We start from the raw sequence: 72,089 nt of genomic DNA, 5'->3' as shown, positions 1-72,089 counted from the left end.
AATCTCGACGTGCGGAACTCGTGCGAAATAAATTCGAGATACGAACATAAGTCGTTCGCGTGCTACAACCGGTATCAAAAGATATATCGGATCGCGAACCGAAAGTTGTGAGTCGCGTCGTAACAAGGATACGCATCGATCGGTCCGTATGTGACGGTAGCAATTGTAAACGCCGTGATTATCAAGTGCGTAGCGACGCACATTGTAAATGCGTGATAGCGCGTGTGATGATAATCTGTGAAGCCCTGTTGGGTAAAAGAAACATTTTTATAATAATATCAACTTAAGAAACACCTCTCAATCGGCTCCCAATATTAAATAAATAAATAAATCTGATGTTATAGAAGTCGGCCAATAGAGCCAAGCGCGAAAATTAATTTTTAATTTTTCGGAACAGTATCTCTTGGTTTGAGATCACTGAGTTCCATTTGATTAAAAATATAGGTCCGAAAAGTCGCTGAAGCGGGGCTCTATTGGTCCTTTTAAAAAATCATATTTATTTATATATTAAATACTGAGAGCCGATAAAAATATTCCTTAAATTTATTTATTTGCGTCTGGGCCTAATTCATGGCGTTATTTACTAACATCTATTAAAAAGGCAAATGAAAAATATAGGATCGAAAGGGTCTGAATAGCTTAGTGGTAAGTCGCTCGGCAAGTGAAAGACGCGGGTTCAATTCCCGCTTCAGCGACTTTTCGGACCTATATTTTTCTCGCCTATTTTTCCATTGTAAGAACGAGGTTAATTGATAATTAATCAAATGGAACTCAGTGATCTCAAACCAAGAGATACTGTTCCGAAAAATTAAAAATTAATTTTCGCGCTTGGCTCTATTGGCCGACTTCTATAACATCAGATTTATTTATTTTTATAATAAATATAATATTTTATTGTGATAAAATTGTGTCGAATACTAACCGGGAGAAATACCTGGTGAAATCCCACGAAGTCCTAAGTAATCCTGGTACCCATCTGCGTCGACGTTGATCCGTGCTGATCAGCGAATCCTGTTTCGTGCTCGGAAGTCCAGCGGTGATCCCTGAAACAAAGAAAAGGGGAATTAATAAGCGGAATAGGGAAAAAGGAAATTAGGATCGGGAATACTTAACTGTGTGGTTAGGAAACTGCGTAGCCATCTTGTCGTACCATTCAGCGACGTCATCGAAAAAGGTGTGACGTCATCCGGAAGCGTCTGCGGAGGAAGCGGCTTCTGAGAACCAAATCCACTGTGAGTCCGGAGGATTAGCAGTTGTCCTTGACTGTTGAAGGTCAAACGGTCTGGCGACCGTGTTAACAAAGTAAGAGAAACCTACCAAAACATAAATGTATGTCTCGCCAACATAAAGTCCGGTTACAACCTAACCGACCTCGTATCTCTAACCGTTTACGAGTTGGGAAATCCGGATAGATTGTACTTGATCGAATGGGGGTAGCGAAAAGTAATGAAAAGTAGTGAAAAGACGATGATTCGACTTTCACGGGGTACTTAACTTTTTTTTTTTTACACGTTGCGGGTACCGACGTACGATTGCTGGACCAGGAAGTGCGCTCAAACTTGTAAAAGAAAAAAATTAAAAAATAGGTACAAAGATAAAAATTCGATAACTCGGAAACTATAAGTTGCGGAGCGAAAAGTTGTAATACTTAGTTGTATATCTCCACGAGATGTACAAAAAAGGTTGTCTTGTCCAAACTCGTAACTCTAACCGTTTACGAGTTGGGAAATCCGGGTAGATTGAACTCGATCGAATCGGGGTAGCGAAAAGTAGTGAAAAGACGATGATTCGACTTTCACGGGGTACTTACCTTTTTTTACACGCTGCGGGTGCCGACGAATGTGTGCTGGACCAGGGGGTGCGCTCAACCTTGTAAAAAAAAAAGAGGGAGAAAAATCATAAATTCGATAACTCGGAAACTATAAGTCGTGGAGCGAAAAGTTGTAATACTTTTTTGTAGGACTCGACAAGATCAACGAGTCTCTATCCGTTTACGATTCGATTCATTGTTTACTTATATAAAAAATTCCATAACTCGGAAACTATAACTCTTGGAGCGAAAAGTTGTAATACTTCTTGGCAGGGCTCTAAGAGAGAAATGAGAAAGGTATAAGGTTGGACCTCGTATCTCTAACCGTTTACGAGTTAGGAGGCTCGGAAACTTGTTTACTTTTACAAAAAATGCGATAACTCGGAAACTATAAGTCTTGGAGCGATGAGTCGTCCTACTTTCCTGTAGAGCTCCGAGAGAGGAAGGAGAAAGGTAATAGGGGTCCGACCTCGTATTTCTCACCGTTGACGAGTTACAAGACTTGGAAACTTGTTTACATTTTAAAAAATGCGATAACTTTGAAACTATAAGTCGCGGAACGAAAAATCGTAATACTTTTTCGTACAACTCGACGAGATGTACGAGAAAGGTAATCGGGTCCGACCTCGTATTTCTAACCGTTGACGAATTAGGAGACTCGGAAATTTGTTTACTTGTATAAAAATTCTCAAATTCGGAAACTATAACTCGTGGAGCGAAAAGTTGTACCGACCGTGGACCCAAAGATCCTTATAAAATAAACGTAGAAAAATTAGAAAAAACAGAAAAAGCAGATGAAACGAAGAAAAAGCTAAAAAAACAAACAAGGAACCATGAAAACACAAAAAACAAGGAAAAGGAGAAAAAAATAATAACAAAGGCGACAAAATATAGTGTTATAATTTATTTCTTGCACTGCAGGATAAATAGAAAAAAACAATCATTGCGGATATAGTCTGTCCAAAATACGCAGAATGATAAGAAGGGAATTCTGCAGCCTCTCGCACCGTTTCAATAGTCGTACAAGCTCGACAATCTTGCGACATATGCTCTGCCTGACCCTCTCGTCCAGGTGGCCCCTCAACACTATTTCAAATCGCAATTTTCGCAGCTGACGCTTTATCTGCATGCGCCGCCTCTCCTCGTCTATAACATCAAATCGATTGAAACAATTTTGACGAGGTGTTATATCTTTCATTGACAAATATATACTTACCATACAAATCGCTCCTCGCTCGCGCCTGATCGCCACCGTATTCCGTGACGTAGTCACGGACTTTAACCATATTGCGACGAGGCATTGTCTTGCAAAATAAACTGGAATAAATACTAATTAGTTAGTACGCAAAAAAATTGAATTGCGCAAAATTAAGTATAATTTACAAGCAAATACCAAATTTATTTAAATTTATTAAAATTTATTTAAATTGTTGAAAACTTGATAGAATTTAATAACAAGATAACAAATTTTATAGAATTGAGTAAAATTTAGTGAAATAAACTTAAATTCTTTCCAATTATGCAAAATTTACTAGTAATAACTAGAAAATACAAAATTTAACCCAAATAACTTAAATTTATTACAATTTATTAAAATAATTGAAAACTTGATAGAATTAAATAACAAGATACCAAATTTGATAGAATGAAGTCAAATTTACTGAAATAAACTTCAATTCTTGCAATTGTCCAAAATTTACTAGAAATTACTAGAAAATACACAATTTTACACAAATAAGTAAAATTTATAAATATTTATTTAAATTGTTGAAAACTATAGAATTAAATAACAAGATACCAAATTTGATAGAATTTAGTAAAATTTAGAGAAATAAACTTAAATTGTGTACAATTGTCCCAAATTTAGTAGGAATTATTATAAAATACAAAATTTAACAAAATTGACTAAAATTTATTGAAATTGTCCAAAATAAAATTGAATTGACTAGAAAATACAACATTTGATAGAATTGACTGATAGTTATTAAAAGTGTCCAAAATGTACTGAAGAAAATATCAAATATAATATAATTTATGTAAATTTACTTAAATTTGTTAACATTGTTTTAAATGTACTACAATTTACAAGAAAATAGCAAATTTTATACAATTAAGTAAAATTAACTGAAATTCGTAACAATCTTGCAAAATATAAAATAATTAACTACAATAATAAATGCACCGACATTCTCCTTCTCTCTCGCTCATGTACGTTTCCCACGGTCGCGATTCTTATTCTCAGGCAACTTATTACTCGCCGCAGTTGGTTGGCTTTTCTCTGCAAGTCCTGAAACATAGAAAAGAAACTATAACAATTGTCAAAAATAAAAATACATGTTTATATACAGACTATAATACGAGTAAAAATAAAATATAAAAAAATACGTTCGTGTGTACACGCACCGGCAGAAATGGGCGTTACATGTGTGCGAATACGTGTATGACTTTCGGCTGTCTCAACACGTATTCCTACACATGTAACGGCAGACACCATTTCTGCCGGTGCGCGTACATAGGAATATATCAAACAAATAATACAAATTGTTCGATATTTAACAAATATTGAAAATGTATATATACAAAAATATTTTAAACATAAAAAAATTAAAATTATAACAGTTTAAAAAATATCGCCCATTTACGTACAATTAACTATGTTAAATATTATTGCTGCTGCTATCGGTTCTCAAAGAGAAAGGCGTTGGAAAAATCTCTAGGCTAAGACCACGATCGTAGCAAGTATAAAACGTAGAAGAAAGGGCCAAATGCTGAGCAATAAAATATCGCAACGCCAAAGAAAACAACTGGCATCGGTCTCCTTCGCATCACTACCATTGAAATTTGGAGACGTTTTCCTTCAAGATGTCCAAACGATAGATTTCTCAACTGTAACGAACGACGAATGAAACAGCGATTTTAGTAACAAATTAAATATTCAATATCTTTTTTAATTCAAGTATCTGTAGTAAAAAAAAAATTTTGCTTCAACATAAGCAGGGTAAGGAAAAATTACACATAAATATAACTACTTGTATAAAAACGTATGAAAGAAATTACATTTCAATAAAATAACATGTGTAAAAACGTATAAAATACAACAAACCTCCGAGCTGTACTAAAACTCCTACAATTCCTCCGCCTTCTCATCCGACGTACTCTCCTCTTCCGTTAAACTTTAAACGGAAGTTTAACTGGTTTCTATAAGTTTTCTTTTCGCTCCTTTATTATCTTCATCGCTCCAAGACGAGCGGTATCTTTTTCTTGGGCCAGACATGTAAAAAGAAAAACAAAATAAATTAATTAGCAAATTCTACCAAAATACAAATTATAAAAGAACAACTTAACTTTGTCTCGAAATCTTCCTAAACTGCTACAGCTCCTAAAAGAAAATTCATTATTAATATATTATAATATGCAATGTCAAGTTATTTTGCAACACTGCGTACAAGGACAAGCCACATGAATTAATATTAGACATACGTATATACACTGAAATACTTTTATTAACAATATTATACTATTTTTTAACACAGCGTACAAGTAAAGCCACATGCATATATGTACCTACATACAAAATAAACACTTTGATACTCAATGTGACATATTTTCAAACACAGCGTGCAAGGCAAGTCACATGCATTATTATGAAACATGTATTTCATTATTAATATATTATAATATGCAATCAAGTTATTTTGCAACACTGCGTACAAGGGCAAGCCACATGCATTAATATTAGACACACGTATATACACACAAAAACTTTAATTAACAATATTATACTATTTTCCAACACCACGTGCAATGAAAAACAACATGCATTAATATTACACATACGTACCCTATTAAAAAACGCCAACGTTGATCGCCAACAACCAAAAATGCTTACTCGACACAACAGCTGACTTACCGCCATATACGGAACGTGCAACACGCTCACGTAGCGGTGAGGGTTGCCGGGTCGCGTAGCCGAGCCGAGCTCCCAGCCGAGTCGAGCCGAGTCGAGTCGAGCCGACCCCATGTTCCGATTTAAGACCTGTGTCCACGATCCGAGAACTCGGTCTGAGTTCTCGGATAGAGTTTTTATCACCAGATGTTTGTCCTCGGATGACTGCAGATGGTGTTACAGTTGGCTACACTCTAAATTTAACCAAGTACCAACATGTGCATTGTGTATAGATGAAATAACCTCTAAACATCATATTTTTAATATCTTTGGAAGGTTGTTGTAAAAAATGTTGAATTATATATAAGAGTAAGTTCGGACTTGGTTAGATGGCGTGTTTGAGAGTGGATGTCAGCGTGAAAGCGTGATTGATTCCATAAGAATACTTACGATAGAAAGAGCAAGGGCAGGTAGAAAGAGGTTTAGACGAATATTAAGAAGCAATAGAAGAAGTGTGAGTGAAGGGAGATACAGGAAGGAAGGAAAGAAGGTATTAGGAAGCGAGAAAGGTAAGGCGGGATTTTAGAGGTTATGGATACGCGCGGAACAACGGGAGCGTTGAAGAAAGGGAAGAGTCAGGTAAAAGAAAATGACGATAGGCAAAGGAAATTAAATTTAGTAGATAAAAATAGTTTAAAGTTAGAGGAGGCAGGGGGCGGGAAAAAAATCACTTTTAAGGGTGTAGAGAGTAGAGATTTGGATTTGCATGATATGGTAGAAAAAATTAAATTAGAGGTTAGGAAGGATATGGACAAAGTAATGACTGAGTGGAAAGAAAAGTTTAAAGTAATTAAGGAGAAGGTTAATAGTATAGAAGGGTATATTGGGGAAAAAAAAGAGGAAGAAAGGTTAAAAAAAGAGGAGGAGGACAGGTGGAGGTTAGAGGTGGGAAGGGAAAGCTCAGAGAAAGGAGATGGGAGGAGCGTAGAAAGTATTAGTAGAAGTAGAAGTATTATCAGTAAAGGAAGCATGGGAGGATATTCATTCAGAAGTGGGGCTAGTGAGTATTTGAATGATAAAGAGATAGATAAACTTAGAAAGATGATAGCTAGTAAAGAAAAGGAGGAGAAAAAGGAGAATATAGCGATTAAGGGAATAACAACAGAGGAGAAAGATTTAAAGGGATGGATTACAAAATTTTTGAATGAGAAACTAGGTATTAATGTAGAAGTTAAAGGCTGTTGGGAAAGGAAGGGAGTATATATAGCTAAAATGGAAAATTGGGAAGATAAGATGAAGGTAATGGCAACTAAATATAAGTTAAAGGATTTTAAGGGAGGAAAGATTTTTATTGAACATGATCTTACGTGGCATGAGAGACAAATTCAAGGAAAAATAAGCAAATGGGCGAAGGAAGAAAGGGAAAAAGGCAGAGAGGTAAAAGTGGGCTACGCTAGAGCAAAAATAGGAGGAATATGGAAAAAATGGGAGGATATAGAGAAGGATATAGAGAAGGAATTAGAAGGAAAGGAGAGAGAGATGGAAAAAGGGAGGATTTATAGTAGTGAGGAGAGGAGGGATTTTCAATAAGTCAGGAAGAATACGAGGTTTTAATTGGGGGAAATAAGGAGAAGGAGAAAAGTAAATTGTTAATGTGGAATACAGCAGGGCTAAGGAAGGATAAAGATTTTTGGAGGTATATAAAGGAATTTGAATTTGTAAGTTTGATAGAGACATGGGTGGAAGAAAAAGATTGGGTTAAATTAAAAGAGAGATTACCTGATTCACATGAGTGGAAATGTGTGTTTGCGAGGAGGATCAAAAAGAAAGGGAGAGCTAAGGGAGGTATGCTAATCGGTAGGAAGAAAGGCTGGGGAGAGGAAGGTAGTGAAATTAGGAGGAGAGTGGAGGAAGGGATTACTTTATCTAGAATTGTAAGAGGTATCGGGAATTCCCGATTCAGCGACTTTCGGATCTATATTTTTCTCGCCTATTCTCCCGTTGTAAGTTCGAGGATTGTCAATTGATGGAACTTAGTATTCTCAAACCAAGAGATACAGTTCTGGAAAATTAGAATTAATTTTCGTGCGTGGCTCTATAGGCCGGATTTAAAAATCACATTTAGTTATTATACTGAGAGCCGATAAAAATATTTCTTAATTTAAAAATATATAAATTATATAATTTGTGTTATACGTATATCAGTATATTGTTATCATCACAATTCAGTGCTTCCCTAGCTTGAATGAACAGTAAGGAAACACAATATTTAAAAATTTTATATCATACTATAGTTGCACAATAGTCATTTCCAGCACTAGTATGTGTCACACATACTTAAACACAACAATGTATTAACTTCTGGTGTGAATCCAGATAGCAAACATAAATGTCATTTTGATGACACTATATATTTAGAAATTAAGATAAAGACCATGGTAAAGACTTTCATTAACCATTCAATAAATCGTCGGTTTGGTCATACCATGCCGAAGTTTAAGTTGTGACCAAGTTTATTATTCTTTGAATTTTATATTTAATTTTTTATGCGCTGAAGATGGCCTAAAGATGGGTCCGAAACGTCCGCTTCTTTCACTTTTCATATTTTTATAATTTTTAATGCTTTTCTTATTAATTTCTAAATATATATTTTATTCGCGGGTTGTTCTTGTTTTTTATTAATCAACGAAATTATTTCATATTTATTGTGTCTCTTAGATAATTTGCGCCCTACCTACTGCGCTCGGCTTGAGTTACCATTTATTCTTTATTTTAATTATTGATTTTTTAAATCATTTTCTTATTTAGTAATTAATAATTGTACGGTACCTTTTTGCACGTAAAATCTCATAATACCTCGACATAAAATTTTAAGTGCGAAAGAATATAGTTGTTCGAGATCGAACCCTTTGTCACTAAAACAATAGCGTTAACGAATCGACCAAAATTGCCGCCGCAACGCGAGAGCAAGCGCCTTGCTTCGCGTGCGCAGAGCCAAACGCGATTAAACTCCTGCGCGCGCCGGATCCCGAATCGATTAATAATCGAAGCTCGTCGCGGCGGTCACCCGAGGGAAAACAAAAACAATCTTTCGCCTAAATTATGTTAGTTGGAACAGCCGGTTTTGAACGAAAACCGGAAGCACGTAAAATCGAGAAAGGACGAGAATCTTCTCGAAAAGAGAAGCTATAAAACGTTCCGTCGGCGGACCGCCGCAAGCACTTGATCCTGAGCTCCGACGGTGATAGTGTATAACAAAACCCGAGAAAAGTCGCTCGCTTCTTCTCGTTACGCTTTGAGGACGGTAACCGATGAAACCGAGTCTCAATCTACATCAGTGTAGTGTGCTTTAATAAACTTTACTTTTATTAAAAGGTTATCTCGTGATTCTCCTTACAATCCTCAAACAATTCGACTTCACTTGTGCACAATAGTGTAATTATATTAATTGTTTACGTACAATATATCATACGTAAAATACAGATATACAACAAAATAAAACTATATATAAATAATAAAGTTATTTAACAAGCATTTTCCTACATTTTCCTACGTTGTTAACTGCACAGATCTCTTAACCTTACATATGTCACTATCTTAGTATCTCATATTAGGTGTTTTCAGTATTAAACATATTTGTAAGTTTACAAGATTTTGCTCTTTTTCTTTTATCATTTCGAAATCTCATTGGTAGTATTCTTTGCTATGAAATAGCTTGGGTACATTTAGCAATGTAACAATTTTATGTATGGATGTATGAATGTAATAAGGCACATTATAATTAGAAACGAGTATTTTTTTGTATATTTTAAAATTTTTATATTTTTATAGTTTCTAATACAAAAAGTACGTATGTGCAACAAGCCTAATAATTTCCAAATTATTAATCAATCTTTTTTGTTTACAGTGGAATCTTTATATTAAAAGTATTGCATTGTTGTGCTTATGCGACACATATCAGTGCTGGAAATGACTATTGCATGTATAACTACAATATGATGTAATATTTTCAAGTTATTTATTTATTATGTTTTCATAATGTTCATTAAACCTAAGAAAGAACTGAATTGTGATGATGACAATTATACTCTGGTAAGATTGTTGTAAAAATAAGCTCTAAAAATGTCACTCTGTATTATAGTCTTATATCAAGTTTATTTTGATTTTCAACAGGCCAGTGTAATATATGGATACTAATTTGTAAATTACAGATCCAGTTTGCATCGAATGTCATGAGGGAATCCATTAAACAAGCACGAGAATCTTTTCAACGAGAGTTAAATATTTTTAGTCTCCGCTAATAGAATCTTGTAATCTGTGGAATGGAATGATCAACGCTTCTTCACTAACTTACTAGACAATGTCTGTTAAAGCAATAATGATTTTGTATTGTCGAATTATTTGAAGATCGAGTAAACATTTGTAATGCTATTCAATTAGTTAATATTAATGAAGGTCATCAATGAAGACAGTGCTTTAGCATGCCATACCTAAGTGCAGTATATTGTATATTATCTAATATATAATTTATTATTTTTAACAGATTTATCAACTGTACTTTAGTTATTTTAAAGTATACATGAATATATTACATGAATACATTAACATATACTTCAGAGAAACAATCTTCTGTCAATATAGCAATTATATGTTTAATAAACTATATACTTGATAGTTTATATTTATGTACCTCACGTTGTTAAGCATATATTCGAATGTTGTATTAGATTAAGTATTTATATATTTTTAAATCGAAACGTAAAACGCCGATGTACAGATTTACTATTGGAGTTCTTAAATCTTGGATTTTATAATATTCAATAAATATTTAATAGTATTAAACTGTATACTTACAATAATATTCTGATTGATTTAACTTTTGAGCCATTATATGAATCCTATTTGCACCATTGAAGCAGAAAAACTGGAAATTCAAAAAAAAAAATATATACTTGAAAAACGTATTTTTGTATGTAATTTAACTTTTATTATTAATATATATTTTAAATTTTTATTATTAATATATATCTTTAATAATAATAATAATTTCAAAACCAAGACTTATGACATCTAGATCGCGACACTACAATTTCGAAAGAAATTAATTATCGCCTCAATTAATTAAAACTTATTAAAAATTGAAAGAGCGGGGTGACCTCCTTTTGGACACGTAACTATTCGACATCGCTCGATTGGACACGCATTATTGGACACGTTTTATTGGACACCGCTCGATTGGACACCACACGATTCGACACTGCACGATTGGACACGCACATTGCACGATTGGACACGGCAGCATTGGACACTGCACGATTGGACACGTTCATTGCACGATTGGACACGGCAGCATTGGACACCGCACGATTGGACACAGCACGATTCGACACCGTACGATTCGACACCGCACGGTTGGACACCGCATGATTGGACACCGAACAATTGGACACCGCACGGTTGGACACCGCACGATTGGACACCGCACGATTCGACACGCAAGATTCAACACCGCACGATTCGAAACCGCACGATTGGACACCGCACGATTGGACACCGCACGATTGGACACCGCACGGTTGGACACCGCACGATTGGACACCGCACGGTTGGACACCGCACGATTGGACACCGCACGATTGGACACCGCACGATTCGACACGCATGATTCGACACCGCACGATTCGACACCGCACGATTCGACACGCACGATTCGACACGCACGATTCGACACCGCACGATTCGACACCGCACGATTCGACACTGCACATTTGGACATGTATGGATTTATTACACTAATTTTTATGTATATGAGATTTACAATTAAAATATTATAAATAGTTACTTTATTGTAGTTGAAAAATTAGTACTCTGTCGCAAATATAAAAGTTTTACATTAAAGCCATGGCACACAAAAAATATGAGAAGTAAAAGGTGATTTACGTGGTAGCATCGAACGTCGAGGGTCTGCGTAGAAAATTATTGTTCAGATGTTAAATGTTAGATTTGTAGCTTCTTGCGGCTAATAACATGACGAGTCATACGAATAAACAGTCGAGATCAAAAGATTATATCCTAATATGCATACATTAGTTACTGAAAATTAATGATTATTATAAATTAAAATAATTAATATAATAAATTTATTTGTTAGATTAATATTTATTATATTTATTATATTTATTATATTTGTTATATTAATTAACGATTACCATGTTATTAGCCACGAGAAGCTAGAATCTATATCATTTAACATTATTTGTACAATAATTTACTGCGCGAACACTCAATAACGCTAGATGCTACATGTGAAAGCACCTTAAGACGTGAACAGTAAATGAATAATCAACCAATCACAGTCGAGAATCATGGCAACCACTATCATAGCATAGATTAGATTGTAGATAATTATTACAGCAATATTATTATCAATATTTTAATAATTTTTATTTTCGATTGGTAACAGATTATTACATTACTATGACCAATAGTATATTATTGTATCCATGTAATAAGTCCCAGTATCATAAGAGACATGCATTTACTGTATAAAGCCAACGGCACACGGTACGATTTTTCGTACTGGATCTGCTAATATTTCGTAATATATTAAAAATATACCAATGAGAATGCAGCATTTCTAGCATCTTACTAAATATTAGCAGATCCAATAAGAAAAATCGTACCGTGTGCCGTTGGCTTAAGACTATTTAAATCTGAACATTATTTGTAGTTTATTAAACTTTAATAAGGTATGTTTAGTAACTGGTAATGATATGTATTACTGCTAAAGCAATATGTCTATACAAAATTTTGTATAAAATTCTAATTTAAAATATTTTTAATTTAGATTATTAAATATCAATTTTTCTCAATTTCTAAAGGAGCTGAGAACGAGATATTCTGTGCATCCATAGTAATCAGCAAAACAATGTGTAGTTTATAATAAAATAATGTTTAATGATTTAATCCACAGAAAACAGTGTAATGTGTAATGTATTATTTTATTGCAATATTTAAATAATGTATGTGTCATATCTGTTAAATTATCATTCTTACAAATAAATTGATAGGAAAAATTTTATAAAATTAAGCTCCTAGTTTTGTAATATGTATATATATGAAGCAAAACTATAGATTTTAATAAGATATAGCTACTATATATAAATTTAGTTTTGGTAAAACATTTCTACTGCAATTAATCTGAATGTACAATTCTAATGTAATACTTTTAATTGCGGTTAAAATGTAAAAAATCATCACCTCTACTAGAATACTATATATAAAACGTTATTATATGGAAGTATCAACATTTATATTTCGCATAATCTTTGGAATTTTGGAAAATCAATCCTTTACCCTGAAAGAAATTTGTAGAATAATATTCAAGTTTTAGATATGTTCTTTTTTTCAGAACACGTACACACACTCTCTCTTTCTCTCTGTATACATTCGTGTGTGTGTGTGTGTGTGTGTATAAGCGCAATCAAATAAAAAGCATCATATTTGTAAGAATAAGTTAATAAAAAGCATAATATATACATCATTTAAATACCACGATGTAGATACTACAGTACATTATGCTAAATTTTGTGGATAAATTGTTAAATAAATTATTTTAAAGTAATACACACTGATGCACACAGATATTATCTGATTAGGAATATAAATGTTTTATACAATGTGTCAACTGTAGAAACATATTAATTATTTGATAAACGCAGCAGTTAAATTAATGACAGCGAATGATTCATACTTTTATGTTTTTACAGATGACTACATTTCATACAAAGTTTACACGATATGCTCGTCGTATAATGTTGACAAAGCGGTATTGTTCGGAACATAGTACTACAAAATGTATAAGAGTCACTATTGAAACTTGACTTGATTATTATCTGAAGAAATATCTCTCGGATGTGTTACGTTATGCTTTAATGATGAGATTGAAACTATGGATGGACATAACTAATAATAATTTCTTATTTATGGAATAAAATTTAATAGATGTTCTTTTTTAGAACTTCAATTATAATTTTTATTAATACTTTTTAGGAAAATATTAATAGCTTTCTGTATGATATACAAAAATATAATATAGTAGAGTAAGTTATAGTAAAGTAAACATAATAGATGTATTATAAAAAAAGCCAAGTATTATAAAAAATTTCAATTTTAAATTTAGTAAATGAAGGCTGTTACATATTTTTATCTAGAAATGATACTGTTGTACATATTTGTTTATATTTAAACTTTTACTAACTTAAAGTAAGCAACAGTTTTCTTCTTATTTAAAATCTTAACAACTAATTTTGCACTTTATATCACAAAGTATGATTCTATTTATATCAAATTGCAGAAATGTAAAAGAAAACGCAAAGTATGATTGCTTTAGAAAAACAAAATCTGAGAAATTAATATTTCAAAAAAAGCGATTGTTACAAGGTTTAAAAAAATAATCGAATATTTCGTTTTAACTTACAGTACGACTTTTAGAACTAATACACTTTATACTAATACTCTTGGATATGGTCAAGACTACGCTACAAATGCTTCGAAACATCATTCTATCTCTGTTCTACATTTTAGGAAAATAAAGATAAAATGTTTCGAAGCATTCATAGTGCAGTCTTGACCATACCCTTTATTACATATTTTTATCTAGAAATAATACTGTTGTATATATTTGTTTATATTTAAACTTTTACTAATTTAAGCTAACAATAAGCAACAGTTTTCTTCTTATTTGAGAACTTAACAACTAATTTTGCATTTTATATCACGAAGTATAATTCTATTTGTATCACATTGCAGAAATATAAATGAAAACGCAAAGTATATATGACAATGCTTTAGAAAAACAAAATCTGAGAAATTAACATTTTATAAAAAATCGATTATATTACAAGTTTTAAAAAAATAATCGAATCTTTCGTTTTAACATACAAATATGACTTTTAAAACTAATACACTTATAAAAACATTTTTGACTTGTGATGCTATGGTATGGATACGCTAAACATTGCAGTAATTAATGTAGATAGTTTATCTGCCATTTTTTTTGTATATTTGTTGTGAATGCTTTCGTCGTTTAACTGATTTTGGTAGAATGTTTGTGGTACTGAAATTTAAAAAAATTATTTTTAGCAATAAAAATAACATTAGCTTTTTTTAATTTTAATTAAAAATTGTTCTAATTACGATTACATACCTAATAGTAGATAAAGGTTTTCGTTTTTGTACTATTTGCTCCGTGTCTATTTTTGTAATAATAACGTTACATTGTTGGTATTCTTTTGCAGTTTCTGAAAAATCAGATTTATTAGTTCTATATTATATATTATAAAATATGTATTTCTTAAAAGTGGGCCGCTACTTTAGGAACGTATAATACTCATCTAAAATGAACAAAAAATTTATATAAACAAATATCCAAAAATATGTCGTTTTCACCATACAGCCATGTTGAAACTTAAAATAATTACAAGCCATATCATTTTAGTTTGAACGATGCAAAACAGTAGAAACTAAAAGTAATAAAACTAGTCTTAAAGCAATTGTTCAAAGTGATCATCTCCAGTCAAAATACACTGCTCTGCTTGTCTTCTGAGCGATGACTGTAATGTGAAAACGACATTTGTTTATATGAACTTTTTGCTCATTTCGATGAGTAGAATATGCTCCTAAAGTAGCGGTCCACTTTTAAGAAACCCTGTATAATAAAAAATATTAGTAAAATATTAACAAATAATATATGATTGACGTGTCCAATTTTTTAATATGTTAAATAATTCGTACAAATATAGTTATTTAAAATTAATATATAATAAATAGTATATAATAAAATTAATTTGTGTAAAAGTAGTATAAAACTTGTAATATTAATCAAAACTAATTTTGGATAATTGAAACGAGTTCAAAACTAATTTGGATAATAGTATAAATAGTATAGAAGCATTATAAAACTGTTAATCAAAACTTATTTTAGATAATTGAAACGAGTTCAAAACTAATTTAGATAATTGTATAAATATAAATTATTTTATTATAAATTTAAAATAATAATAGTGTAACCTTTAAACTCGTTTGAATTATTATTGCTGGGATTTTGTTCAGGAAACGGAGTGATATGTTGAATTATATCTTTCATACAACTACCTGAAAAGAAAAAGAAAATAAATCTTGTTGCTTAAATACTGTGAATATTTTCAGTAATTTCTAGTACATTCTATGATTGACGGATTCTGCATATCATTACTATTTCAAGCGTTACTTATATAATATTAAATAACATAATAGTAATATAAGTATAATATATAAATATAACATATAATTATTATTTTATATTATAAATTAAAATAAATTTAATATTTTATATACATAATTTAACATAGTTTTCTCATTATTATTTCTATCTATAAAAAAATTTAATTTTTTAATTAAATTAGAGAAAATATTTATTTGACAAAATAAAAATTTTGTCATTAAAAGCTTAGAAAATAAAATAGAAAATTGAATAGGAAACCGAAGATGACATTATTAAGATTATTTAGATTATTATAACTCGTAGTTTCTATACACAATTAGATATTTTGATGTGTTTCATAGTATTAATTATAACAAAAAGTGAAAAAGTAATATATTTATTATTTTCTATAAAAAGAACTGCTGTTTAAAAAAATTTTTTATTTAACATAAATTTGAAATAAAAGAACTTTATATATATCTATATATACATCTTTTATCTGTTATTCCTATGGATCATTGTTAAACGTAGTATATATTTATTAACGATTAGACTCACATTTTTACTTCTCATTAGCATTTGAAGCTAAAGAAATACAATTATTTAAAATGCTAAAAAATGATTAATATGTATGAAATTTGATCAATTAATTAAGCTAAATGCAATGAATTATTTAAGAAATATTATCATTCAATGTTTTTTCTGCATGCAATTCATCTAATATTTTTCTCTGTTCTCGTAAGATTCTGCAAAATTTTATATAAAGAATCCTTAAATATTTATTTAAAAAGTGTTAGGTAGATAATACAATACTAATATAATAATAAATTGTATAATTTATGAATTATTCATTATATTACATTTATTATATTTTATTTAGAGATTATAATTATATTATATTTTATTAGAGGTAAAAGAAAATGTAATAAAATATATTTATATTTGAGAAATTTATCAAAAATATTTCGAAACGAAGTTTCTATTTTTCCATAAACATTAACTGATATTTTATACAAAAATTTACTATAATAAGAATTTTACCTGAATCGGCAGTTCCTTCTTTAAATAAGTCACAAACTTCCATTTCATTATCATCAAAAAAATTTAACATTATTAATATTTACAAATAATTTTAAAACAATTAGATAGTACAATCAGAAAGATAAATTATTCAATGTAAAAATATAAGTCAAAAACGTAGAATACTTTTTTCATGCAAGGCCTCGTGTTGAAGAAAGTTAATTTTGAAAATTAAGAAATTAATATTGCGCTTTTTTATACTTAAATAACGCCCAACAATGTTATAGATTATCAAATTATCTCTATGGAATTTATATGGAATTTATATTAAAATAGAAAAAAGAGTTTATTTTCCTTATATTAAATTATTTTCCATATATTAAAAAATAAGGTTTAATTAAATACAACATATATTTAACTTCTTTAGTATATGTATAACTTCAATTATTAAACAAAGTTTCTATTTTTATATATGTAAACAATAACTGATGACTTTTTAATACAAAAATTAGATAAAAACTGATAAAGAAATTTGTTATTATAACAATTTTACCTGAGGCGACAATTACTTCTAAAAAGTCATGAACTTCCATATCATTATCATCTAAAAAATTTAACATTATTAATATTTACAAATTATTTTAGAACAATTAGATAGTAGAATCACAAAGATATATAATGATTCAATGTAAAAATATAAAACGTAGAATACTTTTCTCGTGCAAGGCCCCGTGTTCAATCAAGTTAATTTTGATAATTAGGAAATTAATATTACGTTTTTTTATGCTTCAATAACCTGCAGCAATGGCTACGGTCAAGACTGCGCTACAAATGCTTCGAAACATAATTCTATCTCTGTTCTATATTTTAGGAGAATAAAGATAGAATAATGTTTCGAAGTATTTGTAGCACAATCTTGACCGCAGCCAATGTTATACATTATCGAATTCTCAATAAAAATATGAATATTAAAATAGAAAAGAGAGAGTTTATCTTCCTTATATTAAATTATTTTCTATATATTAAAAAATAAGGTTTAACTAAATAAAATATATATTTAACTTCTTTATAGTATGTAACTTTAATTATTTAACAAAGTTTCTATTTTTATATATGTAACATTAACTGATTTTTTATATAAAAATTTTAGCTATAAAAAACTGATACAAAAATTAAGAATTTTACCTGAGTCGGTAGTTGCTTCTTTATATAAATCACAAACTTCCATGTCATCATTATCATCTAAAACATTTAAACATTATTAATGTATACAAATTATCTTATAGCAATTAGATAGAAACTGGAAAGAAAATGATAATAATTCAATATAAAAATATAAGTCAAAAACGTAGAATATTTTTTTCATAAAGGACTTCGCTTTTAAAAAAATTTAATTTTGAAAATTAGGAAATTAACATAACGCTTTGTTATGCTTAACCTTTAATAATGTTATATATTATCGAATTTAATTTCGATAGAATTTATATGAATATTAAAATAAAAAAATTAATTTTCCTTATACTAAATTAATAATTAAATATAACACATGATCATTAGAAATCATTCAAATCTAGAAAAAAAACTAAATATGAAATAAAAGGAAATATAATAAGCATTAAGTAAAAACTGAAATAAAAATCTTAATTTAAAATAAAATGTAAAATTTTAATAAATTTTTGTTTAAGTCAATTTTTCCACAAACAAAACCTTAAGTCAAAAATTTAATTCTACATTTATGGATTTATTATTTTATTAACTTTGATATATAGCTCTGATAATAAATAATAATTAGTATAAAAGAGGGCAAATGGAGAGCCAAGCGTGGTTAATAATACGCAATATCGTTTTTAAATTTCCTTGTCTTTATTAATAAATTGACGAATCAATCTTATTAATGACAAGGAAATTTAAACGATATTGCGTATTATTAACCACGCTTGGCTCTCCATAAGCCCTCTTTCATACTAATTATTTATTATTTTATGTAGAATCATTTTTGTCAGATTATATCACTGTACACACACATACACACACACACATACACACACACACATACACACAAGATTGTCCCTCATCCATATACATATATAATGATAAAAAATGTTCTCATATATTTAGATTTTTATTAAAAATATTTTTATGTATTTTTTTTATCTCACCTCCTAAAAAGTTTACAATTGACATAAGAATCATGTACAAAAAATTTAGTTCTCTCTGTTTTCTAGATTAATTTCTTTTCGTGCTGACAAAACTTATATTTTGTTTTAAATTATGTTTCTTTATCAAACTTAAAACTTCCGTTCGCACAAGAAGGAATTAATAATCTAGGGGGCGGAAATTTTTTGTGTGATTCTATCAATTATAAATTTTTTAGGGGGTAAAACCGAAAAAATAATAATATAAATAAAAATCTAAACATATAAGAATTTTTTATCATGCAAATAAGGGACATTCCAATATGTATGTGATTTTGTAGGTAAATAATAATATATAAGAATATTTTTTAAATACACATACTCAATATGATTATATATGGATATTTTAATATATATATATATATATATATATATATATACATATATATTAATACATATTAATATGTAGATATTAATATAGTATAGTTAATACATTAATACTATAATACCAATCAATGTACAACATAATAATATAATATTTATAAAAAGGAATTTGTACATAATTTTTGTTATTACTTACCTATTAGCAATGCCATTTTATGTTGTTTATGTAAATTTTCCTTTTCAAATAATTGCAGGAATTCTTTTAATGAATAAATTCCAGTAAATAAATAATTTTGCGCATTTTGAATTTTTCTGTTTTTATACTTATTAAATTGACTGCGATCTCTTGTTATTTCCAAACCATTTGTTAAACGATCATAATTGATTTCTTGATCCAAAATTATTTTGGAAATGGTATCTGCAAAAATAAATAATTTTTGATAATACATATATAGAAACTATTCCAATGCATTTAATATGTTACATATAATTTGCTATATTATGTTGCTAAAAAGATTAGTAATTTTTCAATTTTTGCTATATAAATATCTACAGTCATTATCAACAAAACAAAATTCTTCAATCTTTTTATTATGTAACTCTAAGCAACTATAAACTTAGAAAAACGAAATATTATACATTAAAAAATTTTTGTTGTAAAATATTATTTTCGTATAATTTAAATGTTATTATATAATTTATACCTAAAAACACTCAAAGATTTGGATGAACCATATGCATTTTTTTCAATAAAACATTATGAAATGATTCCACAAGATTATTAGTTCTAATTGGGCATCCATATACACTTATTTTTTTTGAAATTGGAAGCCAGGTACTTTTCATATATTTCACAAAGAGCAATACGTTAGGATAATTAGCATATTCTTCATCCGCAATCATCTGCATGAGGTTTAAGCCTTCAGAAAACATTTTTGGCGGTGCTAATGCTAATGTCATTGCCATAGATACTAATTTATATGGTGCAGTAAGAAGTTCTAACTGTTTCCACTTTTTCAAAACAGCCTATAATGTGAACATAAAATATGTATATATTAATAAATTATTTAAAAAACTTTATAAATTATGAATGTTAAAATGTAAATAATCTATAAGCAAATCAAAACTAATAGTTTTGCTAATAAAAAACATTTAAAGTACCTGATAATAGTGAAACCAACAGCCTCGTAGAGATGCATTGGGAAATTGTTCATGGACAGCATTCATCGATGCTTTTTCATAATCACACATTATGAAGCGCAAATTACATTGCAGGTCAGAAGCTAATTTAACAACTTCTTTCCATATGGATTTATATACTAATTGTGTTCTTGCTTCACATAAGATAAATAATACTGCAATACCCTAAAAAAAATATTTATATATTAAAATAACGTTGAGAGAAAAAACGTATATAATAAAATTATATGGAATGATAAAATTAAAATACCTTATCCATGTATCGCACATGAACTGAAAACAATTGTGTAAAATTTGGTGCTTTTGGTACAACCTGAAATAAATTTATACAGAACTGTAACAATAATTATATCCATAAATATTTCAATAAAATTATATATTTTAATTACAAATATAAAATAATTAATAATACTCACAGAAAATGTACCATCGATAAAAATTTCAGAACTTTTCTCTAATATTTTTAGAAGCTTATCGCTAGTAAAGATGTAAGAATATTTGTTGTCTTCAGATATAACGCAGCCTTTATAAATAAACTTTATAGGTTCATAACCTTGAAGCAAATTGCCAATGTCACGCACATTTGAAGGTAACGAAGGACGTATTTTGATTCTTTCTCTTAATAATAGAGATCTTACTGAATTGAATGAAATATTTGCTGCAACTATAGGATTTGTTCGAGAAACAATATCAAATATTTCCTTGTCAGTTGCAGTAGTCTCTTTGCACATTCGAATCATTTCATGTTTTAGATTAAAAATATCAATAACATAAGGTTCACTTGGATGATTATGTTTATTTTTTAAAACATATTTTTCTTCTACTTTAACTAATAATCCAGTACATGAAACAGTACGCCTTTTTGCACAACGGTATATATAATTGCATCTTTTATCGATATTGTATCCTTCGTGAACATACAAATAACTGCCTTTTTTTTCCCAGATATTATTTCCATTTTAATGCTGTAAATATAAAAAATGTGTTAAGCTGTATTTTTATTGCTTTTTAAAATTAAGCCTACGGCACACAGTACGATTTTTCGCGTACTGGATCTGATGATTTAGTAATAATATATTAAAAATACATCAATCAGAATGCAACATTTCTAATATACTAAATCTTATCAGATCCAGTACGAAAAATCGTACCGTGTACATACCGTTGGGTTTACACACACGAACATGCATGTACGCACATGCAAAAACACGCACTTATTGTTAGGCGTACATGCACGAACATGCACATAGGCGCACACATAGAGATGTATAATGTTATGCTATGGAATAAAATATTAAACTATATAGATTTTAGAAGTAATTAAGGAAAAAAGTAATACAAAAAAGTGTAAAAAATGATCTTGTTATTGTAATTGTATTGTAACCAAATTATTAACATTACATTTTAAGTTGAAAATAGTACTTTGGAAAATATATAATACTTTACTATTGGAAAAACAATAAGAAAGTAGAAGTTTGAAAATGTAGCATAAGAAAAGCATTTTCAATTTTCTTAAGTATATATATTCTATGTTTTAATACACATATTTTTATTCAGTATTTTATATAATCATATACATATAATTCAAACAAATTATGGAAGAAATAATAAAAATGACGTTTAATATCGCTCAATCTAATCTATTTCGAAAGTTTTGTATTGTATTTTTAAAAGTAATTTTATATACGGATTCGTATATTCCAAATTTTAGCCAAAATACTGAATGAATCTCATTAAATTTACGATATTCTTAATCAGTAAGCTCGACTGTAATCAGCTAAAGAGCTATTTTATTAAAAAAAGGTGAAAATAAAATTTTTTAATAAACTTGGGGAAATGTGCAGTTAGCAACGGATAAGGTTGGGTTAGCCGCGAGTCCGTATTTAATTTATTATAAATTTTTAAGAGCAAAAATGCAAAATCGGGCTCTTTAGCGGATTGCATTATTATATAAAGAATATATTTAAAAAAAAATCACGAAGCTATGTCACTTATTTGATGAGAAATCTGAACGATACGATTCTCACTAGATCTAAGGAACTGGGGAAATTTTCGTGGTAACATACTGATAGCTTGACAAGGAGAGAGATAATCGTTCTGTCTTTGTCTCTCTTGCATCGCGTATGTAGTAGCGTCCATGTAGGCACAAATACTAATATGTTGAGGACATGTATGCGATTTTAGCAAGAATTGGCTATATTCATATTATCTTTGTATCTTTGTATTGTATATGTATATGTAAAAGAACAAGAATAGCGACAGTTCTTGCCTAACATAAATTATCTTCCAATAATCGTTTCATGCACGCGCAGTATCTCACATTATATGCATCTAAAATTATAATTATCGAATAATATTTATAAATAAAATCTATATAAATAATAAAATATTTATGTATAAATAAAATAATATTTGTATATAATATTATTTTAGTTATATACAATTGAAATAAACGTAAATATATAAATATATGTATAAATATATATACCTATATGTGTATATATATATTTATAGATATTATAGAAAAAAAAATATATTTTTTTGGTATTTAATAATAAATAACACTAAATATACATATATGGATCAAATTATGGTATAAATAGTTAGGAAAAGTGTGTAAAGATTTATGAAAGACAATAATAAGATATAATGTGATATGTGATATGTGATAAGAGAGCAGGAGTTTGGATAATCTAATATTTATATAGATTTTGTTAAGTTTTCGGGTGCTTGTAAATTGTAAATGATAAGGAATTAAAATGAATTAATGATGTTATGATTTAATTAGGTAAGATATTTTTGTTAAATATATATATACACGTTTTCATAGGTATTTAAATTTATGTACAAGTTGAATATTGTAGGAAAGTTTATATAAAGTTTATATAAAATATATATAAGGCTATTAGTCACTTAAAGAAATAGTATAATATAGTTTTGTCTATTATAAGCTTTAGAGGTAGTAATAAGAAACTAGAAGAGAGTATGTAAGGAAGTGTGGATGGATGAGTGTGGAGATAAAATTATGTAAACCAAGTTCCTTTCCTGGCGATAAGCTGAAATAAACGAATTATATATATATATGGATCAAATTAAAAATATTTATTTAAAAAATATTTATTATAATGGATGGTTTATGATAATAATGAAAAATATAACTTTATGTTTAGTAGTAATTGTACAAAATTTTCTATAGATTATGACTATTTTGACGAATCTGTTGATTTTTCTTTTATATTTAGGTTATTTTTAAAATAAAACATAGTAATATATTTATACTTTATAAATTATTAATTCTATAAATTAAATGACTTCTATAAATTAAAGGTTTTTATATATATGCATCGATATATAGGTACTTTTATGTATCAATAGACGTTTCTTTTTCCAATTTGGAGTTTATTAAATAATATATTTAATAATATGTAACGATGCATCCCCCCATCGTTCCCGACTGCTGCCGAGCGCGCCCGACGGCTGCCGAATCCGGCCGAACCCCACCGACGCGGCAAGTACCGTTATCCAGCTGCCGAATGATCTAGCTCCGAGCAGGTATAAAAGGAGCCCTAGATCCTAGAATCGGCATTCCCTCTCCCGATCCGATTCCCGTCAGATCAATAGACAACGACTCGGACGATTGAGATAAAGTGTACTCCGTCTTGGCTGAGAGGTCTCGCAGCTGTCCGTAAGGAGTCTTCCGATTCGACCGGGAAACCCGAAACAGTCGGTCAAAGGGGTAGAGTGTGCTCTTGCCTCTCTCGAGTCATTCGCGAGAACCGACTTCCGACCCGCTCGCTTCCGCTTTCTCACCTCGCTGCAATAAACGCAGCCCCGGTCGCATTCTTGCGAGAGAGGACCCTTCGCGGCTCTCCTAACGCGCCGCCCTCTCTCTCGCGCCGTACACAGCGCTCACCGCGCCCCCGACCACGCGCGTCTCGTTACACGTCCGCGGTCCGCCTTCCCGAATTTCTTCACTATAAGAAATCGCGCTTTTCCCCCGAAAGTGGCCCCGCGGCCATCATTAGCGTAACCCCGACTCGCGCCGACCTACCGATACGGGCGCACTAATGGCGTGCGCGAACAATATATGTAAAATCATTACTGCGATATGTTTAGAAACCGAATATTCTTTTATATATTCTTCACCGCGATACGTTTAAATACCGAATCTTATATTCTTCACCGCGATACGTTTAAATACCGAATCTTATATTCTTCACCGCGATACGTTTAAATACCGAATCTTATATTCTTCACCGCGATACGTTTAAATACCGAATCTTATATTCTTTACCGCGATACGTTTAAATACCGAATACTATGTTGTTGCATATCTACTGCGATACGTGTAGATACCGAGTGTTACTTTATATGTTATTTAGCGAACGATAGTTTACATGTTATTACCCGTGGTACGTTTACTGCGTGTCTTATGAGTATCTCGCGAGTTATTACGATACTGCATATTATTCTCCGTGCGATGTTTAAATCGCTGTGCCTGCATATGTATCATTTTTCTTGTGTTTATTTCTTTTATTAAATAGTTTTATTAACGTAAAATTAACCGCGTGTTCTGTGTCGACCTCTTTTCGAGCCCTGATCCCGACTGAGCCGTCCGACGCTCGCAAAAAGCGGTTTATAACTTTTGCTAACAAAAGTTATAAACCGCTTTTGCTAACAAAAGTTATAAAATGATTCAATTATTGTGCCAATGATTTTATTTATTATATACTTGATTGTATATGGGGGGAGGAAAGATGGCCGCGAGAGTAGTGACAGGAGTCGATCGGTGCTCCGAGTTTAGGTGAAATGTGGTGGAGTTATAGAAAGGCTGAAGAGGAAATTGGGTGTGGAGGAGATGGTGTGAGAGGAATGGTGTGAGTGGCCGCGAAGGGAAAGAAAAGGATCATAAGGCGAAGGTGCACTGGCGAAAGGAAAATTGGAGCGTGGAAACGAAGGAAGGATAGGAACGGGATGCGGAAGGATGACATGGCGGAAAAGGAGACACGTCGGTAAAAGGAGGATAAAGAAGAGAGAGGTAGTTTGGAGAAGAGGCGTTGTCAGAGATAGGGCGCTGGATAGGGAAAGGAGAAGCACGTGCAGGACCGAGGGCGCTATGATAGCGGCAGAAAGAACGGAAACAGGTGGTTAGAACAGTGGCACGTGTTCGTAATAAAAGTATAGCAGAGAGAATAGAAGTATAGAAACGGAATGATGGAGTGGATAAAGGACGGTGTAAGTGATATAAAGGAGATGAGGAGGATGATGGAGAGGATGTTAAAGTTGATGGAGAGGAACAAGGAAAGAGAGAGTGAGGAGGAGGAAAGGAGAAGAGGTATAGAGAAAAGGTTAGAGAGAATGGAGGAGAGTGAGAGGTTATGGAAAATGAGCGTGCTAGGGGAGGAGAGTAGAGAGGAAGAAAGGAGAAAAGAGAGGAAAGAGTGCGGAGAGAAAGAGTTGGAGAAAGGAGTTGACAGGAGGTGGAGCGAGGTGGTGAAAGGAGAGCGGAGGAAAGAGGAGGAAGGTGAGGAAAGAGTGGAAGAATGGAAAGGAGCTGCGGGAGAGGACGGGAGAAGATTTGGAGGAGAGCGGATGGAAGACGGCAAAAAGGAAGCAGTGCAGCGGAGGGAAGAGATGGCGGTAGGAGAAGGATGTGTGAGTAAAGGACAGAGTGGTGGAGATATGCAGGGGAAGGAGGAGAGCGGAGGAAGAGAGAAGAGAGCGAGTGCGGGCGGGAAGATGAGAGAAGGGAAGAGAGATGAGGTAAGGGGGGTCGAGGGGAAAGGAGGAGAGAGGGCACTGGACGGGGGGGTGAGGGAGGTGGTGAGAGGGAGGAAGATGAAGGGGGAAGGGAAATTGATGAAGGGGAATGAGGGGGGGAGTGAGAGGGGTAAAACAGAAAGGGATAGTAGGGATAGTAGGGAGAAGGAAAGAAGCGGGAGGGAGGAAAGGAGGGAAGTAAGAGTAGAGAAAGGGGCTGGGGGTAATACGGAGGGAAATAGAAGGGAATGGTGGTGGAAGTTGGTGGAAGAGGATGATGAAGATAGGGGAAAGGATAGGGGGGGAAAGAGGTAAGGAGGGAAGATGGAGAGAAAAAGGAAGGGAAAGGAGGGGGGAGGAGGGTGGAAAGGAAGATAGGATAGGGAGGAAATGGGAAGGGATAGCGGTAGAAAGAGGGAAGAGATTAGAGAGAGGGGGGAGAGAGAGAGAGGAGAGAGAGAGGAGAGAGGAAATAGAGAGGAGAAGAAGTAGGGAAAGGAATATAATTTGGAGAGGGATAAAGGGGGAAGATGAGGAAGAAAGAAGACTGATGATGGAATGGTTGATGGCATGGGCATTAGGAAAGGAGGTGAGGGTGAGGGAAGTTAGGGAGAGAACGGGGCAAAGGGGGAAGAAAGTGCTTATAGTGGAATTAGAAGAAGAGAAGGACAGGGAAAAGTTGTTAGAGAGAAGGTGGGATTTTAGGAGAAGGTGGGGAGTAGGCATAGACGAGGATTTGACGATGGAGGAGAGGAGAGTAAGATGGAAATTGTTAGAATGGGCGAGAGAGGAAGAAAGGAAAGGGAAGGAGGTTAGGGTATGGAACAGGAAAATAGAAATAGACGGGGAGGAATGGGGGTGGGATAGCGAGGGAGGAGAGTGGGTTAAAAGATAAATGTAGGGAGGCAGGGATAAGGTGAGAGGAGGGAGAGGTAGGAGGGTTAGAGAAGGGCAGGAGGGGGGAGGAGGATGAAGAGGAAGGGGAGAGGAGGAAGAGGGGAGAGGAAAAGGGTGTGGGAGGCAGGTTAGAGTATTGTGAGGTCTCCAATTGGCCAGGTTAGGGGAATGAAGAATTGTGTAAAAGGGTGAGGGAGAGAGGAACGGAGGGGGGATAAAGAGGAAGTGGAGTAAGGGGAGAGGGGAAAGGGTGCGGGAGGTCAGGATAGATTATTGTGAGGTCTATAATTGGCCAGGTTAGGGGATTAAGAAAATTGTAAAAAGGGTGAGGGGGAGAGGAAAGGAGGAGAGGAGAGGGAGGAAGAAATAGAGGCCAGGGAGACAGGAAGGAAGGAAGGAAGGAAGATAGGAGAGGAGAAGAGAGAAGAAGAAGAGGGTGGATGGATGATGTATGGTGAGGAAAGAGATTGGTAAAAAAGAAAGGTTGAAGATGGATGGGTAAGAGGGAAGAGGGAAAAGGGTGTGGGAGGTCAGGTTAGAGTATTGTGAGGTCTCCAATTGGCCAGGTTAGGGGAATAAAAAAAATTGTGTAAAAGGGTGAGGGAGAGAGGAACGGAGGGGGGATAAAGAGGAAGTGGAATAAGGGGTGAGGGGGAAGAGTGTGGGAGGTCAGGTTAGATTATTGTGAGGTCTATAATTGGCCAGGTTAGGGAATTGAGAAAATTGTAAAAAGGGTAAGGGAGAGAAGAAGGGTGGAGAGGAGAAGGGGAAAGAAGCAGAGGCAGGGTGACAGGAAGGAAGGAGGGAAGGATGACAGGAGAGGAGAAGAGAGAAGAAGAGGAGTGTGGAAATATGATGTAATGAGAACTGTAATGTAATAGGAAAGATAGAAGATAGATGGGTGGATGTAAGGGGTTTGGCGGTCCCCTGAAAACGCCCCGCAATCCCTATTTTGGGCCGCGGAATAAATATTCTATTCTATTCTACTTGATTGTATACTTTGATATAAAGTAAATTAACAGTAATTATTTAATATAATGAAACATAAAATAACACATCTATATACAATTCTAATTAATATTAATTAGGAAAATTAGTAAGCCATACACGAAATGATTTAATAATCCGAAAACAATTGCGCACAAAATCACATTATGTTGTCTCATTCATCCAATATTTTAATTATCTCTATTTGTGATTACGTATTATAATAATGTAATAATGAACAAAACTCTATTTGTGTGACTGAATAAACCATCGCACAATCATAAACTGCAATTTGGCTGAAAATTGCTATTATTTTTTGCATATAGCGTGCAAAATTAACGTGTTTTTTCAATAAATAAATTATATGGAAATATATACGTCTTTGCGCAGTTATCGCCTTGAACATATGACCGATAAAATATCACCGGCATTTAGTTCCAAAAGAGATCACATTATTCGCAAAAGGATAATTGATGCTGTTGACATTCATCGAAGAGCGATTGAGTTAGTATTTCAAACGCTAAAGAGATCGAAAAAATCTACCAAACGGATACTATACATATAGTTATGTAATTTTTCACATTTTTTGTTTTCCGATAATAGATTCGCTGAATTTATGATATCTGGTTTTATGATTATTTACTTTATTTTAATTGGTGTAGGCGTCTCACCATTAACTTGTTTCAAGTGAGTACATGTTTCGACTATTCTATATTTTAATATGCTGTGTGATAAAAATATATCTTCAAGAACTTAACATTTGAATAATCTAATTTATATTCGAACTTTTTGCACATTATAATACATATAACATAGGAAAATATGCATTAATCTTTAATGTCTACTTATTCTATTTTTAATTTTCCCAATTATTTTTAATATCTCAAAAATATGCTTTTTAATATCCCAAAATAATACTGAATTAATCATTTTATATGTTTATATGAATCATGTAAGCACGAAATTTTTCTTAAAATGTATTACAGCTTTTGCATCTTCTGAATTAAACGATATGAACGGAGTATTAGCATGCATGATATTTGTCAGTTCTCATCTTATTTATCTATTCTTAAGTAACTTTGTCGGTCAGTTAATTACAGATCATAATACAAATGTCTTTAATACAACGTAAGTAATCAACACTTTTAATTCAGAATAATAGATGATTACAGAGAACCTAATAAAGCTCGAAATGTCTTATTTATGTTCTTAAACATACATACATGCATTACTTTGTTGTAACTTTATAAGCAAGAGACAGCACTCTGATTAATTATTTTAATGCTTAGGTACACCACGCGATGGTACACGGTTTCGTTGCAAGCACAAAAGTTGCTGCTTTTAATAATGCAGAGAAATACGAAGAATTACTATTTAACGATCGGTGGTGTTTTTGCCGCCTCTATATTATTTTGCAGTTAAACCACTCTACTGGAAAATGTACCACACAGTATTTTGAAATAATTTTTTTTATTCGACATGTCTTCAAATCGCTCTAAAAATAAGACAGATTTCGTCAAGAATTATTATTACAGAGCAAATTAAATATTTCTCTTGATGTTCTGATTATATTGATATTAAAGTTTGCGAAAATTTATTTAATTAATGTTTTCCAATTATAATGCTGTCTCTCTGTTTTGTGATTTTTTTAGGTACCTACACTGCAAAAACAAGTGTGTTACTTTTACACATTTTAAGCGTGTTATTCTGTAGACACTTTTTACACGTTTCATCGTGTGTAAAGTAAGAACACACGTGAAGTGTGTTGCATGTATGCATCTATGCGTGTTGTTTTTATACGTGTTCATGTTGGAATCTATGTTGGGATCTATGCGTGTTGTTTTTACACGTGTTCATGTGTTCATGTTGGAAGATCGATGATTTTACTGAAATGTGTCCATTATTAGAAATGATGGCTAATAAAGCTATGAAAGACAGACATTGGGAAAAATTATCTAAGCTGTGTCAATATTTTTTTTCTGTGGAATCTGAAACTTTTACCTTGGCAAACATTATGCAAGCACCATTGCTAAAATACAAAGATGATGTGGAGTATATCTAAATAAATTGCAAAATTTAATAATTGTGTTATTTATTATTTAAATTATATTTTTTCTACAAAGTATAAATGGCATATTTGTACATTATAGGATATATGTATTAGTGCAGTGAAAGAACAAGATATTGAAATTAAATTGAAGCAGACAATTGCAGATTGGGCGATTGTGAATCTGCAATTTGCCAGCTTCAAGCAGAGGCGAATTATTGTTAAAAGGTATCGAAACGGCTGAAATAATAGCACAGCTTGAAGACAGTTTAATGATCATAAGTTCCTTGCTGGCAAATCGGTAAAAAAATAATTATTATATTTTTGAAAAACTAAAATCACATACATATTTGGTTTAAAATAAAATATTCTTTATATATTGATTTAATATTTGCAGTTACAACATACCGTTTAAGAAAGATATTCAGTTATGGCAGACTAAGCTTAGCAATACGTTAGAAATATTAGCGAAATGGTTAATGGTGCAGAATCTATGGGCTTATCGGGATGTTCGACAGCTGTAGAAGTAACGCGCAAAATGTTGCATATACGATGTACATGATGCAACATTTTGCACGTGAATGTTTTTTGTTCGCAACGCATGCATTAATCAGATATATTAGAATAAAATTGATAATATCTAAATGGAAGATATATATAAATTAAAGCTCTTGTCTATATTTATCGCAAAAAAAATGTAATATTAAAAAAACTTATATTAATATATCCAAGAAAAAAAACAAATATTATAGTTTGTGAGCCCGCTCTACACTACTTAATTTGAAATATCTAATTTCATGCATTTCGAGTAATAGATTTGTTAATTATTTGAGAGCATCACAAATAAAACTGATCAAATGGAAAAAATATCATCGATATAAAGGCAAGATTATCCAAAAAGTATTATATCACTTTATAAAGAAACAATAAAAAATATTATCTAACAATACTAAAAGATGCTCTGTAAAATTGTTAAGAGTCTAATGATAACAAATATATTTCAGGCTACAAGTTTGTTCACTCATAGTATCGTCCGTCCATGTACTTCTGTAATCCTCTTATACACAATATAAACTTAAAGAAAAATACTTAAAAAATCTTTAATGCTTTCTCTTTGATGGCACCTCCCAATACTAATAGAACTCAAACGCAAATATGTACCTTAAATCGTAGACTTAAAGACGGGCTGAATAAGGACTCTCTCTTTTTCTCTCTCTGTCTCCAAGATTAAATATACTGATCGTAGCATATAAAACTAAAATAACAGCAACGCGATCGTCGTATCACTTCTACAGCCGTCGAACACCCCTAAAATTGTTTTACCGCGGGATTTCTAATTTTTTTGATTCATATTTCGTATGAATTTGTGGATCGTGTGATTTTTAATGTCGGTTCCAAGTACCTTATGGTCAATAAAACCCATTACATTAACGTACGCCAATGGATACGCTGTGTCCCAAATATAATATGTAGCGAGCAAACCCATGACGGTTTTGGCAACCGTAGGATTCGGTATTTTAACTCTCACGTGCGTGTCAGCTAGAAGGCCGAAGCTACACCTTCTTCCGCGATATATATTACGGCACGAGGAGAATCTCCTTTTTCTCCGAACAAGTCCTCGGTGGAAGCCATCATCTACGGCATTATTTCATCTTAAAATAACATAGCCCATTCCACCATTTATCGAGTAAATCATCATCGAATTACAATGTTTTCGACTATAAATAAATTATTAGTTATTAAAATTGTAACGATGCATCCCCCCATCGTTCCCGACTCTCCGTCGGAAGGCTGCGCCCGGCGAACACCAGCTCGGCTACACCATCCGGAACCGGTTCCCCGCGATGACTCCAAGGTCATGAATCAAATTAGGAAGTGGGGCTGCCACTTCGACGGACGCGACCCCGTAGCCTTCCTCGAACGCGTCCAGGAATTGAACGCCGGATACGGATTTTCGACCACGCAGCTACTAAAAGCGTTACCGGAATTATTACGCGGAGACGTACTCCTCTGGTACCGCAACAATCGCGAGGAGTGGGAGTCGTGGGACGATTTCGAACTCGACTTTCGGAACCAGTATCTGCCCCGGCGGTATCGCGCCGCGTTGCTACGCGAAATTATGGAGCGGCGACACAAACCCGGCGAGAATTTCGCAACTTACTCCACGGTAATGATGACGCTAATGCGTCGCGCCGGCGGATTCTCACGTTCTGAGCAGCTCGACCGCGTGTACGACAACATGAATCCGGAATACAAGATTTACGTCAGAATAGACGATGTAGGCAGCATCGCCGAGATGCAAGACCGGGCCGCGGAATTCGAAGACATTGAACGGCAACGAAAAGATCTCCGAAGGACAGAAAAAGCGACATCCGAGAAACCGAGCGTGGCGGCCGCCGCATACAACCGCGCCGAATGTTGCTGGCGATGTAAACAACGGGGACACACCCGTTTTGACTGCCGGCGACCCGCGAAGAAATTTTGTTCCCAGTGCGGCCGCGACGGCGTATTAACCAAGCAGTGCCATCCGCCGACACCGGGAAACGCGAAAGGGGCCGAGGCCGTACGGACCGACACTCGCCCCGATACTTCCGCGGAGTAGAGTTCACGCCGCGACCCCACGTTACCGTCCGTCTGAATCACCGAAATTTTACCGCACTTCTCGACTCAGGGTCCGAAGTATCATTCATAAACACCACGACCGCCGAAACCGTTCGGGCGTGGGGGTATCACGAACATGCGGGCGTCGAACAAATACAGCTCGCCGATGGCACCCACGCGAACATACCCGGCGCGATTACACTATCGGTGCAAGTTCAGGGCCGAACATACCGCCATACATTTGCAATTTTACCGACGCTGGACAGCGAATTACTGATCGGCATTGATTTATGGAGACGAACAGGGTTGACCCTACCGCCGCCACGAACCGCGCGAACCGCGAGACAGCCGAAATGCAGCTCCGCCGGGGGGCTCGCAACGCGAACGCCGGATGAAGACCGCCGACTCACCGAAGTTCTCGCTACCGAACTCGCATTATTCGAACACGTCCGGGGACCCACCGAGGTCGCGCAACACCGCATTCGGCTGAAAGATCCATCGCCGATTAAACAGCGGTACCGGCCACGAAACCCGGCGATGCAGGCCATCATCGACAAAGAGGTCGCCGACATGGAACGCGAGGGCGTGATCGAACCGTCGCGAAGCGCGTGGAGTTCGCCGATCGTGATAGTCAAAAAGAAAGACGGCAAACATCGTTTCTGTATCGACTTTTGCCGCGTAAATGACGTCACCGAGAAGGACGCATATCTATTACCGCAGATTTCGGCGACCTTAGACAAGCTGCGCGGAGCACGATATTTAACAACGCTCGACTTAAAAAGCGGGTACTGGCAGGTGCCCTTGACGCCGGAAAGCCGCCCGATTACCGCCTTCACGGTGCCGGGCCGCGGGCTCTTCCAGTTTAAAGTCATGCCGTTCGGACTCCATTCCGCGCCAGCGACCTTCCAACGACTACTCGATACCGTACTCGGACCGGAACTCGAACCGCACGTATTCGTGTACCTCGACGACATTATCGTTATTAGCCGTACCTTTCACGAACACCTCGAGCTGCTCAAAGAGGTTTTCCGCCGACTGCGCGCCGCGAAATTACGACTGAATCCGGAGAAGTGCAAATTCTGCGTCGATCAACTGAAATATCTAGGCCACGTGATTGACCGCCGGGGCATACGAACCGATCCCGATAAAGTCAGCGCCGTGGCAAACTGGCCCGCGCCGCGAAATGTACGGCAGATCCGGCAGTTTCTGGGGGTGGCCGCCGTCACTGCCGAAGCGCCGACCGGCGCCTCCACCGAACAAACCGCAGCCGCTTCCAATGCATCCGCAGGAACCTGCAACGCCGCTCCTGATACGCACCGGCCCAACTCCTCCGCCGCCGATCCGATGCCAGGTCGCCCCGGGCATCATTTTCGAGGTCCCGTATTTCGCCGTGCATGTATCTCGACGGTACAAAATCCATTCCGCCGAGCACGGGTACTGGATTTTGCGTTTCTCGAAACAAGGAGAACTGCGATACACCCGCCGCATTCGCTGAAATATCCGGTGTCTAATGCCTCAAAATTCAGGCATCCTTAAGGAGGGGGTGATGTAACGATGCATCCCCCCATCGTTCCCGACTCTCCGTCGGAAGGCTGCGCCCGGCGAACACCAGCCGGGCAATGCAGCAGGCGCATTGCGCCCCCTAAACTTTCGCGAGTCTAATGCCGTCGAACGGCATATTAATATACGGGTGGTATATAGCCATCGATATACGGCACGTATACCGCCGCGCCGAACACGCCCGACGGCGGCCGAATCCGGCCGAAGCACACCGACGCGGCAAGTACCGTTATCCAGCTGCCGAATGATCTAGCTCCGAACGGGTATAAAAGGAGCCCTAGATCCTAGACTCGGCATTCCCTCTCCCGATCCGATTCCCGTCAGATCAATAGACAACGATTCGGACGATTGAGATAGAGTGTACTCCGTCTCGGCTGAGAGGTCTCGCAGCCGTCCGTAAGGAGTCTTCCGATTCGACCGGGAAATCCGAAACAGTCGGTCAAAGGGGTAGAGTGTGCTCTTGCCTCTCTCGAGTCATTCGCGAGAACCGACTTCCGACCCGCTCGCTTCCGCTTCCTCACCTCGCTGCAATAAACGCAGCCCCGGTCGCATTCTTGCGAGAGAGGACCCTTCGCGGCTCTCCTAACGCGCCGCCCTCTCTCTCGCGCGCCGTACACCGCGCTCACCGCGCCCCCGACCACGCGCGTCTCGCTACACGCCCGCGGGCCGCCTTCCCGAATTTCTTCAATATAAGAAATCGCGCTTTTCCCCCGAAAGTGGCCCCGCGGCCATCATTAGCGTAACCCCGACTCGCGCCGACCTACCGATACGCCCCGGGCGCCCTAATGGCGTGCGCGAATAACATATGTAAAATCATTACTGCGATACGTTTAGAAACCGGATATTCTTTTATATATTCTTCACCGCGATACGTTTAAATACCGAATCTTATATTCTTTACCGCGATACGTTTAAATACCGAATACTATGTTGTTGCATTGTCTACTGCGATACGTGTAGATACCGAGTGTTACTTTATATGTTATTTAGCGAACGATAGTTTAAAATGTTATTACCCGTGGTACGATTACTGCGCGTCTTATGAGTATCTCGCGAGTTATTACGATACTGCATATTATTCTCCGTGCGATGTTTAAATCGCGGTGCCTGCATATGTATCATTTTTCTTGTGTTTATTTCTTTTATTAAATAGTTTTATTAACGTAAAATTAACCGCGTGTTCTGTGTCGACCTCTTTTCGAGCCCTGATCCCGACTGAGCCGTCCGACGCTCGCAAAAAGCGGCTGTTACAAAATAATAATAGTTATTAAAATATTAATAGTTGTTAAAATTAAAATTATTTTGATTAATAATACTTTTTTTCGAAAGCCTATACATATATGCGATGGAACTTTGTAAATCATTTCTTATCTCATATAACTTGCGAAAATTGAAAAAGAATCTAAAATTTGGTACAGAATTGCTGCTCGATAAATGGGATGAGAGAGATATATCTAGGATAATCTTACGAAGGTTTTGTCTAAAATGTTACCTTTTTTACGATGAAAAGGGGTGTCGTCTTTTTTTTATTTTTTTTGTACGCGAGATCATCGTACAATTTTACGATGACCGACGCTTTTTCGACTTCGGTGATTGCTTCCATGGAGTAGTACGTAGCCATGGTGTTTATTAATGTATCAATTTTTTCGAAAATGTTTTCCAGATGTAACTTTTTCCACGTTATGAACTCGAAAATAATCTAGAAATAAAAAAAAATACTCGAGAAATGTATATACATAATTTACATGAAAATTACGAAGTAGAGAACTGTACCAAGTCGTAAATTGCCAATTGCGGAAATTTCGTAATTACTTCGGATAGTTCTTTGGCTTCTTTTTCTATCCATGATCGTCGCATAAATAAAGTTTCTTGCATGAGACGTCTTACATGTGACGAATCGACGACATGATCTTTTCTTTGCAACATTTTTATAGATGTTTCTGCTTCGATATTCGTTTCCTGTGGTCTGTGGAAATAAGAAGAGAAAGAAGACATAAAGATTCATTACATTCTATTAATGAATACTCAAAACTTACTTTTTTGGTAGAATCAGTACAGCGTCATTCGTCGAGCGCTTGGGTTTTTTAGCATCGTCTCTTTTCAATAATTTTCTTTTTAAGTTAGCTCGTCGGTTTCGGATATTCGTACTGAGCTGTGTCCTCACAATGCCCTAAAATCGCATTTATCAACATTTATGTATTATTTTTTTTCTTTATAAAAAAAATATAATTAAGATCAAAAGATAGCACAGTTGATAGCACAGTAGCTAGTCAAATGAGAGTTGTATTTACGAAAATGATTGATTATTTCGATTTCGAAAAAAATCGTAATGTGATAAAGTACACTTGTTAGAAGATGATGATTTTCAGGAGAAACGTTAATAAAAAAATGTCAATAAACTTCTAAGCATATTTTTGATACTTGAATGTAACTATACAAGCTTCCAATAGATAATAAACTTACGCATGTGTTGATTCCTCCCTTCAAAGATGGATACGTTTCCACTATAGTCATTGCCAAATTTTGATAATCTTCCTTCGAGGGTTGATTATCAGTAACATCGAGTAAATAAGAAGCCCAGAAATAAATGAAGTCTTTGACACCATTAAAAACGCCAACAGTTTCTAATATATTTTGAAGTCTCGGCGTCAGTTGTGGCAGATGTGCTGGATAAGACACACACTTTTTCCCTCGATGCATCGAAGAAATATTTGTCGCTATGTCTGAGGATGATGATTCTTCGAGAACAAGCTCACTTTTATCTAACTGCGCATCCAGATCTATTATCTCACCTTCATTCTCGGTAGCCTAACACAATCAATGAATTTGCAAAATTATTCACAACATTAATTGTATCTAAAAACTGAAAATGATAATATAATAGAAAATTAATCTAAAATTATTACAATTATTATTTTAAAAATTATTAAAATTATTATAATAGAAAATAAATTATTCTGTAAATAGCTGGCATTCGCTACATATGCACTGCACAATTGACTTCAATTATTTTTTATGAATGTATGAGTAAATATATTGATATATCTTTGTGGAACATTCATACTTATAATTAATACAATTTTATTTATAAAGATTATTGTTTTTCCACTGTAATGTATATATTGTCGATTTTATTTACTTTATTAACCCTTTCATCGGCAGTGGAAAGTATATTTTCTTTTTCTTTTTCATTTTTACTACGCAAAATTTATAATTTAATAAAAATAAACCCAGTGAAAACAACCTAGTCAAAATGATGTCAAAGTGACATCAAATTGATGAGGAGATGATGTCAAAATGAGTGATCAAAATGATAGCAAAATGATGGAAATATGACTACATAACGACCCATACCATGATAGTGATTTTGACGTTTGTTTGACTATTCTGTCATGCTAATGTCTCGGGAAACTCTGGATCCCAAAAACTTTTAAAAAGATTATATTTATTATATATATATATATATATATAACATAAAAAAGTGATAATAAAATAAAATATTAAACCTTCTGGTGTATTTGGTCGCTCTCATATTTGTGTCGATGTCGAGAGCTCAAATTTTTCCGTTTTTGTATTTCTTCTTTTGATAAAGACAAATTCTTATAATACTAAAAATCAAATATCATGAATTACTTATTTATAAAAATATTTATATTTATTTATTTATATTTATATTTATTTATATTAATTTTTTAAATTTATATTTATATTAATTTATTTAAATTTTTTTATTTATTCATATCTTAAATAACTATATTGTTAATATTTAATTACTTCTCTGCATTCCCAGCAATCCTGGCCCTTTACTCTGTCAGCTTTACATCGCATTTGTTTTTTATTACAAATTGGATAAAATGCAAGTCTTTTCCTTGGTCTAAACAATATTGACGGACTTTTTGGAATATTTTTCTCCACAGATTCATTGGCATCTGATGAACCATTGAAAAATGGCTACGAAATCACAATTAATCGATGAATTAAAATATGTTTACACCCCAATTTACACATAAATAATACTGAATTTTGCTTGTATTCCCGAGAGAAAGTGATGATAAACGACGGTTTTGACGTCATATTGACATCATTTTGACTCGGCTGTTTTCACTGGGAATATTTTAGGTTTTTCTGATATACTAATACTACTTTATACGTCTCTGATAGTTTTTGTATCCATTTATTCATTTATAATTATTTATGAACAAATAAATTTGAAAAAATTTAGTTTTTTGTAAAATATGTAATATAAGAGGCTAAAAATTTTACAACATTCTTTATATGTCAAGATACATCAAGATATATTTTTTTTTTCAAAATTTTTTGCATGTTAGATTTTTGTTTATAAACAAATTACGTAAAATATGACAGAAATCCGCTAATAATAAAAAGAATTACGTCGATGAAAAGGTTATGCTTACCGCAATAATAGCATCGTTGATATCGGTTTGTATACCTTCGGTCATCGCCGAAGATCCTTCTTTGTATATAATAGGAATGTCCAGCGTGAATAAAGACTCGTCCAACTTCATATTGCGGGAAATTGCCGGTGTATTTAAGTCAGTTGATTCTGGTAGCGCGATAAATAGAACCGAAATTTCTTCTTTATTAGGAATTTGTTCATCATCGTCGATGTCGCACAGACGATTGTTCCTATCCGGATCTTGTTTTTGTAGAACAATAGATTTTCCTTTCATCGTCGCCAGCAACAATGGGTCTGTAGCTGTCGATTCTAACAAAGCTCTTTTTACGGCAGCTACGTCTGTCTCATTAGGTTGATTTACATATCGGATACACTTGCATCTTTCACCAAAAATGCAGTACACTTTTTTTTCCATTTTGTACAATAAAATGTACAATTTTTCAAGAATTTACACTACACACAGAATTCACATTCACATTACGCACTTCAAAAATACGGCCGGCGTCTTTGCTGGTATAAACACGTAATAACGTGCACGCAATAATGCCTGTAATAATGCCTCACGCCACGTATGCTGCGCGCGCAGCAAACACGTGGTGCGCGGTAGTCCATCGTATATCCTTATGTATAATATACGTAACCTAAATTATAGCTTTTCAGTGCTGGCAGTATATATATCGGAACCATGCCCTATCTCGCTCGCTTTTTTTTACGCAGTGAAATTATTATACGAATATAATATACTATTTAAATATAGCAAGTATTTTTGTATCGCCAGTGAAGAATAAAATTAGGAATAACTGTAGACGACCCAACTGGCTTAATTGATTTTTATTAATTCGATGTCATATAAAAATACAGACTACGTTTCGACCTTTGGTTCAGGTCCTTATCAAGTCTAAAATTAAAAGATATAAAAAATAATAATACAAATATATCAAAATGTTTTATATAAAAAAATATAACAACACGATTAACCTACATAAAGACACAGAGAATTTAAATCCTATTTATGATAGAATAATAAAGGATGTTTAACTTAGTTCGTTCTTTACCATCTCTACGAAACGTTAGTTGACACATCATATGTATTTAGAGAAGTTTAACTTATTGAAATTTTATTAAATGTTACGTAAGGTATGTTTAAATGATTTACTTTATACCAATCGTTAGTTTCACTTGGTTTACGCTATACATCCATAAAATGATTTTCTTTTTGATATATTTGTATTATTATTTTTTATATCTTTTAATTTTAGACTTGATAAGGACCTGAACCAAAGGTCGAAACGTAGTCTCTATTTTTATATGACATCGAATTAATAAAAATCAATTAAGCCAGTTGGGTCATCTACAGTTATTTCTAATACTATTTAAACTTGTTTTTTTTTTCCTTTTTTGTACACGGGTACCTGCGCTACGGTTCATTCACGTAAACATATTAATTAATACATTAGTAATATCGATCTTTGGTCACGCGTGCTGTACTCTTATTAGTACTGAAGAACAAAAATAATAAAAAGGAAAATATGGATCCTCTTGAGCAAGATACAACAAAGTGTCCAATGTGTTTAGCTGTAATATTAAACATCGAGTTTATATCACATGTCGTACGCTACCACAGATTCGAGCCACAGTTTCAAGTTCAGTGTAAATATGATGGATGTGGTGCGACCTTTAATAAATGGAAATCATTTCGTCAACATCTTTGGCGAAAACATCGTAATATGCAAGCAAATTTAGAACAAATATTAAATCTTGCAAATAATCATCCTGATCTAGATGTAAATAACCAGGATGACGGACAGGATGCCAACGATGCTGAGTATTTTTTAGATTATGTCATTAAATTTTATAATTAATTTTCATTATTATTAACGTAGTCTATCAGAAATCAAATTATAAAAAAACTTCTGTAAAGTAAAAAAAAATCGGTTCTTTTACAAATAGGTGTTTGTTGATAAATATTTTAAATAGTCTATTTTACAAACTTCTCAAATTTTATATGTGCATTGCAGTTTTATTTTTATAATTTTTCTTTGCTATTATTTTAACTTCTCCTCAGCTTAACTCACGACTTTTCTTCTGTTTAGAATATCGGGAGCCATGCGTGGATCCAACCGAAAAACTTCGATGGCACGCAGGAAAATTTCTTCTGGAAATGCGTGAAACTTGCAGGATCTCTCAAACTGCTATCGATTATATGATTGACGGTGTTCAATATTTGATGGCTATTCATTCGTCCATTATACTGGTAATGTTTAGAATATCAGAGGAAAAAATACTTATAACGTATTTGATAACATAACGTTATGTAATTTACAATGCAATGTTTTAAAATGTATAATATATATTTTTGCAAATAAAGGATGAAATTCAACAGCATGCGGATCCTGTAACTTCTCTTGTTCATTTTGATATCGTGAAAAAAACGCACCAAGAGAAATTTTCACCATCAATGCTATTTTCCACAGTGAATACTAAACACTTACTAGATAAAATGCTCATTGAAAAATTCCACTTGGTTTATCCACAAAAACACGTTGTTTGTGAGGAAATGTTGTGGAAAAAAAACGATCAGACTCCAGGCTTACCGGACTTAATTAATGTTGAGCGTTATGCATACGTTGTGCCACTTTTGAAAAATCTCACCGTACTATTAAGTAATGACGAATTACGATTAAATATACAAAATCCGGAGACACGAGTAGACGGCGTCTTCAAGTCGGTATTAGATGGCTCTTATTATCGTGAGAACGAATTCTTTCGCAATAACGAAAATGCCTTAGCCATAATTCTCTACTACGATGATCTTGGGATAGCAAATCCATTGGGTGTACATGCGAAGGAACAAAAACTATCCATATTTTATTGGACTCTTGCAAATATTCACCCAACTGTGCGATCATCGCGAAATACAATCCAATTATTCGCGATTGTTAAAACTTCATATTTGAAAAAAGGTGGACTCCAAAAAATATTGGAATTATTTGTCGCAGAAATTATAACGTTACGAACCCAAGGAATTACCGTAAATATCAGAGGACGAGGAGAAACCGTTTTTAAGGGATCACTTTTATTTTTCGCAGGTGACACTCCAGCTTCGGCACTCGTGGGGGGTTTTAAAGAATCCGTATCCGCTTATCGACTATGTCGTCAGTGCATGGCGACAAAGCACGATTAGCATACAAATTTCTTAGAAAATAACTTCATTTTGCGAAACTATGCAAGTCATGAAGATCATTTGGCAGCAATTAATGATCCAGACATTCCAAAAAATACTGCAGATTTTTGGAAAAAGCGATATGGTGTCAATGGCAAAAGCCCACTGTTGAATATACCGAATTTCGACGTAACGACCTGTTTACCTCAAGACTCGATGCATGTCTTGCTTGAAGGTGTCGCTCTTATCGCTTGTAAGGGACTTTTGCGATTTTGTATTGAAGAGAAAAAATTTTTAACTTTAGCTGAATTTAATAACAGACGAACTAACTTTGACTATGGACATTGGCAAAATGATGCACCTGCAGTTGTGTTACGTGAACATCTTTCTGCAAATAGTAATCTACGTCAAACAGCATCACAAATACTTGTGTTGTCTCACACCTTACCATTTTTGATAGGTGAAAAAGTAATAGACAGAGAAGAAGATGATATTTGTGAGCGAATGGAATGCCACACACTCCTGTTACAGATATTAAATATTTGCCTCGCGTATGAAGTTTGTCTAGAATCTGTAACTCTGCTATCTCGTATGATAGAGTTATATATTCCACGATTTAAGCGATTGTATCCCAATTCTATAGTGCCAAAGTTTCATTTTCTTATTCATATTCTCCGATGCATTCGGCTATTCGGACCAGCGCGACAACAATGGTGTTTTCGGTTTGAAGCTGCTCATGCTTATTTTAAATCATTAGTGTCAATCGTACGGAATTTTAAGAATATGCCTTATACTTTAGCTTACCGACATCAAGCACAGTTATGTTCAGTACTTGCAGCGTATCCTGGTGCGCCCGCGAAAAAATTCTTGTACAAAGGCCATAAAATATATCCCGGAGTCACGGTGCTATTACCCAATTTGCCGAATTCCGAAATATTTCATAGATTCGTAACTGAGGCTGATAGAAACAATTGTCTAATATTACGATCAAGGAAAGTAGTCATCCATGGAACAACATATCAACAAAAATCCGTTATTCTTTTAGAGTGTAATGACGCTTCACTACCTTTATTCGGACAGATCAAAAAAATTTTTGTTCTCCGTGAGCGTATATTTTTTCTCTTCTTATTCCTGGAGACCTTATGCTTTAATAACAAGCTCAATGCATACTGCGTTACAGAAGCGTGTAATAACTTTAAAGACATAATTTGTGCTGAAAATTTAATTTTTCCTCATCCGGTTTTTCGTTTCACACTGTTAGATGCAACGTATGTCAGCTTAATCAATCATGAACGTAATGAATTTTCCGGATAATAAAATAGAAATCGCAAGTCTCAATTGCAAAATCTCTTATGTATTTTTTTTAAATTAAAATAAATATTATTCTAATAAAATTGTTTATTTATTGTGCATCAGTGAATGTATATGTTAGGAAACTGTGGTTTTAAAAACTTTTATATGACCCACACGAATATTAACACACTTATAAATGTGTTTCTTTTTTCCGTGTTAGTTTCGCTCGTGCGTTATTATCAACGTATGTTGTACCGTACCATATGTGTAACATAGTACTTTCTGTATTATATCAACACGCTTTAAGTGTGTTTGAATTAACGTGTTGTTAACGAGTTGTAATCGAGAAGTGTGTATAACATCTAACCATATTAAAACTACACATTTACGTGTATTGTACACGTATTATTCTATTCAAAGTGTGTAGTATCAACACAGCAGCCGTTCAGTACACGTGAGCAAAGTGTGTTATGTCTTATTTCTACACACGTTGAACACACATCGAACACGGCCATTTTTTGCAGTGTACACTGCAAAAACAAGTGTGTTACTTTTACACATTTTAAGCGTGTTATTCTGTAGACACTTTTTACACGTTTCATCGTGTGTAAAATAAGAACACACGTGTGTTGAATGTATGCATCTATGCGTGTTGTTTTTACACGTTTTACGCGTATTCGTTGCATTATGTGTATACGATGTACATGATGCAACATTTTGCACGTTACTTCTACGGCCGTCGAACACCCCTAAAATTGTTTTACAGCGGGATTTCTAATTTTTTTGATTAATTTTTCGTATGGATTTTCCGTAGGATTAATTTATTTATATGTTTATATTAAATTTTTATTTCTTTTATACGAATTTAAACACAAAATACAAACTTTTAATACTGATCTGATCAATTATTAATGATTTTATAAATTATAATATTTTGTTATACATATATTTGTATAGAGTTGTGTTTACATATATATATTTTAGTTAGGTAGCATGTTATATAGATAGGTCTATATATTAGTTAGCTTATATATTATACATTTTTATTACATGGTTAGTCACCCATTACAGAGTTAGTCATTATATATTTTCTTTAGTTCTTTGTATTTTTTTTCAATTAATTTTTTTACACACTTATAAATGTGTTTCTTTTTTCCGTGTTAGTTTCGCTCGTGCGTTATTATCAACGTGTGTTGTACCGTACGATATGTGTAACATAGTACTTTCTGTATTATATCAACACACTTTAAGTGTGTTTGAATTAACGTGTTGTTAACGAGTTGTAATCGAGAAGTGTGTATAACACCTAACCATATTAAAACTACACATTTACGTGTATTGTACACGTATTATTCTATTCAAAGTGTGTAGTATCAACACAGCAGCCGTTCAGTACACGTGAGAAAAGTGTGTTATGTGTTATTTCTACACACGTTGAACACACATCGAACACGGCCATTTTTTGTAGTGTACTAATATTCTTTTCAAAATATTTTATATATATTAGTTCGAACACATTGATTTTTATTTTCATTTCTATTATAGTTTTCTCGTATGCTGTATATCATCTTTCTTACATATCATACAATACTATTTTTATGCTAAACTCAACGAAGTAAGTTGACCTCTGTAGTCTGTCATTACTTCTCGGAAATATTAATTGTTATTTTATATTTTTCTTACAAACTATGAGTATGCTCTTTAATTATTTTAAAAATCAATTATTAAACTATTTTTCAATTACCTTTTATTCATTAGCATCTTGGCTTTAAAATTGCATTTCTTGAGTCTCTAATGATGAACAATTTTTACGGTAATCGAAATACTATAATAAAATATAGTAATGCAACGTAGAGTTGTTTTTCAAACTTGTATGATGTATAGTCCTTGCTTACTTATGCACTTACGTTAACGCGCGCGTAGAAAAAATGTTAGAAAAATTTTATTTTCTTGTCTTTCCGGACGAGAGATATTATCAGGGGCTCGATTCTTGAATTCATTCGCAAGAGAAACGTATGCGCAAATTCGGCTCTTACAGAAAAGTTGCAAGTTGGCTAAAAGCCATGCGATAGCCAATCAACTTGCAACTTTTCTGTAAGAGCCGAATTTGCGTATACGTTTCTCTTGCGAGTGAATTCAAGAATCGAGTCCCTGGTACTATTATCTCTTCCGATAGATATATATTAATAAAAATTAAAGTGGAAAACTTTTTTTCCTCCCCTTCCACCTCGACCTCTTTCATTCCTTCTTCCCCCCATCCCCTTATATTTCGGAAATGTGTTGGCGGTGGTGGAGGCGTAATATAAATTGATTCTGGTGGTGGCGGTGGTGGTGGCGATGCTGGTGGTGGTGGTGGTGGTGGCGGGGGCGGCGGTGGCGGTGGCGGAAATTGTGGTGGCGGCGGTGACGGAAATTGTGGTGGCGGCGGTGGCGGAAATTGTGGTGGCGGCGGTGGCGGAAATTGTGGTGGCGGCGGCGGTGGTAGCGGAAGCACCTGCAGCTGCTGCTGTTGTCGTCGCTCACGACGACGTTGGCGGTAACGTCGTCGACGTTCCATTGGAATATTAGCCTACAAATTTAATTATAATTATATTTTCAATTAGAAAAATTTATTTTCTCTCTTCCTCTCTCACACTCACTTTCTCGTTATATAATAATAATTATCATAAAGAAAACATATTACTCCGTAATATATATCTTGCACTGTAAGTAATAATTTTTTTTGTAATAAAATCTTTTTTTTTATTTTTGTTATGTATGCGTGTGTGTGTGTGTGTGGGGGGGGGTGTAATATTTTGATTATAGCAAGATATATATTACACGGAGTAATATGTTTTCTTTATGATAAAATTATATTATTAATTATGATAAAATAAAAGGAATGTATATTATAAATTATTAATTATAGTATATTATAATTTATTTTATCAAAACACTCACAGCTTGCGGTGCTTGTACATAATAAATTATGTATCCTCTGGGCGCGGGTCGCATGTGAACATTATGATGGGGGGGGGGGGGCACAAAGTTTGCTGGCATGTAGCCAGAAACGGGCGGCATCGGTATTGCTGCAAAAAAAAAAGATTTATAATGCGTACAATATATATATGTATATGCGTATTCATATACGTATATGTATGTACATTCATAAATACACAAAGGTCAAATAGGTTATTGCAAGTTAGAAAAAATCATTGTGTATAGAGACGTTTGAAAATGGCGCGCATAAAAGTTTGAGGGCGTTGGCATAGCCAACGCCGGCGACATCGTCGCTCGCGTACCCGCCCCCTCTCCTTCTTCTTACTGACGACTCGAGAGCGTAAGCATAGCGTGCTAAGTACATTGTAATAATTAAGGTAAATTGCTAATAAATACATTGTAATACTATACATAAATTAGTCCTTCGAGAGCCGGATAAAAGGCACAGCAGGAAACACATTAGTTAAGCCGATAAAAACACAATCGTTGGCGTTGCGTTGAGTAGAGGTTAGGATTGTCGATAGCTGCTATTTTTTGAGAAAGCATGGAAGATATCGAGTTAACCAAAATGAAGAAGCGTCGTGGCATGCTAAAGGGGAGTTTAACAAGATTTAAAAGTTTTTTAGAGGCTTACGTACCAGAGCGTGATTATAATATATTAAAGGTACGTTTAGAAAAAGCAAAATCCTTATTGGCAGATTTCGAGAATATTCACATGGAAATCGAGATAGCAGAAGATATCAGCGACGACAATTCTAGACAATTATTCCAAGATAACTATTATACACAAATAGCGAGAGCACAAGACTTATTGGAAGAGAGAGAGAGGAACGCAGCACCTGTCAATGACGCAAACAATGATGCAAACAATGATATTCGAACAGTATTAAGACAATTAACTAATCTAAATGCAAACGAGGTAAGTGTCAAACTGCCTACTATAACATTACCGAAATTTGATGGAAAATATGAAGATTGGTTAAGCTTCGAAGACACATTCAAAACTTTAGTACATAATAACGCAAAAATACAAGCGGTTCAAAAGTTCAATTATTTAAAGTCATGTTTAATTGGTAATGCTACGCAAGTCATACACTCGTTATCAGCTACTGCAGAAAATTATGAAATAGCTTGGAATCTATTGACAGAAAGATACAGTAATAAACGCATTATAATACAAAGTCACGTTAAAGCATTATTCGAATTACAGGTCGTGTCAAAAGAAACAGCATCAAGTTTGAGTACATTGATAGATACAGCGCTCAGGCATATACACGTCTTGCGAAATCTAGAGCAACCAGTAGAAGGATGGGACGCATTACTTCTGCACTTGATTGGTTCGAAAGTAGATAAGAAGACACGAGTAGAATGGGAAAAGTCCTTAGACGGCGTTGAAATGCCTACATGGCAACAGTATCTCAAATTTCTACGCAATAGATGTCACATATTAGAATCCATTCCTAATGAAACGTTCAACCGTGAGAACATGTACAACAATAAAACGCTGAACTCAGGCAAAGCTAACTCGAACAAAACAAAACAAATACTATTTGAAACACAAGCTACATGTAAATGTCATATTTGCGGAGAAAATCACAGGATACAAAATTATGAAAAGTTTAAAAAAATGAATTACAATGAAAGATCAGATTCGATAAAAAAGGCAGGTCTTTGTTTTAATTGTTTTAGAACAAATCATAGAGTCAATGAATGTAAAGCGAGTAGTTGCAAAAAATGCGATCGTCGGCATCATACTATGTTACATGCAGTCCGTTCTAATGACATGACACAGGCGGTTGAAACAGAGACCGAGTGTAACGTAGAACAATCGTCAACAAAAAAAACCGTGCAAAGCCTGAGTTCAACGTTAAAAAATACAACGCAGACAATTTTATTTACGGCATTAGTAAACATTGCAGACGCGACCGGGCAATATCAGTCATGTAAAGTAGTTTTAGATTCTGGATCACAATCCAATTTTATAACCGAACAGTGTTGTGATAAATTAAAACTATCAAAGAAGTCAGTAGATATTCCCATAAGCGGAATAGGAGAAACAATTTACCGCATCAAAGGCTCTACTCGAGTAACAATCAAGTCCAGAACTGATGTTTTTACCCTTAACATTAATTGTTTGATTATACCTAAAATAACAGAGCCCTTACCGTCCGGAATTATTAAGCATAAGATATTTAATATACCGACAGATATAATGCTAGCAGATCCGACATTTGATCAACCTAGTCACATAGACATGCTCATCGGAGCAGAGTATTTTTATCAACTATTATGTACAGATCAAATTAAATTGAATTCAGGTAACGTTATATTACAAGAAACTCGATTCGGCTGGATTGTCACGGGTAGAATTTATTCCCCTGGTCCGTCGATAAACAATCGATGCCACCTCTCTCGAAGTACGTTAGAAGAAACAGTACAAAGGTTCTGGGAAACAGAAGAAGTACCTAAACGAAAATTATTATCAGTAGAAGAAGAAGCCTGTGAAGAACATTACAAGCAAACAGTTGAGAGGACTCACGCAGGACATTATACAGTAGGACTACCATTCAACGAGCAGAAGGATAAATTAGGCGAATCATATAATATGGCTTTAAAAAGATTCCAAGGATTAGAAAGAAGATTAAGTATAAACGATAAATTACGTGAAGAATACAGCAACTTCCTAAAGGAATACGAAACGTTGGGACATATGTCCAGGATTGAAGACACAAACTATAAGGATGGTTATTTCCTTCCGCATCATGCAGTCGTCAAGGACACCAGTACCACAACGCGACTGAGAGTGGTGTTTGACGCTTCAGCGAAGACTACTACTGGTCTTTCGTTGAACGACACGTTGCTCACTGGACCTGTAACGCAACAGGATCTTTTTTCTATAGTAACCAGATTTCGACTACACAATATAGTTTTCACCGCTGACATTGAAAAAATGTTCAGACAAGTTTACATAAGAGAGGATGATCGTCAATACCAAAAGATTTTATGGAGAAATAAACCAGAAGAACCTATTCAAGTTTACAAGCTTAATACCGTGACATATGGATTGACTTCGTCACCCTACTTAGCAATTCGTACTGTACAACAATTGGCAGAAGAGATGAGCGACTAATATATCCAGAAGCAGCAGATATCATAGTCAAGGATATGTATGTAGATGATCTTTTAACGGGTGCTGATACATTGGAAAAGGCACAAACTTTAAGAGATCAAATCACGAGTCTTTTAAGAAGTGGAGGCTTTAATCTTCGGAAATGGTCTTCCAATTGTCCGCAGTTCATGGAGAAGATTGATCAAACAACGGAACAAGCTATATATCTCGAGTTTTTTGACGTACACAAAACGTTAGGAATTCAATGGAGTCCACAACAAGACTGTTTGTTATATCGAATTAACCTACAACAACAAGAGAGGAGGATAACAAAACGTTCTATGTTGGCACAAATCGCATCTTTATACGACCCACTTGGACTTCTCGGACCAGTCATTGTCAAGGCAAAGATACTATTGCAGGCTTTATGGAAACTGTCATTGACGTGGGATGAAGCAGTTCCTGACGAAATCAGCAACAAGTGGATTACCTTTCGAGACACATTGGAAATATTGAATAGCATCATCTTTCCACGACAAGTCAGTACAACTAAAGCTAGAAGTTTACAATTACACGGATTTGCAGATGCAAATGAAGCAGCTTACGGAGCTTCGTTATACATAAGGTCAGAGGACTCCGAGCAATCTTACAAGGTGGTATTGGTTTGCTTCAAATCGAGGGTTGCACCGCTTAAAAAACTTACACTGCCAAGACTGGAATTATGTGCAGCCTTACTGTTGACACAACTCTGTCAAGCTGCTCTGAGAGCACTCAAGATACCCTTTAATAAGATCGTATTATGGTCAGATTCGACTATAACTCTACACTGGATTAATACTCGACCACATCAATTGAAGACATTCGTGGCGAATCGTATAGCTGTTATTCAAGAACTCAGCGAACAATGTGAATGGAGACACATTGCATCACACGACAACCCAGCTGACTTGGTTTCTAGAGGAGTTTTTCCCTCGGAACTTATTGACAACCTTCTGTGGAGCAGAAGTCCGGAATGGTTGGCAGAGCCCGAAGAAGATTGGCCTAAGATCTACCCAACAATAGCTGAGATACCAGAGAAAAGAACAACAATCAACTTGAAGACAGAACACAAAATTGACGTACTACAACGGTTCTCAACTATATCTATGCTTCGCAGAGTGGTGGCATGGTGTTTTAGATTTACAAATAATTGTCGCACAAAAACTAGAAGTCGAGGAAACTTAACCAGCTTAGAATTAAAACAGGCAATGAATAGTATTATAAGGCTTGTTCAAATGGAGTCTTTCAATAACGAAATCAAACGGTTAGAAACAAACAGGCCGCTTAAGAAAAACAGTAATATTACATCATTACATCCTTTTTTAGATTCAAACGGAATTTTAAGAGTAGGAGGTAGATTAGCTAACTCAGAATTAAAGTATGAACACAAGCATCAAATGATTTTACCAGAAAAACATCATATAACAGATTTAATTATTAGAGAAGCCCATGCCTCATTATTACATGCGGGACCTCAAGCTACTTTATATCACGTGAGACGAAAGTTTTGGCCCGTACACGTAAAAAATAGAATAAGACGAATTATTCACGAATGTATAATCTGCTTTAAAGCAAAGCCGAAAATGATAGACTATGCAATGGGCAATCTACCCAAAGAGTGATTTGAATGTACGCGACCCTTTGCAAACTCAGGTGTTGACTATTGCGGTCCTTTTTTGATAAAAAAGAAAAAACTACGCAATCGAAATAAGATTAAAGTATATGTATCTATTTTCATATGCCTGTCGACTAAGGCAGTTCATTTAGAATTAGTCAGTGAATTGAGTACGGAAGCATTTTTAGCGGCGCTTAAACGATTCTTTTCACGTAGGGGCAAAGCAAATGTCATGTTGTCTGATAACGCCACTAACTTCGTCGGAGCGAGAAATGAATTGCGTGATCTATATGAGTTTATTAATACTCAACCTTATAAAGAGCGATTAACACACTGGTTGGGTGAGCAAGGAGTGAACTGGAAATTCATACCACCACGATCTCCTCATTTTGGAGGAATTTGGGAGGCCGCGGTTAGATCTTTCAAATATCATTTATATCGAGTTACCAAAGATACGTTATTTACATTTGAGCAATTTAATACATTAATAATTGAGATCGAAGCGGTGTTGAATTCCAGACCACTAACGCCCTTATCCGCCGAACCAGACGATTTAAATGTATTAACCCCGAGTCATTTTCTAATCGGAGACTTGCTTTCATCGATTCCAGAAACTGATCTTACTAACACTAGCAGCAATAGATTGTCGCACTGGCAACATATTCAAAAACTAAAGCGTGATTTCTGGAATAGATGGCACAAGGAATATCTCACTGAACTAACGACCCGCACGAAGAAATCTAATGAGCAAACACATAAGCTACAAATCGGCGATTTAGTTGTATTACGAGACGATAAAACTCCACCTTTATATTGGCCCACAGGGAGAATAATAAAATTATATCCTGGACAAGATAATATCGTTAGAGTGATAGATGTAAAAACGTCAAATGGAATATACAAGCGTGCCACAAAAAATGTAGCTCTTCTACCAATAGTAAGAGATTAGTTGAACCAAGGTTCAACGGTGGGGAGAATGTATAGAGACGTTTGAAAATGGCGCGCATAAAAGTTTGAGGGCGTTGGCATAGCCAACGCCGGCGACATCGTCGCCCGCGTACCTGCCCCCTCTCCTTCTTCTTACTGACGACTCGAGAGCGTAAGCATAGCGTGCTAAGTACATTGTAATAATTAAGGTAAATTGCTAATAAATACATTGTAATACTATACACATTGCTTACAAAAATTACAATTTTTGTCATAAATAAATAAATACTTTATATAAATATGAAATGCAATATTTCAAAAATTATGTGTCTAATATGTACATATATATACATATACATATATAAATACATATATAAATAAAAAGAACAATTATTTACTTACCACGTTGATGGTTCGCCATTATGCAAACATCTATTATCGAGATCGAGTGCAATTAGATCGTTTGCAATACTATATATCGCACGACCTAAATGCGACCTAAGCTTTCATGTAATTGGTGTGTTGATTTTCATGTGTTTATAGCAATTTTATGTTTTATGCTTGAATATAGTTTAGTTTTTAGTAGCACAGAGTATAGAGTATTGTTTTGTACAGTCTGTATGCAGTGTTTGATGTCAGTGCAGAGTTCTGTTTTTTATTATAGTATTTATTAGAGTATTATTAGTATTATTTAGAGCATATTATACATTCATTATGCCTAAATATACTAGTAAAAATAAAACAGTTTCGGCCAAACGTGTATCTTTCTCACAAAAAATGCGTCTCATGCGACAAGCGCGTGACAAGAATTTTTGTGACAATTCTTTTGGGAATCAAGAAAGAATTGTTGAGGACTCCGGAAGAAGATCTAGATCGGAATCCATCGAAATTCCAGGTACAATAAATCCATTACATGCATGCGAGAATAAGAGAAATGTAGATGATGACACGTCGACATCGCAATCATTATCTATGGATACATTTTCTCTATTATCTGAAAAAAAATATAAATATTTTCGATGATGATGCTTCTGTGGGATCACTATCAGATGTTCGTGAATTTTGTGAAAATTTGACTAGTTTGTCGATAAACAAGCCGTACGCATACACAGATGAGGCAAATGTTATGACAGATAATGATGCGTTGTCACCGCAGTCGTTTACATTTCTTGATAATTCTGCAAATTCATGCATGGAATCGGAAAGTATGCAAAACAATATCAAAGATATCAAAGACACTGAAAACATTGAAAATGTCAAAAACGTCGAAAATGTTGAAGACATCGAAAATGTCGAAGATGTCGAAGATATAGAAAATTTTGTTTTGCATACTGATGAGAATATCGACGCATATCGTTTATATTCTGAAGAGATTAATGGGCGACGTATCGTTGATTTTGGGCATGTTTTTGCTGAATTGCAGAAAATATCCACTCATTGGCTCGGCGAATGTCGTTTCGCTGATCTTGTATTACGCGAAAAGAAGTCTGACGGTCTGAAAAGCAATTTTTCTGTCATATGTTGAATGTGTAACAGGTCATTCGACTTTTGTAGTGAACCGACAGATGACAGAATATTGGATGTCAATAGTGGTATCGTATCCGGTACTATATTGACAGGGACTGGTCATAAGCAGCTTGAAGAACTTCTTGCTGCTGTAGATATTCCATGCATGGATAATAAAAAATATATAAGACATCATAATGAAATGTCGGAAGCCTTCGCCGCCGCCGCGGAAAAAGAAATGCGCGTGGCTGGCGAAGAGGAAAAACGTTTGGCAATCGAAAGAGAAGATGTCATAGACGGCATTCCGCATATACCCGTGATAACAGACGGCTCGTGGATGAAGAGATCCTACCGTACTGGTAGTTACGATTCTCCATCCGGAGCAGCTATTATTACGGGATATCATTCTAAAAAAGTATTATTTGTTGGTGTCCGAAATAAATATTGTATTGTCTGCGCGAGAGCAGCTAAAATTAATGCAGTAGCAAAAGAACATTTATGTTTTAAAAATTGGGGAAGCAATCAGAGCTCCACCAGTATGGAAAGTGATATAAGCCTCGAAGGCTTCCGACTTACAAGGGGAGGTCGCGGTTGACTCTTCACCGATTTTGATCTCCTTTGGTATGGTGAATCTACATCGAAAAAAAGTTGCTCCGTGTTCGAGCTTTTCGTCCAATGCGCCTTGTAAAAAAAATTTTTTTTTCCCGAAGTTTAGAGAAATTGTCAGGTTCGTTACGAGGCCTAAAGAAAGACACACTTTTGATCGGTGCCGCTAGTGCAGCGGCAGAACACAAGAATAGTAATCCCGGGATCCCAAGTTCAGAACTTTGGGCTGTCATAATTTTTTTTTTTTTTTTTAATAACGTATTATTTATTATGATAAATAAATATTCGGCATATTTTTATCGTTAGTTATGCATATATCTCTTTATATATTTAAAATTAATAAAATGATCGTAATATAAATACAATATTTTTATAGAGAAATATTTTTAGAAATATTTTTACTTTTTAAAGATTTATACATTTTTTCAAATTTTCTTTAATCTAATAATGTTAGAATACACACTTTTCATAGCTTTACAAAATTTAATTTATTACTCATTATTATTTTCTGCTTCAATATGTAACAAATATGTCATAAATATATAAGTAAGATATTTTCTAACCGACCTTCTAGAACCCTTATTAGTAGAGAGGATCAGACGACCCTCTCCTCTCCCTCCAACGTTCCTTACACTTTCACAACCAGCGGTTGCATCCTGTGGTTCACAGCAGGTAGAAAATCCGAATTTTGTAAAGCTATGAAAAGTGTATATATTCTAACATTATTAGATTAAAGAAAATTTGAAAAAATGTATAAATCTTTAAAAAGTAAAAATATTTCTAAAAATATTTCTCTATAAAAATATTTTATTTATATTACGATCATTTTATTAATTTTAAATATATAAAGAGATATATGCATAACTAACGATAAAAATATGCCAAATATTTATTTATTATAATAAATAATAATGTTATTAAAAAAAAAAAAAAAAAAAAATTATGACAGACCAAAGTTCTGAACCTGGGATCCCGGGATTACTATTCTTGTACTCTGCCGCTGCACTAGCGGCACCGATCGAAAGTGTGTCTTTCTTTAGGCCTCGTAACGAACCTGACAATTTCTCTAAACTTCGGGAAAAAAAAAATTTTTTTTACAAGGCGCATTGGACGAAAAGCTCGAACACGGAGCAACTTTTTTTCGATGTAGATTCACCATACCAAAGGAGATCAAAATCGGTGAAGAGTCAACCGCGACCTCCCCTTGTTAGTTTAGAAATGCATGGCCTTATTTATAGTCAATATATCGGTGACGGTGATAGTAATGTATTAAAAAAATTGAGAGATTTTCCACCGTATCCTAATATTGTTGTGGAGATTGAATGCACGAATCATCTTCGCAATCTTTGTAATAAAATACGTGAAGCGAGTAGTACCGGTGGTAGAAATATTTCAAAATTGAAGAAAGCCGTTGATAGCAGCGTTATGAAAATTCGAAACGCTGTTGTAAAGGCTGTCGACTTTCGTCGCAATCGTAAAGTTAGTTGGCAAACAAAAATTTCAGAATTAATTAAAGATTTAAATAATATACCTAGCCATGTATTTGGTGAACATAAAGATTGTGCTTCGCTTCAATATTTCTGTAATGGACAACAGAAAGAAGGCGAGCAAAATCTTGTGTTCCAATTACAACGTGCAGGATTATTAGAAAAAGTAGAAAATGCTATGAAACGCATAATAGAAAATGGCGATAGCTTACTATATAAATTTACTAGTAATTCTGTTGAAAGTTGTAATGCAATTATAAGTAAATTTATTGGTGGCAAGCGCGTTCATTATGCCATGAAAGGCTCTTATCAAACACGCGTTAAAGCAGCCGTATTGCAATGTAATACTTCGCAAGCCTTGAGTTCTGTTTGTCGTGCGATGGATAAAAAACCACCGAAACGAACAGAAATCATTGAAAATAGAAATATAAAAAAAAATGCCAACCAACTTCAACGAACACGTGCGGCGAAAGAATTAGGTCTCTCTGTTCGTACATCTAAATTTTCCGCTAAAATAACGGCTGATAAAGATTATGGACCAAATGTAGAACGGCCAGATATCGAAGGTAATATGTACGAACAGCTGAGACTTAATCATTATGAAATGTTATTAGAGCAACAACGTAATTATGCTGTATTGGAGTGTGTTACACGGGGTCAGCATGAAAACCCGGAGTGGCACAACGTACGGCGAAATCTTCTCACTGCTTCAAACTTTGGAAAAGTTTGTAGCAGAAGAGAAACAACTTCGTGCCAAAATCTTGTGAAAGCAATTCTTTATCCTCCTCGATTGACGGGCGCGGCTGTTGAGTGGGGTAAAGAAAAAGAGATGATGGCACGAGAGCAATTGCAGGTGGAATTAGGGATAGAAATTAATAATTGTGGTATATTTATAGATGAAACTATCCCATATCTTGCCGCGACGCCTGACGGCATTGTCGGAGACGATACTATCGTTGAGATTAAATGTCCTTATGCAGCGCGGGATGTGTCTCCTATCACTGCAATGCTCAATAAGATTTCACATATTTATAGAATATTTGATAAAACGGATGACACTCGAATGAATCAAAGACACACGTACTACTTCCAAGTGCAGGGACAACTCCACATAACGCAAAGAAAGTATTGCATTTTTGCTGTGTGGACACCCTTTGGATTGAAGTACACGATTGTCGAGCGTGATGACAGATTTTGAGAAACAAAAATGTCAGCACTGCTTAAACGATTCTACGAGGACTGCTTGGTTCCTGAAATAATAGATAGTAGAGTAGCAAGAAATATGCCTATTCGGGAACCGCAGTATGTCATCGAAGCACAAGCGGCTCGGAAAAATGACATAAAAGTGGAAAGTGTTATCGAAAGCACTACTACCACTGTTGCTATTCCAGAAATAGAGCAAGATGACGATTGCATTATAACTGATTACTCGAATGAAAAACGAGATGTAACTGAGGATGACATAAAAAGACTAAGAAAAATGTTAGATGATGTGATACCTTCTCTTTTATTAGTAAAGAATAATGTTTTGCCCATAGATAGTAAATTAAATGATGAATCGTTAGATTTATTTTTACGCATTGTAAGAGAGACTTCTTGCTTTGAAACACAAAGTGTGTTATATTTAGAATACCCGCACATAAGTGAAGCTAGTCGTAGCAATAAAAGCTTACAAATTATTGGCGGAAATTGCACAGATCATTGGCGATGCATTTATTTTGATGGCACCAAACTTCACGTGTACGACAGCTTACCTGATACTACGTACGATAAATTGCATGCTAAAGAAAAAGAATATATTCGCCTTCGTTATCCCAAGATAAACGAATATGATATAATTTTCGAAAAAGTGCAAACACAACCGGATTGCACCTCTTGTGGAATTTATGCTGCGGCTTTCGCTACAACTGTAGCCTTGAAAGGAAATCCTTGCAATGAAAAATATTCCAGTGACGTAAAATGCATGAGACGTCATTTAATTAAAATTCTAGAAAGCAACAAATTATTGCCTTTTCCGAATTAATATTTTTCATTATTTAACCCATCTTTGTAAGCTTTTATTGCTGCCATTATGTAAAAATAAACAATGATAAAATAAGATGGTAGAAGTTATCTGCAATCGTCATTGTATAGAACATATAGTAACAAAAATCTCGGAGAGACGATAAAAGAATATTGGTTGCGTTCTCACGGGAATGGGCGTTGGAGGGGCCCATTCTATATTTTATATATGTAATATTAAATTTATTTATGACAATTAAATTTTATGTTATACTTTTGTTTTGAAAATAGTGCATTGCAAATTAGATCGCAATTTGAATTGAGGTGATTGCGTCGCAAAGTGTTAATATCACATAGGTTTTGTTTTGCAATGTACTATTTTCAAAAATATTTAGTAATAGGTAGATGAAAATTAAACAAATTACAAGCTACAAGTATAGAAACACATAATAAACAAAGTTGCATGTAAAATAACAAGAAATATTTTATACAGTATACTTCCCATAATATGGTTGAGGTCACTTTGCGACGCAATCATTTAACTTAGTTTAAATTGCGATCCACTCGAATTATTTATTCGTGTTATTTATTAAATATGTACAGAAACAATAGCAATTACATTAATTTAAATTTTTATTAACTTTAAATTATAGAAAAGATATTAGATATCTAAATGTATGTTTATATGTACATTGCTTGCTATTGTTTACTGTACATTGTATACATATTATTATATATCTTTATCCCATGAGATGAGTAATCGTACTGCATTTAAAACTTTAAAATAGAAAAGATCTCAAAAATAATACAATCAAATATATAATTAATAGAAGTTTGATTACATTGGAAAAAATTGCATATATCATACTTTTACATTTCTTATTATTTATATTATATTTTTATATTTATATTACATATTTTTTTCAATATTTTGTACTAAATATTTATATATAACGATTTTCGGGATAAGAATATGTAACAATATGTTGTAGCGCTTCTATTGTTGTGTTTCCGATAAGCGCAAAAAGTTATGATTTTATTATAAGTAATTGATATTTTAATATTATATAATTGACATTGTTTTCCTTGCAGATTTTATAATGAATAATTTATTTTATTATAATTATATTGATATTAATCTATGTATGCAGCATAGACTTGCTTGTTGTTGCAGATAGATTTGGAGAAGGGCGGATCACTTTCAATGAAGAGGCGTGGATACCATTGAATCAACGCCATTATATTGCAGCAGGTAACGTATGCACAGTGGGGGTTTTAGTGAGTAAGAATCTCACACTACCCCGGAAAACCGGGGTGCCTTTTGAAGGTTTCCCCCCCAAAAAAAAAAAACAACGCTACTGCCATGTTAAAAGCTTCAATCAATTAATAATCCAATATAATAATCAACAATTATTTTTATATTATAGTATATAGTATATTTGAATATATAAAAATATTAAAAAATATTTTTTTTAATTGAGAAAAAGAATATTTTAAATATTAAAAAAATATTTTAAATATTCTTTTTAAAATAATCTTAAACAAATTTTTAAAAATATTTTTATATATTCAAATACTTATTATTATATAAAAATAATTGTTGATTATATATATTCACTGGAGTATTTTATTGATTGAAGCTTGAGCTTTATGGCACAAACTGAACATCTTGTACATTGTCTGCATATAATATTTAACTTATTTATAAAATATATAATATATAAGTTTATATATATACACACAAACACAGATATGACAAGCGTTCTTGATTTTTTTTTCGATTATTGATGTTATATTGTATAATCTCTCTCTTATCTCTTTCTCTCTGCTACATAAATACTATTATAACGTGTAAGAACTTACGAGTAACGTATGATGGCTCAATGCAAGAATATTCAATCTCGTAGAAAACTTGAGTTCAAATCTATCAATATCAATTTTTTTTATAATATATTGGAATATAAAAAAATCATAGAAATATATTTTTTAAGGCGATAAACTTAAAAATTTTTATATTGAAAATATTTTAATCATTTTACAACTACACACACTATATATATTAAATGCAAAATAATTCCGTAAATAAATTAATCAAGTAATAAATCAATTGCAGCTACACACACACACACACACACACACACACACACACACACACACACACACACACACACACAAATAGCTAGTATGTTGATTTTTATTATTAATTTTTTAAATTTATTTTCTGAATTATTTTGCATTTATATAGTGTGTGTAGTAAAATAATTAAAATATTTTTAAAAAATGTTTAAATTAATCGCCGAAATATATTTTTTTTTATAATTTTTCTATATTGCAATATATTATAAAAAAATTGATATTAATTTGAACTCTAGTTTACTGGGTGATACACTGAATATCCTTGCATTGAGCCATCATACATTACTCGACATAAGTTTTTTCACGTTATAAGTATTTATGGAGCAAATTATACAATAACATCAATAATCGAAAAGAAATGAAGAATAATCAACATATTCGTCAATCTATGATTGCTACAAGCTAATGATAATTTATATTCGTTCTCTTATTCTTGTCTCTCTATCGCGTTGACTATACATAAAGTATCGATAAAAAAGTATAAGCAATAAATTGTCAAGTCTAAAGTACCCGTGTCTAACATATATTGTATACTAATTCACTCTCAATTATGCTACTGTTATTATTTATCATTAGACAATTATAAAACATACATATAATTTTTAGTGATATATATATATATATATATTTATATATAATATACGCACATATGTGCATAAGCATATATAAAATTTACAAAACGTGGGTGCTTATTAGCCTTGCTACGTTACTGCCTTCTGCTACGGAAGGCCAGAAAGCATTTTCGGGTCGTATCTCGCGTGTAGCATGAGCACGTGATCAGCACGGTAGAGGAACAAGGATAACGTGATTATCGATCCTTGTCTCTCTACCGTGCGTCCGCGTGAGCAATGCAATGGTGTGTGTACGTGTACAGACATACACCACTACATAAAACCTGAGAGTTAGTTTCTCAGCGTTGGCAACACTGAAATCGGAGTTTCGCGTTGTCACCGCGTGAGGTCTCCAACATCAATTCGGAGTTTGCCTGGGTCGCCTGCCGACCCTTAATTTATCATTATTTCTTGATTTGCAAATTACCTGACCGTCCTTCTTATTAATTTAGAGTTTTGCTATGTAGCTCGATGCTGTAAATTAAATTCTGGTTTCCGGAAAAAGATTTCGGTTAGTGCGGAACGAATTCTCGAAAAGAATAAAGAATCTTCTGTACTACTAAATCGTTAATAAACTAATGATATTATGGGCCGATCTCCACTGAACTCCCGGTCTCACGTCTTACCATCTCCGATTAGTTTGAGCCATAAACATACAATATATTAGATAGAGCATTGACTGCGTCACAGTATACTTATATACAGTAGGGACACACAGCGTCGGAACCTTTGATCTTTTTCAGCTGACCTTTCAGCAGTCCGCCATGTCTTTAGGTTGCAGCACCGTATCAATATTTTTGTTGTACCCATTACTATTAAAACAATTTTGCGCGAAATATTTTCGATATATTATTTTATAGTCATTTTTTCTGAATAAAAATTAAATATTGCATAAAACGCGAAATCAAAATGATAGTATTGTAGTTTTACAAATTATATTTTACTATAAATGTAATCACAGTAATGGAGTTATTGGGTTCTTTATGTTGAACGGGATTGGCATGACTTATCAAAATGGTCGCTTACGATGCGCAAGCAAATCTGCGCGGCTGATTTGAGAACAAAGGACTGTCCCTACTGTATGTAAGTATACTGTGACTGCGTTTAGTAGAGAAAACTATGCATTGCAACTTTTGTGAACTTCGTGAATCTGATTGGCGTATGTTCTTAGTTTTGGCGGTTTTGACGAAAATTAAAAGCATACACCAATGAAACAATCATATTTACTAATTGTACATACAACAATTGCAGAATCTTCTCTGTTGAACGTTAGTCATTTTTTATTTCAAACAGCTAACGTAAAAATATTCGTAGTACGGCAGATTTCTTCTTTTCGAGAATTCATTCCGCACTAACCAAAACATTTCTGGAAAACAAACATCAGAATTTTATTCAATACAGTCACATGGTAAGTTTCAGAAACATTGGAAACGACAAGGGCAGTCAAGATATCTGCAAAATCAAGTATAATAATGATAAGTAAATCTCTTTTCACGAAATCCGACAAGTTTGCTTTTACACGTTAACATGTTACAAAATAGTATATTTCGTCTTATTACTAATGGACAGAAATGCTACAAAAGAAGAGAAAAATATGGAATTTTTTATTAGATGATTATATAAATATAAAATTAGATTACGTGAAAATATATCTTTACATCACCACTCGTGTGTGTGTGTGTGTGTGTGTGTGTGTGTGTGTGTGTGTGTGTGTGTGTGTGTGTGTGTGTGTGTGAGCGCGTTTTTTAGACAATTTTTTGTTTCAACTCAAATGAATTGTAAACATAACTATTCTTTTTGCGGTTTCACTCATATGTAAAACAGAAAGAAATTAATATTGAATAATTAGAATACAATACAAATTATAATATAGTTAGAATATAATTAAAATTTTTTTGTTGAATTGCTGCGTTTTAGTTATGCAATATTAATTCGAAATAGATTAAATTGAACGATATAAATGGGATTACATTTTTCATGATTTGTTTAGATTATATATAATTTTATAAGATATAGAATCTATAACTACCTTAAGGAAATTGTATATACCTAACCTAACATTTCTGTTTTCGATACAATCATCGGTACATACATCGTTTTCCAATAAAACAATCTACAGTATTGTATTTTAATTTTACATGTAATGTAATGTGATTATACAAGATCATTTTCTACACTTTTTATTGCTATTTTTTATTTATTTTATAACCTTATTAAATAAATTAAAAATTATTATTTTATTCTATATATGAAAATATAGATGTAATGTAACACTATATAGAATAAAATATAATAATCTTAAATATATTTAATAAGTAAATAAATATGATTTTTTAAAACGACCAATAGAGCCAAGCACGAAAATTAATTCTAATTTTTAGAACTGTATCTCTTGGTTTGAGATTACTAAGTTCCATCAATTCATAATCCTCGAACTTTACAACGGGAAAATAGGCGAGAAAAATATAGGTCCGAAAAGTCGCTGAAGCGGGAATTGAACCCGCGTCTTTCGTTTGCCGGGCGACTGCTCTTACCACTAAGCTATTCAGACCCTTTCGATCCTATATTTTTCATTTGCCTTATAATGGATGTTAGTAAATAGCGCCATGAATTAGGCCCAGACGCAAATAAATAAATTTAAGAAATATTTTTATCGGCTCTCAGTATTTAATAAATAAATAAATATGATTTTTTAAAACGACCAACAGAGCCCCGCTTTAGCGACTTTTCGGACCTATATTTTTCTCGCCTATTTTCCCGTTGTAAAGTTCGAGGATTATGAATTGATGGAACTTAGTAATTTCAAACCAAGAGATACAGTTCTAAAAATTAGAATTAATTTTCGTGCTTGGCTCTATTGGTCGTTTTAAAAAATCATATTTATTTATTTATTAAATACTGAGAGCCGATAAAAATATTTCTTAAATTTATATATTTAATAAGGTTACCAATAAATAAGAAAAAACCTAGTATTAAAATAGTGTAAAAAATGATCTTATTATATAATCAAATTATTTACATTACATTTAAAATAAAAATACAATACTGTGTAGAATAGTATTACTGAAAAACGATATGCATGTAATTATTATTTTAAAAAATAATAATACAGCTTAAAACACTTTAGGTTTGCAGCTATAAAATGGAAATAATATCTGGGAAAAGAAAGAACAGTTATTTGTATGTATATGAAGGATATACATACAATATAGATAACAGATATACTTACACATATCGCTGTACAAAAAGACGTACTACAGCATGTAAGGGTGTGCTAGTTAAAGAAAGGGAAAGTTTTATCTTACAAAGTAATCATAATCATCCAACCGATCCTCACATACTTGATATTTTGAATCTAAAAAGTGAAATGATTCAAATGTGTAAAGAGACCACTACAACGAACAAAGAAATATTTGATACTGTTTCTCGAAAAAATCCAAAACCAGCAGCTTATATTTCATATAATACTATGAGAAATGTGTTATCGAAAGAAAAACTTAAAATGCGTCCTCCATTACCTTCAAGTGTATGTGATCTTGGCAATCTTCTCCAAAACTACGAATCTGTAAAGGTTATTTACAAAGGCTGTGTTATATCTGAAGACAACAAATATTCTTACATATTTACTAGCGATAAACTTCTAAAAATATTAGAGGAAAGTTCTGAAATTTTTATCGATGGTATATTTTCTGTGAGTATTAGTTGTTATTATATTATATTTGTAATTAAAATATATAATTTTATTGAAATATTTGTGGACAATTATGATTGTTGTTATAGTTCTATATAAATGTTATTTCAGGTTGTACCAAGAGCACCAAATTTTGCACAGTTATTTTCAGTTCATGTGCGATACATGGATAAGGTATATTAATTTTATCATTCCATACAATTTTATTACATATATTTTTTCTATCAACATTATTTTAATATATAAATATTTTCTTTTAGGGTATTGCAGTATTATTTATCTTGTGTGAAGCAAGAACGCAATTAGTATACAAATCCATATGGAAAGAAATTGTTAAATTAGTTCCTGATCTGCAATGTAATTTGCGCTTCATAATGTGTGATTATGAAAAAGCATCAATGAATGCTGTCCATGAACAATTTCTCAATGCACCTCTACGAGGCTGCTGGTTTCACTATTGTCAGGTATTTTAAATATTTTTTATTAGCAAAACTATTAGATTTGATTTATTTTATAGATTATTTACATTTTGACATTCATAATTTATAAGTTTTTAAAATAGTTTATTAATATATATTTTATGTTCACATTATAGGCTGTTTTGAAAAAGTGGAAACGATTAGAGCTTCTAAAAGCACCGCGTAAAATTGTGTCCATGGCAATGACATTAGCATTGGCACCATCAGAAATGTTTTCCGAAGGTTTAAATCTTATGCAGATCATTGCAGATAAGGAATCTGATAATTATCCTAACATATTAATTTTTATGAAATATATGAGGAGCACTTGGCTCCCAATATCAAAAAAAATAAGTGTATATGGATGCCCAGTTAGAACTAATACAATTCATGTCGAATCATTTCATAATATTATATCGCAAAAGATGCAAACAGTTCATCCAAATCTTTGGATATTTTTAGGTATGCTTATATACATAATATACTTATATTTTAGGTATACTATACTAACATACAACACATGTTATACTATAAGTATAAAAACTGTATAATCCTTTATATATTTTAGTTGTTAAAAACAATAAGAAAAATAAAAATTTTTATTCGGTTTATATGATCACTGTAGAAATATATATATATTTATATACATATATTGTTGAGAGATTGCCGAAATCTAACGCGCTGCCCCGATTATTATTCCTCGCGCCTGTTTGGTTCTCGCGCTCTCGGGCCCTTCCCCCGCGTCTAGGTGGACCGAGTAGCTTGGAGAGCAGGGGGATGGGGAGCCGGGGAAGCGACGAACGAGAACCCCGACTTTTGCGACTTAAGTCTGTTTTTCACCTCGGAACGATAACACTTGCGACAGCCGACTGATATTCAGTTTCGAGTGCGAAATATATCGAATCGCCGAGAACGTGCCGAATAACCCCGCGCTAGCTCGGTTATATCTATCGTTTACGCGCTTGCGTGCGATCATTAGTTATTCTATTAACCATAGTCGAACATTAATCATTGTTATCCCGAAGTGATTATCACGTAATAAATGTGGAAAGTTTATTGACCTCTGACTCTATTTTCAATGTCTCTCCGATTTCCTTCTCTTTCTCTCTTTCTCACTCTTTCGCTATACTCCGATCTCAGTAATCGAGCAACCGGTCTTGTTAAGTGAATCCCGTTGACCGTTTTACACGAGAACGTCGCGGGTGAAATGAACATTGGTCCTTCGAGCCGGATAGTTCGAGTGGAGAGAAAAGAGAAGAGACTACGTGGATATCGGGGTTCGTGCCGCGTGATCATACAGACGACCTTGCATCCGCAGGGAATGAGACAGTGTTTCGATATTGTGCAACCGTCAGTGTCGCATCAAGAGTGAATTGTAAAGTAACTTTGCAAACCACGTTGCATAATTAAAAGTGATTCCGGACTCTCGCTGCACGATCACGTGTTACCCGCGCCGTCGATCGCGTGATCCGCGCGTGCGGCCGCACGCTCCCCGCGTCCACGAACGCTCGCACGCATCGCGCTACCCGCGCCGTCGATCACGTGATTCGCGCGTGCGGCCGCGCTACCCGTGTCAACAAGGACTTTCCCCGCGCCGCGCGCTACCTGCGTCCACAAACTCTAGCCCCGCGTCGCGCTACCCGCGCTCACGGATTTTCGCTTAACGTTCCGCTTTTCCGCGGCTACATATCAAGTGGTTAGAAACTATGGCCAACATGGAAGTCCTGTTAAAGAAACACAACACGACCAAGGGCTTTATCGAGCGATTTTGGGAAAACCTAGCCAAAGCAGGCAAGGAAAAGATGACGTATGAGTATATGAGGACCCGCCTTGCTTTGCTTGAAACCTATTGGCAGAGGTTCGAAGATGGCCACTATAAACTGCACGAGTACGACACGACAAATGTAAGGGAGATTCAAGAATATCTAAACGAGGACGTTTACGCGAAAACCGAGGATAACTATGTGGCAACCAAGACTCGGATACAAGAAAAGCTCGAAGCAATATCATCTGGTAAAAACCAAGATCCAGCCCGCGCGACGACGTCTCTTTTGAAACACATTCAGCTGCCTAAGATAGGCCTGCCAAACTTTTCGGGAGACCAGCTAGCATGGGAAAGTTTTCGAGACTTATTCCGATCACTCGTGGGTGATGTGCCAGAACTAGCTCCAGTTCAGAAGTTGCAGTATCTTAAAACCAGTCTCACAGGGGAAGCTGCAGCTGTCGTCGCCAACATCGGATTGACGAATAAGGGCTATGAGACAGCATGGTCGGAGCTGGTGGCACGCTACGATAATAAGAGAGTCTTACTTGCGGCTCATATGCGTACCTTCTTGAACAGCACGCCTATCACTAAACCGTCAGCAACAGAGCTCAAGCGGTTGAGCAGCGTGGCGTTACAAACGCGTCGATCTTTTGAGTCTCTCGGACGTCCCGTCGAGCACTGGGACGATTGGTTTGTCCACGTGGTTGTGGAAAAGTTGGACTCATCGTCGCGACTCCTGTGGGAGGCCTCTCTTCAGACCAGCACCGAGTTTCCACAGCTCAGCAAGCTGGAGGACTTTCTACAGACACGTATTCGTGCACTAGAAGCTGCCAATTCAAGGCCAGCTCCCACAGCGGCGACCTCTTCGGCTAAATCGCAGGATCGAAAGGCGAAAGTAAACACACTAACAACGTCGACTTCTGGACCATCGAAGCGTGGCAAACGCTGTTCGGTATGCCAAGGTAACCATTTGTTTAACTATTGTTCCCGCTTCAAGGAACTTACGGTGACGCAACGTCGAGAACACGTAAAGAAGCAGGGAGTGTGCTTTAATTGCCTCAAGGATAATCATTCGGTGTCGAGCTGTCCTTCCGGTTTTCGATGTATCAATTGTCAGGGTAAACATCACACTCTCTTACATCTTAAAGAAAGCTCTTCGACAGCGGACTCCGATCATACCGATAAGGCTCCGGTCACGGACCACTCGAGTGCCAGTGGGAAAGCTACAACGGACTCTTCGGTGAACGCCAACTTGGCCGCTCTCGTACTTACGACCAGGGGTCCGATTCTTCTGGCTACTGCTCAAGTATCCTGTTCAAACAGCAAGGGGGACTCTCTAGTGGTACGAGCCTTGCTGGATTCAGGATCTGAGGCCACCTTCGTCACTGAACGAGTGGCACGAGCTCTGAGACTGCCTCGTAAACGCGTACATGTTCCTGTGTCGGGCATACAGGGAGCTTCCTCCGGCGTCGCCTCGTACTCCGTGGATTTAGGGATCAGCCCACCCCGAGATCCTGCCGTGCGTCATCATCTAACGTCAGTGTTAGTACTTCCGAAATTGACTTCGGCGCTGCCTTCACACGCTGTCCGACGTGGCGATTGGCCTCACCTAACTGGACTGGAGTTGGCTGATCCGCACTACGATCGACCCGCGCCGGTTGACGCCGTATTAGGAGCTGATGCATACGGTCTTCTACTTAGAGAAGGCCTAAGAAGGGGACCTGCTGGATCTCCATCGGCTCAGGCGACCTCCTTAGGTTGGGTGTTGATGGGTCACACTTCGACGACGCCCTCGTCGCCTAGCGTGTCCGCTTGTCACGCTACAGTGTCTTGTACTGAAGTGGACCGGACGCTTCAACGATTTTGGGAACTAGAGGAGGTAACATCGGAGCCGATTTTGGGACCGGAGGAGCAGCACTGCGAGCGTTTATTTGCGGCGTCGCACGCTCGCGACCCGCATGGACGCTACATCGTTCGCCTACCAAAACGCACGGATTCTCTTGTGCCTCTAACGAATAACCGCAAGGAGGCTCTTCAACTGCTGGTTAGCTTAGAACGTCGCCTGATGCGCAATGCGTTACTACGAGAACATTACACCATGTTCTTGGAAGAGTATCAGCGTCTTGGCCACATGGTTCCTATTCCAACGAAGGAGGTTCATAGCGAGGATGCCTACTACCTACCGCACCATGCCGTCTACAAGAAATCGGGTCCAATGGATAAAATACGCGTCGTGTTCAACGCGTCTCACCGCACGTCTTCCGGCTACGCGCTCAATGACCTGCTGCTGCCAGGTCCTAAACTGCAGTCGGAGCTTTGGATAACCTTGACCCGCTGGCGTCTCTATCCTTACGCATTTACATCCGACATCGTCAAGATGTTCCGACAAATTCTGGTTAGCTCGGAAGACACAAAGCTACAGCGTATTTTATGGCGTTCGGATCCGGCGCAAGAAGTTCAGGACTTCCGACTGATAACAGTGGTCTACGGGACTACCTCAGCTCCGTACTTGGCTCTGCGGACTCTACTCCAGCTAGCAGACGACGAGGGACTTAGGTACCCTTTGGGGGCAGACGCCATCCGCAACCACTCTTACGTGGACGATATCCTTGCCGGAGGCAATTCTCTCGAACAGGCAACGGAAGTTCGGCGTCAGCTGGTCGCGATTCTTGCTGCAGGAGGATTCAACCTAAGCAAATGGGCAGCCAACGTCCCACAACTATGTCCAGATGATGGGCCGTCCGATAAGCTATTCCACGATCGGGAGGGTGTGAGCACGCTTGGCATCTTATGGCAACCGTCCGACGACACTTTTATTTTAAGAGTGGCTTCGGTGACCAATAAAGCAAATTGCACCAAACGGACCGTCTTGTCGGACGTGGCTCGCTTTTTCGACCCCTTAGGATGGGCGTCGCCTGTACTTATTTTCGGCAAGATCTTCATACAAGATTTATGGATGGCTGGACTCAATTGGGATGAACCTCTGCCAGATCAACTACAATCGCGCTGGACGAAGTTTGCAGACACCATGCCGGAACTGAACACGCTTTCGATACCCCGATTCGTTCATTTCCACGGAGCAGAGAACGTCGAACTGCACGGATTCTCCGATGCCTCCAGCCATGCATATGCGGCCACTATATACTTGCGGTCTACAAGCCCTTCGGGGGTCATCTTCACCCATCTTTTGGTCGCTAAAACCAAGGTAGCGCCCGTCAAACAGATCTCCATACCGAGGTTGGAATTATGCGGCGCCTTATTACTAGCGAGGTTAATCCGCTGCACACTCAAGGGCCTCGACATGGAGAACATGCCGGTCTATGCTTGGACTGACGCTGCCGTAGCGCTTGCCTGGATTCGGGGCCACCCGGCGCGTTGGAAAACATTTGTCGCAAACCGGGTGGCGGAGATACAATCTCTCGTGCCGCCTCAAAACTGGAGATACGTGCCGACCACGGACAACCCTGCTGACGCTGCTACGCGAGGAATAAAGCCGCTAGAGTTAGCCGCTTTGGAACTTTGGTGGGCTGGTCCGCCTTGGCTCGCTTGGCCAGGAATCCACTCAACGGAGCCGAGCCCTCCCACGGACGGACTAGAGGAGCAGGAATCACGCGCGGTGGTGGTTGACCTTGCGCGTCCAGCCGATGAGGACAACGACTTTCTAACCAGGTACTCAAGTACGCTGAAATTGCTGAGAGTAACAGCATTCTGTTTTAGATTCTTTGATCACGTACGTCGTCGTAACCCGAGGAGGACAGGGTTCCTATCTCGAGATGAGCTGGAGACAGCTCGCATCCGCTGGGTGTGGATAGCTCAACGACAGGACTTCGCGGAGGAGATATCTCGTCTAGAGAGAGCGAGGCCGCTGCCTACCCGGTCTCCGCTCCTAGCGTTGAGGCCTCTATTGGACGAACATAGACTACTGCGAGTGGGAGGCCGTCTCCAAAACGCTTTGCTCCCGTTCGCGGAGAAGCATCCGTTAATCCTACACAAGGGCAGCCGCCTATCGCTGCTCCTTGTAAGGGAAGCACATGCGGCCTCACTTCATGGGGGCCCCCAGCTCACCCGGAGTCTGCTTCTACGGCGGTATTGGATTCTACAAGCCAACTCTTTAGTGAGATCGGTGATTCACGCCTGCGTGCGATGCGCGCGCTTCCGAGCAGCCACCGCCGAACAGCAAATGGGTCAGCTGCCGGCGGAGCGTACGCGACCTTCACGCCCTTTCCAGTCTTCTGGGGTGGACTACGCTGGGCCGGTGCCTCTCCGTTCCTGGAAGGGTCGAGGTCACCAGGCCACCAAAGGCTATATTAGTCTTTTTATATGCCTTTCCTCCAAGGCCGTTCACTTAGAACCGGTCTCTGATCTTTCGACCACCTCTTTTATAGCCGCCTTCCGACGTTTTACGGCAAGGCGAGGCCATTGTGAGCTGCTAATGAGTGACAACGGAACTAATTTCCGGGGCGCTGCCCAGGAATTGAGGTCTATGTTCCGATCCGCCTCTGAATTCTATAAGGAGTGTGCAGCTTCTCTCGCCAACAGCGGCACCCAATGGTCTTTCATCCCGCCCGGGGCTCCTCACTTCGGAGGCCTTTGGGAAGCCGGAGTCAAGGCAGTCAAATTCCATTTGAGGCGTATCATCGGAGACACCCGCCTCACCTTCGAGGAGATGGCGACGCTCCTGGTGCAAATAGAGGCCTGCCTCAACTCAAGGCCCTTATATCCGCTCAGCAATAACCCGACAGACCTGAGCGCTCTCACCCCCGGTCATTTAATAATGGGGGAAGCGCCCGTAAACTTACCGGAGCCGTCAAGAGCGGACGTCTACGTCAATCGCTTGACGTCGCGCTGGGCCTTAACCTCGGCTTTGAGAGACCATTTCTGGCGGAGGTGGTCATCAGAATACGTTCACCACTTGCAGCAGCTCCGGAAATGGACGAAACGAGCACCTAACGTGACGGTGGGCGGTCTCGTGCTATTGAAAAATGAACTGCAGCCCCCGACAAAATGGGCATTGGCTCGCATCATCAAGCTCCACCCTGGCGCCGATGGTCTTGTCCGTGTAGTCAGTGTACGAACCGCCACCGCTACCTTCAAACGACCGATCGCTAAGATCGTACCGCTGCCGGTTGAACCGCAAGCCGACCCGGAACTCGAACACGACAACTGATATCGATTCCATTGCGATCAAACCGCGCCTTTGCATTGTTGTTCCACAAGTCGTTGCATCCCTCTAATTGCTATACTATAGTTGTTACAGCCGTCACCTCATGGCGGGCGGCATCTCATTTTGTAAACGAATCTTCGTCCCAACGGACGAGGCGGGCGGTATATGTTGAGAGATTGCCGAAATCTAACGCGCTGCCCCGATTATTATTCCTCGTGCCTGTTTGGTTCTCGCGCTCTCGGGCCCTTCCCCCGCGTCTAGGTGGACCGAGTAGCTTGGAGAGCAGGGGGATGGGGAGCCGGGGAAGCGACGAACGAGAACCCCGACTTTTGCGACTTAAGTCTGTTTTTCACCTCGGAACGATAACACTTGCGACAGCCGACTGATATTCAGTTTCGAGTGCGAAATATATCGAATCGCCGAGAACGTGCCGAATAACCCCGCGCTAGCTCGGTTATATCCATCGTTTACGCGCTTGCGTGCGATCATTAGTTATTCTATTAACCATAGTCGAACATTAATCATTGTTATCCCGAAGTGATTATCACGTAATAAATGTGGAAAGTTTATTGACCTCTGACTCTATTTTCAA

General features: G+C 35.4%; 2 protein-coding genes and 1 pseudogene across 2 annotated transcripts in view; 2 read left to right on the top strand and 1 right to left on the bottom strand.

Moving 5' to 3' along the window:
• Window positions 1-19,666: 19,666 nt before the first annotated feature.
• On the bottom strand, window positions 19,667-21,636 carry LOC145946427 (uncharacterized; annotated as a pseudogene).
• A 27,911-nt stretch (window positions 21,637-49,547) lies between these two features.
• LOC145946490 (uncharacterized) lies at window positions 49,548-54,173 on the top strand. The gene is made up of 5 exons (XM_083056100.1): window positions 49,548-50,745; window positions 50,857-51,023; window positions 51,285-52,082; window positions 53,229-53,473; window positions 53,609-54,173. Exons 1-5 carry the CDS (start codon window positions 49,548-49,550, stop codon window positions 54,171-54,173), a joined length of 2,973 nt encoding a protein of 990 aa, XP_082912226.1.
• Window positions 54,174-63,561: 9,388 nt separating this feature from the next.
• The window catches only part of LOC145946489 (uncharacterized), a 10,802-nt gene continuing 2,274 nt past the window's right edge, over window positions 63,562-72,089 (top strand). Inside the window, exons 1-4 of the mRNA XM_083056099.1 lie at window positions 63,562-64,110; window positions 64,222-64,284; window positions 64,371-64,574; window positions 64,706-65,030. Coding sequence (XP_082912225.1) covers window positions 63,562-64,110; window positions 64,222-64,284; window positions 64,371-64,574; window positions 64,706-65,030 — 1,141 coding nt within the window. The remainder of the gene's footprint in view (window positions 64,111-64,221; window positions 64,285-64,370; window positions 64,575-64,705; window positions 65,031-72,089) is intronic.

Source organism: Prenolepis imparis, unplaced genomic scaffold (genome assembly GCF_030444845.1).
Source record: "Prenolepis imparis isolate NDT839.2.m4 unplaced genomic scaffold, iyPreImpa1.0 SCAF_16, whole genome shotgun sequence".
Taxonomy (NCBI): Eukaryota; Metazoa; Arthropoda; class Insecta; order Hymenoptera; family Formicidae; genus Prenolepis; species Prenolepis imparis.
This window is presented reverse-complemented; position numbering and strand designations above follow the sequence as displayed.

Coding starts and splice junctions, on each gene's coding strand:
- LOC145946490 (XM_083056100.1), top strand. CDS start 49,548: ATGTATGTAGATGATCTTTTAACGGGTGCTGATACATTGGAAAAGGCA. Junction 51,024..51,284: donor CTCAAGCTACTTTATATCAC/GTGAGACGAAAG, acceptor CTGTCGACTAAG/GCAGTTCATTTAGAATTAGT. Junction 53,474..53,608: donor CGACGTATCGTTGATTTTGG/GCATGTTTTTGC, acceptor AATGTGTAACAG/GTCATTCGACTTTTGTAGTG.